The sequence below is a fragment of the Eutrema salsugineum genome, unplaced genomic scaffold (genome assembly GCF_000478725.1).
Source record: "Eutrema salsugineum unplaced genomic scaffold, Eutsalg1_0 scaffold_15, whole genome shotgun sequence".
NCBI lineage: Eukaryota > Viridiplantae > Streptophyta > Magnoliopsida > Brassicales > Brassicaceae > Eutrema > Eutrema salsugineum.
The window spans coordinates 4,342,533-4,414,621 of NW_006256867.1; the positions used below are offsets into that span (position 1 = coordinate 4,342,533).

Genomic DNA, 72,089 nt, shown 5'->3' on the forward strand with positions numbered 1-72,089 from the left:
AGTTCATTATATAAATTTTATCATTTGTTTGTTTACTTTCTTTAGGAAAATGTTTCATCTCCATAATTTTCACAAAATTATAAAATATCTTAATTTGAATATATTTTATGTTATTGCTCAACGCGATATGTAACTGGTACTCTCTACAACTAACTGCTAATGAACTATAAAGAGAGCTACACCCGTTTACACTCTGCCACCTCAAGAACTACAACTCAAATGATTAGAGAAATCCAATTGGTTCTCCAATGGCGACTGGCTGATTCTCCAATCTTTAATCTCACTATCATGATAAGAATCTTAACACTTTATTAAGCGGTAAGATGGAGATTTTGTTTTTCCTACAATTATGTGTAACCCGTAAAACCCCAATAGCTGCAGTTTGAAGTGAACAAATTCATAAACATATATGTGCCGTTTGTTTATCCCTATTTACAATTTATTTGGACAAAACCCCTTTATAATATTTATTTCTTTAATTTTTAAAGTTGTTTTTCACTCATATGGAAATGCATGGAAATCTATCGAGCTAACTATTAATCGCATCTACACAGTCATTAGGTTTAGTATAGATACCATCTTGTACGCAAAGAATCACCCAAGACTTCACTGATAAATATCAATGGATACAACCATGTTTCAAGGGCCTGCAATTTTAGGAATGATATTATAAGGATTGTTATGTTTAACTGTTATTATAAGGATTTTTCCTTTCTCAATTGGGAGGGTGGCCTAAGATTCATAAAAAATTTATTCTTCATTTAAAAGAATCTTCTTGTTCTTCTTCATAAAACAAAAAAACTTTAATACACTGACAAAGGAGAGTGAAGATGGAGGCTGCCTTCTTGATACTTAGCTACACTCATATTTTTATTGATTACCCCTTCTTTCAATTTTCCTTAATTCCAATGATTTGCACTCACTACCTTTTACATATTTCTCTGTTCTCCAAACCCATCTGCTCAATATTTCATATGCTTGTTTTTTAGTGATTTTTTGTCAGCTGTTCTTTGAGTATCTTGGCCCATATCTTCATCACAAATAGAGTGTTCACCGGAACAGTTGATGCAAATGATGGCATGAATTCTACAACCTAATTACTTTTAATTTGAATGGGTCTGCCAAAGCATTAGCATATGTATTCGGCCGATTTACTAACCGATCCAATTGTATACAGTCTTTCACTCTCCATTTTCTCTACAGTTTAATAGTAAGTTTGACTAACAAATGAATTCAATTTTTTTTAAGGTATTAAATTTCAGAAGAATACACATCTATTCCACAAACTGAGAGAAGCAAATATCATAGTACATGGTATACAAACAATCATATATAACGCTTTTTCAAATGACAGCATATTTTGACAGTATTTTTTTACTATCCAGAAACCCCTAAGAACAAATTGATTTTAGATACAAAATCAAGAAACCGGACAATTTTCAGTTGAACATGTAGAAATATGTATTTACACATATGCATTGGTTTTTCGATTCTGTGATGTTTGAACACAAAAAGAGTTTATACAGTACACAAAAAGCTACATATCCGTAGAAAATATTGTCCACACGAATTGAACAACGATTTTCACTCAGTACTCTATATACGAAAGCAACTAAGAGCATGTGCAACACAGAAACCCAATTGAGTTTGTTATTTATTTTTATAATATTAAACTTATAGCGAGAAGGTTTAAAAATAGAAAAGAATAAAAAATTTATAATATAAAAAAAAAATTTAACACATGTCCACTGGAGAGAGAAGAAAAGAGAAGAACTTGTAAAATGTTGTAAAATGTTGACACCTGTTGTTAAGAAACGTCTCTTATGTTTCTTATTTAGGAGACGTTTCTGAGTTTAAATAATTTTTTGTTTAATTTTATTAAAAAAAAAATTAAGAAACTGGGGTAGAGACTCCGTTGCACATACTCTAACACTGCACATGATAAATAAAACCAAAGTATCTTACCTACATTGAGTAAGACTGTTGGAGCTCCATCATCAGGAAAAACACTAAGTTCCAAAACAATAGTGAAATACAGAAGCTCGAGTTTCAAGTGAAATGGTGAGATATCTTTTTGGAAAATAAAACAAAATCTGAATTTTTACAACACCTGATGAAGAAGTATACTTCCGAGCGTCAGATTTGGCATAGAATATCTCTGATTAGATTAAACATTTAGCTCAAAAGTATATAATACAGAGTTTGTTCCTATTCGTCGTCATCCTTGCTCTTAAACTTCTTCTCTTGCGGGGACCATCATCAGTCACCTGGCATCCTCCAGCTTTTCTCTTCTTCTTCTCTGATTTCGCATTCTCATCTGCCCATATTCCTCCTCTTTCTTCTTATTTTTCTCTGTCTTCTCCTCATCTTCTTCACCCTTTGCCTTCTTCTTCTTGCTTTTCTTTGTGGAGGCTTCATCCATTGTCTCTTTCCCTTCCTCATCTAAAGGAGGCCCCCACTAAACACTGAGTTCACCACCAAAACTAGAATTTGTATGTGAATTTTGTTTAAAAAGGAAAAGAAATACCTTTGTTTTGCACATTCTCTATCACCTTTTCATTACATCCACATTCTTAAGTGGGGTAACACCTTTGTCATAAAAGTCTAGCCTTTCATCAACTTGCTCGCCAAAAGGCCGTTGTTGCACCATCTGCATAAGACAACACCAAGACACATAAGTTACATTTTGAATCATATATCATATAACCAAAAGCTCGATCTTCTCCTGTGCGTTTTCAGATTCTTTTACCAGCAAAACAATCAATCTGGGGGGCCTCCCAAGAGTGAACCAACCAAACAATGATTTCCTGGTTGCAGATATCACCTTAAATTTTGTTGAGCATGTTCAAACTCTTATGGTGGACAGAGAGATGGAGTGATTGGGAGGCCATGATTGAATTTGATAGAGTGTTTGGAAGCTTGTAGGTGGGTGGTGAGTATTGTAGAAGGTTTCCTTTTATAAAATTATAAGAGAGCAGTAGTCTGAGAGGCCATTAAAGTGAGGCAATTTAAAGCTCAGAATGGATAATTAAGATGAGAAAGTAGCGTTGATGGGGTTTTTTTTTGTGAGAGGGTAGAAGTCAGATCGACGATTGCTGTCGCTAACAGATGGAAGAAGATGACGCTTTATTTTCTTAGATCTTAGATAACAATTTCTGTGAGAATTGTTTTTGTATTGGGTTGCTATTGAGAAATGAAAAGTGAGTAATAGGCTTTTAAAATAGATACAGCTCAAGGTTAAATCTGTCTTTTTTATCTTTATTGTTTTTGTGGTGTGGGCTAGAGATAGTTTTCTAATTTCATTGGCTAGTTTTTGTAATTTGGGCTTCAAAAAATTATTTATACGTACTTCAATAATTTTGTTGCTTCAATAATTTTGTTGCTTCAATAATTTTGTTGACGTGGCTGTAGAGGAGAGCAGTTTTAAAAATCTGACGTGGACAGTGGACAGGGTGAAGAGTCTCAAACTGTTACTTTTATTAGAGTAGATTCAAATACTCCGTACTACTTATCAAAAACAAATAAGGGAGTAATGACACGAGTTTGAAAATCATATCGTTTTAGGGTAACGTCACAATGTTTGAAGCCCCAGACTTACGTTACACTGACCGTTCTCATAAAATAGCACGTCCTTCGTCTTTATATAAATGATGTTTTAGTGCAAAAATGTGTTTTAAATTAGATGATGCAACTTTTTAACTGAAAAATTAATTAGTATTTTCTTTATTGTTTTTTCATCATTTTCATGCTGTATATTATGTTTTTCATTGGTTGAATTGTGTTTAGCTATACAATAAATGATGTTTTAGTTTAGAAAAAAATAATAACTAAATAATTTCATAATATGTGTAAAAATGTTATGCATATTTCTATCTGTCTTGAAACATATATTATGGATTTTTAAACGGTGTAATTTTAGCTAGTGTCGAGATGAAAAATGGGAGAAAAGTCTCGAAACTAGCAGAAAAAAAACGAAAAAAAATTAACTGAGGAGAAAAGTCCCGACATTTAGAAGAAAAAAGTCTCGACATTTAAGTTGAAGATCTTTGCAGGCGAGCAGAAAAATCATTGCAATAAAAAATTAGTTTCGTAGAATTTGGTTAACCATTCCATGTTACGTATTTGCATGAAATTTATCACAAAGAAACGGAGTGCGCATGAATAAGGCCGCAGTTATATAATTTATAGAGAGACAGCGTCGGCTACTGTGGTTTACTTGGCACAAAATGTATTAAATAATGCTCTTGCCAAGTACACGTTCTCATCAGAGTTTGGGATATTTGTCAGAGTACTTTGACTGCATACCATGATACCATATATAGTACAGATAAAAAATTTCTTTTTTTCTTTGAACATCAGAAGAGTCTATATGGTGACAATACTCGCTAGTTTTATAATTTTGTTGAATATATATCTTTTCAAATTTCAATTGACTGGATTGTGGAAGATATTGAAAAATAAAATAGTGGAATGGTTTACCAAATTTGGAGACAAGGTGTGGTGCCAGCATCATAAAAACTGCAGACAAACCACCAGTTATTATTGAAAAAATATTGCGTTTTAAGAAACAAATTAAATATAATCTGTTTGCGGATTTCAAAACACGTAAAAATGACAAAATCTGACTACAGATAAGGGACGAACACTCCAGCAAAATACGCAGAACATAACACATTTTTTTCTTTCTTTTGAAAGTTATCGATTTTTTTTTAATAATATGAATGTCCAATAAATATACTTACGCATTGCACAAGAAAACACATTTCACTATTATATACACTTAAGAAGTTAGATATTCTTGTTCTCCTTTCTTTTGCAGAATCAAGTAAGTATTTTTTTTTATATCAATCAAACAGTATTTATTAAAAATTTACTTCGTAACAATTTAGAAATATTAGACAATAGTTTATTTGTTTCATATAAATGAAGTTAATGTATGTGTAGCTTAATTTAATAAGATTAAAAAAAATCTTATTAAAATGACATTAAATTACCATATAATTTGTTTTAAATATAGATGTATTTGTTCACCATTTTAATAAGAAAATTATGTTAAGAGTTTAAAATTTAAAATTTAAAATATCTTAATATTTGAGCATGTATGAATACCGTTCTTTTAGAGAATATGACTCCACTAATTTACAAAACTTCCTTTTATTTTATTTATACAATATATCATCAAATGATCCTTTTATAATATTTTTCCTGACCTAATATTTATTTTTTGTTCAACTCCTCTATTCTTTATTTTCTTTCTTTTTCAGATTTGTATTTTTACTTTCTTTTTTCAACTCCACCCAATCAATTTGTGATCAACCAGGTCAAGAAATTTCCATCGGCCATTTTTTTTGCCGTCTAAAAACTGTTATTTTTTATGTATTATATAAAATAAGTGAGTATATGCATGTTTATATGTATATATATATTATTTAATTTGAAAGAGAAGGAAGTGAGAAAGGGACGAGAGGTAAGTGGGAGAGAGAAGATTGATGAAGAGTGTTTCTTATTTCACTCGTCTGAAAGTTGATTTCTTTACATAACATGAAGGTCTATTTATAGACCAAGAGAAAACTTATAATAATAAAAGTAAGTCGGTAAGAGTAAATATCTAAAAGTATAAGACGGTGAAAAAGTGATGAGGATAATTATCCTTTTTAACACTCCCCCTTAATTATCCATCATCGTTAACGTATTACGTATTGCCTCGTTAAAAACCTTATCATGGAAAAACCCAATGGGATAAAAACCATGACAAGGAAAAAAGAGTACAATAACGTAATCTCCCCCTGGAATGATGGATATAACGTTTTCTCTTCATAAATCCCGCAAATGACGCATTCCGATACTTTGAATATGCTTTCTGAATATTGTAGTAGGAAGCGCCTTTGTAAAGAGATCCGCCGCATTTTCACATGAACGAACATACTGGATATCGACTTCTTGATTCTTCTCGAGCTCTTGAGTATAAGAGAAAAATCTTGGAGGAATATGTTTCGTTCTATCACTCTTGATATAGCCTTCTTTTAGTTGAGCAACACATGCAGCATTATCTTCGAACAATCTTGTCGGTTCTTTGTTAATGGCTATTCCACTTGCTTCTTGTATATGATGAGTCATAGATCTGAGCCATACACATTCTCTACATGCTTCATGAAGCGCAATAGTTTCTGCATAATTTGAAGAAGTGGCGACTAATGTCTGCTTTTGAGAACGCCAAGAGATTGCGGTTCCTCCAAACGTAAAAACATATCCAGTTTGCGATCTAGCTTTATGAGGATCTGATAAATAACCTGCATCTGCAAAACCGACTAAACCAAGTTTGGAGTTTCTAGGGTAAAACAATCCCAAGTCAATTGTTCCTTGAAGATAACGGAATATATGTTTTATTCCATTCCAATGTCTGCGCGTAGGAGACGAACTATATCTTGCCAGTAAATTTGTAGCAAATGCTATATCCGGTCGGGTACAATTTGCAAGATACATAAGTCCACCAATAGCGCTCATATAAGGTACTTCAGGACCTAATATTTCTTCGTTATCTTCACAAGGTCGAAACGGATCTTTTTTCGTATCGAGAGATCGATTAACCATTGGAGTACTCAAAGGAGTCGCTTTATCCATACAAAAGCGTTTTAATATCCTTTTAGTATAATTTGATTGATGTATGAATACTCCATCTCGGAAATGCTCTATTTGTAATCCAAGACAAAATTTTGTCTTTCCGAGATCTTTCATTTCGAACTCTTCTTTCATATGAGTTCTTGCATCATCAATCTCTTTTTGAGTTCCAATAATGTTCAGGTCATCCACATAAACAGCAATGATCACGAATCCTGACGAAGATTTCTTAATAAAAACGCAAGGGCAGATTGCATTATTCACATACCCTTTCTTTAGTAAATATTCGCTTAAGCGATTATACCACATGCGTCCGGATTGTTTTAATCCGTAAAGTGATCGCTGTAACTTGACTGAACATATTTCTTTCGATTTGGAACTTAATGCTTCAGGCATTTTCAATCCTTCAGGGATTTTCATATAGATATCATTATCAAGTGATCCATATAAATATGCTGTCACAACATCCATAAGATACATTTCAAGATTTTTGGATGCCGCAAGACTCATTAAGAATCTGAATGTAATTGCATCCATAACCGGAGAATAAGTTTCTTCATAATCAATTCCCGGTCTTTGAGAAAATCCTTGGGCGACAAGTCGGGCTTTATATCTTGTCACCTCATTTTTTTCATTTCTTTTTCTCACAAAAACCCATTTGTACCCAACCGGCTGTACATCTTTAGGTGTTGTAACAATCGGTCCAAAAACTTTCCTTTTATTAAGGGAGATCAATTCAGTTTCTACGGCCATTTTCCATTTCTCCCAATCAGATCTTTTCTGGCATTCTAATATGGATCTTGGATCTGGATCATCAATTTCATATTCAATTTCTTTGCATACAGAGAATGAAAATATTCCATCATTATCTTCTATTTCATCTCTAGCCCATAATATCCCATCTTGGGCATAATTGATGGAAATCTCATGATTTTCTTCGTCATTTTCGTCTTCAAGACCTTTCTCTGTATGTGGTTCTTCTGGACCATTTTCATTTTGTTTTCCCAATTTCTTTTTCTTTCGGGGATTTTTATCCTTTGATCCAATCGGCCTCCCCCTCTTTAACTGAACTTTGGGTTCATTTGCTATTTTTCCATCATTTTGTTCTTCCGGAACATTAATTCTCGATGGAACATTTGCAGCGGGTATATATGACTTTGTCACCCTTTTCGTATCTGTGAATGCATCTGGTATTTCATTTGCCATATTTTGTAAATGAACAATTTTCTGAACTTCGAGTTCACGTTGTTTCGTAGGGGGATCAAGGTGCAACAAAGATGGTGTGCACCATGTAACATCTTTTGGAACTTCTTTAATTCCTCCCCCTAACGCTGGAAATTCATCTTCATTAAAATGGCAATCGGCAAAACGTGCCGTAAACATATCACCAGTTTGCGGTTCAAGATACCTAATTATACTTGGTGACGTATAACCGATATATATTCCCAATCTTCTTTGCGGCCCCATTTTTAATCTTTGTGGCGGGGCTATCGGAACATAAACCGCACACCCGAACACACGCAGGTAGGATACATTTGGCTCCTGGCCAGATGCTAATTGTATTGGGGAATATTTATTATATGAACTCGGTCTTATCTGAAGCAATGCCGCTGCATGCAAGATAGCATGACCCCATACTGAAATTGGGAGCTTTGTTCTCAATATTAACGGTCTAGCAATGAGTTGTAACCGTTTAATCAATGACTCAGCCATGCCGTTTTGTGTATGAACATGTGCAACAGGATGTTCAACATCAATTCCCAATGACATACAATAATCATTAAAAGCTTGGGAAGTGAATTCACCAGCGTTATCAAGTCTTACTTTCTTTATCATATAATCAGGGAACTGTGCTCTCAACCTGATTATTTGGGCAATGAATTTTGCGAAAGCCGTATTATGTGTTGTCAATAAACACACATGTGACCATCTACTGGATGCGTCAATTAATACCATAAAATATCGAAATGGCCCGCATTGTGGGTGAATAGGCCCACATATATCACCATGTATTCTCTCTAGGAATACTGGAGATTCATTCCCGATTTTAGCTGGTGATGGCCGAGTTATAAGTTTTCCTTGAGAACAAGCATTACACATAAATTCTCCCGATTGAAAAATCTTCTGGTTTTTCAACGGATGGCCATTAGAATTTTCCACAATTCTCCGCATCATGACTGAACCAGGGTGCCCTAATCGTTCATGCCAGATTTTAAATGCACTTGTAAACTTCGGGTTTACAGTAACATATGATTCAGTCATATTTATCTTTGTGGAATATATTCCGGAGGATAATGCTGGTAATATTTCCAGTACAACTTTTCTCTCCGAAATAACTGATGTAATGCAAAGATATTCAATGCCGTTCTTATTCATAGTTTCTATGTGATATCCATTTCTGCGGATATCTTTGAAACTTAACAAATTTCTGTAAGATCCAGGGGAATATAACGCATCATTTATTTCAAACTTTGTTCCCCTTGGCATTGAAAAACTGACTCTTCCGGAGCCCATAATAATTTTTGCATTACCAGATATTGTATTCACGCTTCCAGCGGAATCTTTCATATTTAGAGAGGAGAAATATTTTTTATCTTTTAATATTGTGTGCGTTGTCGCACTATCTGCCAGACATATATCTCCATCCTTGATCTTAATCTCTGACATTTTCTGAATTCAAGATATTTATAAAAGATAAATTAATATAGCAAACAAAAGAGTCTATATTATAATAAAAACCTTTTTACAACAAAAGATACATTTTTTTAAACATTATATTTTACATTTTTATTTGTCACACTATGTATACATCATGTCACATCTTCTTCTTCGAGAAGATTTTACTCGTTTTATTTTTCGTTAATATCTTCGGGATCAACGATGAAATCAGATATATCGAGATTTGTATCATCGTTTATACCATCAAACGAAAAACTGGATTCACCATGGATGAAGTTGGTTTCACTTTCTTTTCCTTTCGCCTTTTGCGATTCTTGGTACAGATCGGCTAAATGTTTTGGCGTACGACAAGTACGAACCCAATGTCCTTTCATGCCGCATCTGTAGCAAGCACTCTCATGTTGCTTGCGACCAACTTCATTACCCTTGAACTTTTTGTTATTTCTTCCATCGTTTAAATCAGCAGGACGGAATCTTCTTCCTCGTCCACGACCTCGACCACGTCCAAAACCTCGTCCACGACCACGATCATTTCCGCGACCGCGTCCACGTCCACTTTGCCAATTTTCATGGCTTGACGATGCAACATTCACTTCTGGGAATGAAGCTGATCCAGTTGGACGAGATTGATGGTTTAAAATCACGAGTTCATTATTTTGTTCTGCCACCAAGAGAACTTGCATTAACTCCGAATACTTTGTATCCGTTTGCCCGGTACTGTTGCTGCAGGACTACGTTTCCAGGATGAAATGTTGAGAGAGTTTTCTCAATCATATCATGATCACTTATATTTTCTCCACACAACATTATCCTGGAAGTGATTCCAAATAGAGCGGAGTTATACTCACTAACGCTCTTATAGTCTTGGAACCGGAGGTTCAACCACTCATGTCTAGCCTTTGGTAAGATCACATATTTCTGGTGATCAAACCTATCTTGGAGTGATTGCCAAAGATCTGCAGGATCTTCTTTCGTGATATATTCATCTTTTAAACCATCATGGATATGGTGGAATAAAAAGATCATGGCTTTCGCCTTTTTCTCTTCAGGAACTGTTTTTGTTTTATCGATGGTATCAAGGAGCTCATTTCCTTTTAAATGCATCCTTGCAGCTACTGCCCATCTCATATAATTTCTTCCAGAAATATCAAGGGCAGTAATCTCGAGTTTTGTCAAATTCGACATGATAACTGTTATCAATACAACAATTTATAAATTTCAGTTTCAAAAATTCTGATTTTAATAAAACATGATAAAATTTTAGAATTCATAAACGTAATAAAAACTGAATTTAAAATACTGAATTTAAAGTAATAATAAACAGAAATTAAATAACAGTAATTAACAGAATTTAAAGAACAATAATTAAAATAAATATTCGTCTTCTGGACGAAATTAATTATGCAGTTCTTCAGAAACGCTTTTATATATCTTCTGGATATATATTTTTTTATATAGTTCTTCTGGAACTATTCTTTTTCATATGTCTTCTGGACATATTTTTCTTTCAAGTATGTCTTCTAGACATAACATGTTTTTCTTAGTTCTTCAAAAACTTTTCTTAAATGTCTTCTGGACATTTATTATATGGAGGTAATGATCTGAGGAGTCAACTACCATATGATCATAAACCAACCATATATTTGATCTGAGGAGACATAGTCTACCATATGATCATGATCGTAAAGGCATAGCCTCCATGACGATCGGTTCGGAGAAGGCATCGCCTATCATCCCGACCATAGAATATAAACATAAAAGTAGATGGATTGATCATAAATTAAACCTCACCTTTTCGGTATAGGAACGGTATAAGAACGGTTCGTGCTGATAACGTTTTATGTATTATATAAAATAAGTGAGTATATGTATGTTTATATGTATATATATATTATTTAATTTGAAAGAGAAGGAAGTGAGAAAGGGACGAGAGGTAAGTGGGAGAGAGAAGATTGATGAAGAGTGTTTCTTATTTCACTCGTCTGAAAGTTGATTTCTTTACATAACATGAAGGTCTATTTATAGACCAAGAGAAAACTTATAATAATAAAAGTAAGTCGGTAAGAGTAAATATCTAAAAATATAAGACGGTGAAAAAGTGATGAGGATAATTATCCTTTTTAACATTATTATATTTAATTAAAGAACTATTACAAGATCAAATTTTCAACTAACAAATTATTTGTTCTATTTGAATCCACACATACTGGAATCACAACAGATAGTTTTTTTGCACCATGCTGAAATTTTTTTTATAAGTTTGTTTTCATTAGTAACCTGCAGAAATCACATTTTCTGGAAATTGAGAACAAGTTTATAAGAACCTCCAAATATAAAAGTATTAATTAATATTTAGTCGAAAAGACTTCTACTCCATTGGTCAATTTAATTTATGTTTTCTTTAGAGTATCTTTATTGGTGAAATACTCTTTCAAAACTCTCATCAATGTACTATTAATATTTTTAATGTTATTTAATTGTATGATTAGCTAGTAAGTTATATATAAAATTTTTACCATTCATGGGAAGACAATCCAGGTGCTCTTTATAAAATGATTTCTCTAATTTTGTTAAACATCAAATTTAGATTAATTGTATTAATTTAAATTTTACTATTTTGATCCTTAAGTGTAGTTTAGACCAAGACTAATTCTTTGATTGCTATGATTTTTGTTTTTTGAACTGAATGTAAAGTTTATTAAAAAAAAAACACTTTTTACAGTGAATGCATCTTTTGTTTGAATGACCTAGAAAGAGATTTTTACATCAGTTTAATCTCTAAGGGCCTAGAAAGGTCGAGAGCCAAACCATACGATCATACCCTCATCATATGTGGTGTACCCCGTATTCCTAATAGAGCTGATGCGGGTTCTGACGTTATTAACAACTAATTTGATGAGGATAGATGATGAGCTTTTCGGACTAATTTGATTGCTATGATTTTGTTTTTCTATTTTCTTACTTCATTTATCAATTATAAAATCTACAAAAGCTGACAAAGTATGTATTTCTGAATATCAACTTGTGTTATTAGATGTATCGATGAAGGTATTTATACAACTTTGGAGCAAAACCTAAACCCAATAGAATAGGAAAACTTAGAGAATAGGAAAATATCCTAACTAGATTTAAGTATATCGGATATATGGAGAATATATCCCAATACCCCCCTCAAGGTGGAGCATAGAAGTTTTGAATGCCCACCTTGGACAAAAAAATATCAAATTCCTTGCGACCGAGAGCCTTAGTAAGAATATCCGCCAACTGGTCCTTTGTAGAAACATGAAAGGGTTTGAGAACACCTTTGGCGATCTCATCACGGATAAAATGACATTCGGTCTCCACATGTTTAGTGCGTTCATGAAACACCGGATTGTTGCTCAGATGAATAGCTGGCTGACTATCACACCTAAGAGTCATAGGATCACGGTGATCATAACCCATCTCGCGAAGAAGAGCTTTGAGCCACAGCAACTCCTTGGTGATCGCCCCCATTGCTCGATATTCTGCTTCAGTAGAAGACACAGACACAGTTTCCTGTTTCTTTGTCTTCCAAGAAATTGGAGAAGAGCCCAGTTGAACCAGCCAACCTGTAAGTGAACGTCTTGTTAAAGGACAAGCAGCATAATCAGAATCACACCAACCCGTCAAATGCAAAGGAGAATCTGCACGAAGAAGAATTCCTTGACCAAGAGTTCCCTTTAAATATCGAACCGTTTTAACCGCAGCAAGCCAGTGATCTTCTTGAGGAGAGTGCATAAATTGAGATAAGATATGAACTGCATAAGCCAGGTCAGGTCTGGTAGCCAAAAGATAGATAAGACGACCCACAAGACGTCGATATCGATCCGGATCAGCAAGCAATCGTCCGTGTGCTCTTCCAAGATGATGATTTTGGTCGATAGGAGAACCAACAGGTTTGCATCCAAGAAGACCAGCTTCGGCTACGATGTCCGTCGCAAACTTGCGTTGACATAAATAAAATCCAGTCGGACTTCGAGCAACTTCTATGCCCAAGAAGTATTTAAGAAAACCAAGGTCCTTCATATAAAAGCAAGTCGAGAGATAGTCTTTAAAAGTCTGTATAACCGCAGGGTCATCTCCAGAAATGATCAAGTCATCTACATAGACAAGGATACGAAGAGAGGCTCCATGTTTGGAATAAACAAACAAAGAATAGTCGGAGCGAGTTTGTACGAACCCATATTTGAGAAGAGCATCTGCCAGTTTAGCAAACCAACAACGAGGCGCCTGTTTCAAGCCATACAAAGATTTCCGCAGACGGCAGACACGAGTTTCTCCAGAAGAAGCATAACCTTGCGGAAGTTTCATATAAACCACATCCTGTAAATCACCGTGTAGGAACGCATTATGCATGTCCATTTGATGAACTTCATGATTATTCTTGGCCGCATAATCCAGAAAAACTCGTACAGTCGTCATCTTCGCAACAGGAGAAAAGGTCTCAGTGTAATCCTCTCCCTCTTTCTGATTATTTCCCAAAACCACAAGACGTGCTTTATGGCGTTCAATAGTGCCGTCAGAGCGATATTTAATCGTAAATACCCATTTACTGCCAAGAGCCCTCTTATTGGGAGGAAGATCTTCAAGATCCCATGTATGGTTTCGATCAAGAGCTTTGTACTCAGAACAAACCGCTTCTTTCCAAACATCTCCTAACATAGCCTCGCGAAAAGAACGAGGTTCGACAGAAGCCGTAATCGATGCAAGAAAGCTGCGATGTTTAGAAGATAATTTGTCATAAGAGATAAAGTCAGAGAGAGGGTAAAGCGAACATGAAGACAACTGAGGAGAAGGTGAAGGAGCGAGAGAGAGAGAAGAGTCAATGGTGACGGAGTTCATAATAAAGCCATGCAACCGAGTAGACCGTTGCTTGACACGATGACCACGTCCTAATTCTTCAATAACCTCGTCCTCAATATCATCTCTAGTGTTAGTATCATCAGCTACGTGTGCAGGAATAGGCTCTGGTGAAAGAGGTTCAGGGGCAGCAATTTCATCAGGCAGCTGACCAATAATGGTGAGAGACACATCGTCGTCATCCTCAACCGAAGCAACAGGTAAAGAAGACGACGGTAACGCATCAACAGCTTGAATCGGCTCAGTAGCCGTTGCAAAGGGAAACTGATCCTCACAAAAAACCACATCCCGAGATGAAAATGTGACTTCCTTGTCAAGATCATAAAGCATCCAGCCTTTCTTGCCAGCAGGATAACCTAAAAACATACAACGACGGCTCCGAGGGGCAAATTTATCACCCTTATGATTCAAATTATGAGCATATGCGAGACACCCAAAGACACGCAGATGATTAATGGATGGAGCACGACCACACAGCTTTTCAAACGGAGTTTTACCACCAAGAAGTTGTGAAGGAGTCCGATTCATGAGATACACAGCCGTTTTGACACATTCACCCCAATACTCAACTGGTAAATGAGCTTGAAAGCGTAATGCCCTTGCAACATTCAGAATATGGCGATGCTTGCGTTCAACGCGGCCATTCTGCTGTGGAGTGTGAACACACGAGGTCTCATGAATCATTCCTTGTTCTTGAAAAAATCGGGAAAGACAAAGAAACTCGGTGCCATTATCGCTCCGTATGGTTTTGACTTTCTTAGAGAATTGTGTATTCACTAAAGCCAAAAAATCTCTTATATGTCGTGAAACTACAGTTTTATCTGGTAGAAGATAAATCCACACTGCGCGCGAGCAATCATCAACGATAGTTAAAAAATAACGAGATCCACAAAAAGCTGTTGTGCAATAAGGACCCCATAAATCACAATGGATTAAATCAAAAACTGCATTAGCTGTATTCAAACTATCCGGAAAACATTGACGAGTTTGTTTAGCACGGAAGCAAACATCACAATTCTTAAATAAAAGCTCACTACTACTACTAACACCACGAACATCCGGAAGCAAACCGATCACACGAGAAGATGGATGACCTAAGCGATGATGCCATAAAACAGAAGTATCTTGAACTTGAGTATGCAATGACGTCAAAGCCTCAACGCCACAAAAGGTATACAGACCCTCTCTCTCTCTTTCACCCGCTCCAATCAGCGTCCTCGTAGTGCGGTCCTGCAAAATCAATAGCTTATCAGTGATTTGTCCCACCAAGTGATTGTCAGTGACCAATTGACCAAACGATATCAGGTTTGTATCAAAGCCATCAACAAGATACACATTTAGTAAAAACAGTCGCGAAGTAAGGCGAACTGTGCCCTGCGTAGAAGCAACAGCATTAGATCCCTCCGGTAGCTTAACCGAAACAGGGGTAATAGAACGAACGTCCTCTAAAAGATCTGCTCGTCCAGTCATATGGTGCGTAGCACCTGTATCAAGTATCCAAACAGCATCATTGAGCTTACCGCTTGAAGAATCACCTTTCTTAGAACCAACCATGCGCTGAATGATCTGCCATTGATCATCAGAGAGACCGCTTAAACCCTGCCAGTCACTGTCCGTAAGAGCCATCGAAGAAGGAAGAGATAATGAATTGGCTCCCACAATCTGTGTGCTGTTCGCACGAGGAGGAGCCCCACGACCGTGTCCTGTAGCACCACGTCCACGTCCATACCATTCTGGGTACCTCACCACCTTAAAACACGAGCTTGCTTCATGTCCTGAACGACCACACACAGTACATTGCCGTGTCGGATCACGATTTGAAGGTCTGGGAAGAGATGCTGGAGTCGCACTAGTATTCCGAGGAGAAAGATCACGCGTATGAACTGTGCCTGGCTGGTGAGAATAAGGTGCTGATGGAACTTGAGCTGCGAAGCTCATCATCGGAGGCTCTTGAACAACAGAGGAACGAATAGTTTCATTCTGGAGGATCGTCTGGTAGACGCTATCCAGGTCTGGCAGAGGCGTAATGGCGCAGATTTGTGAGCGCACCACACCATGAACAGAATCATCAAGTCCGGAGAGAAAGTCATGAATCCGCAGAGTCTCGCGAGCTTGATCGTGTGACGTATTAAGATCACACGTACACTTGCCACAGCTACATTGTTTGAGCGGCATACAATCAGTGATGCCATCCCAAAGTTTTGTCAAACGTCCGAAATAATCGTCAACAGTCGACCCGTTTTGTTTGCACGAGGCCAATGAATTTCGGAGTTGTTGTAGTCGAGCTCCACTTTTAATCGAAAAACGCCGTTTGATAATGTCCCATAAGTCTTTGGCGACTTCTCGAGTGGAAATCGAAGAACGAAGCTTGGGTTCAATGGTTTGTTTGATCCATCCAACCAAGAGATGATTGTTAGCAGTCCAATCACCGAGGGTAGGCGAGTCGTCGGTAGGTTTTGAGATACTGCCGTCGATGAAGCCAAATTTCTTGCGGGAGCTGAGAGCAATGCGTAAGTTAAGTGCCCACTCATCATAATTCGTACCGTTGAGTAACGGGGAAGAAATAACAGCACCCGGATTATCGTTAGATGTGAGGTCATAAGGAGATATGGTTTTGTGTTTAGTTTCAGTGGTTGCCATCGTAAATTAAAGAGGAGGATGTGAAAGAAAAATTTAACGGCGGCTCTGTTTTTGTGTATGAAAACAGAGGCAGCAGTAAGAGAAGGGAATGAGGAAGAGAACTTGGTTTAGGTAAAAAAAACTTTTCAGAAATCGATGAGCAAAGAGAAATTGGATCTCTGCTCTGATACCATGACAAAGTATGTATTTCTGAATATCAACTTGTGTTATTAGATGTATCGATGAAGGTATTTATACAACTTTGGAGCAAAACCTAAGCCCAATAGAATAGGAAAACTTAGAGAATAGGAAAATATCCTAACTAGATTTAAGTATATCGAATATATGGAGAATATATCCCAATAAAAGCTTTTATACGTATTTGAGAATTTTTTTTGAACAACGTATTTGAGAAATTTTCAAATAAAAAAAGTTGTAAATAAGGTGTTGATTAATTTTTGACAAAATTATAAGAACGATGTTTGATAAGATTTTCCTACTTCAAATTGCTTGTTCCATTTTAATATATAGAAAATCAATCACATAAATGTTTTCTTTATGTCGACCACATATATGTTCACAAGAACGAAAAAAAATCATATACAATATATCTTATAAAATCTAAGTCATAAAACTTAGTTATTGGTCTAGAGCTTTTATTTAAAAAATTTTTTTAACATATTCTTTGAGTAGTGTTTAGTATGTAAAACAAAACACGTTTTTGGGTGAAAATCTAGGTATTAAACAAATTCTACAGGGTACGTATGTCAATAAGAGACGTGCAGAGTCTTTCAAATAATAGTCACGTCATTGTTATAATACTGCTAGCATGTGGATTTTGTTGGATTTGGTTGAAAATTCTGAGTCTTCTTGTGAGCCTATAAAAAGGTTTCGATATCCACAACAACGAACACTTGTACTCACAACTAAAAGAAGCTCAAAAGACCTAGAAACTGATGGCGAGAAACGGCAATGACAACTGCAACGTAAATGGCAGCGTTTGGGGGTTCAAAGGCAACATTGCAACTAGTGATGCGGCTGCGGTAGCGTTGAGAAAGCTTGTCTTCAAAATGTTCAAAAATTGCAACTTAAACAGCAGGAAATCCATTTTAGCCCCAAGTCCTGGCGACCCCTCCGCCTCTCTCAGCTTTCGGACTTGCACCCAAGCAGAGGAAGCTGTGGCCGCAGCCGCACGCTCCGGCATGGCCAACTCTTATGCACCAAGTCCCGGGATTTTGAAGGCTAGAAGGTTTGCTTTATTACATTTCAAATTTCCATTTTTCTTTTTCACAACAAACATCATTCATTAGATAACATAACTCATTAGTTTTTTTTTTTTTTTTTTTTTGCAATAATCATAACTCATTAGTTACTTTGCTACATTTTTTTTTCTCAGAGCTGTAGCGGATTATCTTAATGGAGAACTTCCGGCAAAGGCAAAGCTGAGAGCAGAGGATGTGTATATCACTGGCGGTTGCAATCAAGCAATAGAGATCGTAATAGATTCCATCGCCGGAAATCCATCTGCAAATATTATGCTGCCAAGGCCCGGGTACCCTCACTACGATGCTCGTGCTGTCTATAGCCGCCTTGAGATTCGCAAATACGATCTCCTTCCCGAAAGAGATTGGGAGATCGACCTAGACGCCCTTGAGGCTGCAGCCGATGAGAATACCGTCGCTATGGTTCTCATCAACCCCAACAATCCTTGTGGAAATGTCTACACCTACGATCATCTCAACAAGGTTTTATTATTTTTTTTCATGGATAACCTTTATATATGTGTGACATATGTATAAATATAATATAAAATTTTTAACTAATAATTCAACAAAACGTTTTTTTTGTTTTCGATGTGAATCAATCTTTAGGTTGCGGAGATGGCTAGAAAACTTGGCATAATGGTGATATCTGATGAAGCATACAATCGTGTTGTATTTGGAGACAGACCATTTATTCCCATGGGGATGTTCGCATCGATAGCTCCAGTGATCACACTCGGATCCATATCTAAAGGATGGGTCGTACCGGGCTGGAGAGTTGGTTGGGATGGCCATTAACGATCCTAATGGCACTTTTAAATCTAAAGGGGTTAGTGAAAATGTATATGAGCCATAAATTATACAAACACAAGCATGTGCTTTAAATTAGTCTTCTGCTTTACTTAATTAAATAGAAGTTGTTTACAAATCTAAACCCCATTTAATTATAGTTCTGCACACTGATTAATTAAGACGAGAATCAAATTAAAGTTTTGGCAATTTGTTCACAACAGGTGATTCAAGCAATAGAGGATTGTCTTGACTTAACTCCACAACCTTCGCTTATTCTCCAGGTGTGTGCTCTTACAATGGCTATCTTACATAAATTTAACGATAAAACCTAACCAAATAAGATGATTTTTCGCTAAATGTTAGTTAATTTGACTAAACTATACAAATGCGTTTATTATGTAAAAATATTAAAGTATACAATATAACAAGATGATAACTTTTATATCTTAAACATTTTATATGGCTGAATCCATAAATTGATTCTAAAGATTTAAGGATATATCAATTATGAGATATTTTGATGATTGTAAAATATATGTTAAAGTTTCTAATGACAAACAATCAATTAAAATATATTCTCTGTTTCAATTAATTAATGAATGAATTTTTTTTTTCAAAAAGATAGATTTTGTAAGTTTTCTATTCATTTTATGCATTAGTTAATGATGATAAATTGTTAACTTCTGTTTAACACCACTGGTTACAATTAATTTGAGATATCATTAAATTATATAGATATACATGTCTCGTGGACATTTTTTTTAAGAGGAAGATAAAGAATATTATGGTTATGAGGAAAATTTTGTGTGATTACTTACCTATCAATTTATAATCTTCAACCCTTTTTAATTAATACGAGTTTACATCTTTGTGGAATATTTTTTTAGGAAGCACTTCCTGATATATTGGAGAAAACACCTAAAGAGTTCTTCGACCAGAAGATCAAAGCCATGAGAGTCTCTGCAGAGCTCTCATATGAGAGGCTCAGTGACACCCCTTGTCTCTTTTGTCCCAAGAAACCTGAATCTTGTTCTTACTTATGGGTATTTTTCAATTCTTAGATTTGTATCATATTTCTTTAAACTCATCACTTAGTGGTGGTGCTATATAGATGTATATAAATAGGAATCACACATCTATACACAATATCACATATCTATAAACAATACATATATAACTGACTTATTTGAACGGTTTGTTCCACAGGTAAAACTTGACACATCAATGTTAATTGATATAAAAAACGACTTTGATTTTTGCATGAAGCTAGTTAGCGAAGAATGCGTCCTCTTGATTCCAGGTGCGGATCTATTTCACTCTCAATACTAAGAATTATATTATACATCAATAAATTAATACTTGATAAATTAATAAATAATATAAATTAATATTTTTATGATTTCAAGTTAGATCTGTTCAAAATATGACACAATTTAATAAGATAATAATTTTAACGAAATTCCTATATAAATATATAATTTCATTAATATCATAAATTAATAATTACCATAAATAAAATCTGATATAAATATATAAATAAGATAATTTATTAAAATATGAGTTTAGTGATATTTATTTATTATTTTAAAGGAAAATCTTCTTATAACTCATTTTTATTTTTTAGATTTTTTTTTCAAGATTATAATCTTTAAAAAACTCTTTTCAAATTAATAAAAAATAAATTTTTTTTTTCAAATTTATAAATTTTAACTCTATAAATTAATAAAATATCAAAATCTCAATATTATTAATTTATAGAGTTTTACCGTACATAATTATTTGAAAAAGCCACAGCCACCAAAAAGCTAAAATAACCATGCATAAAATTAGATACGAAACTTTAACCATAATGTTTTTCCATGACTATAGTTTTGTGACTTGTTTTTTTAAATAGCCTCTGAAGTTCTGTAATTATTATGTGGCTATACGTATAGTGTATGTTTCAAACCCTTGGCCAGTTGGCCTCTCAAAAACATCTGCTTATTAATTATTATTTTTTCGTTTCTGTTTATTTACGGATTTTTTTTTTGCGAAATTGTTTTATTTTTTCGGTTAAAGGCGAAATTGTTTATTTACAGATTTTTGGTTTCATTTTTGTAGGAGTGGCTCTAGGGGCTGATAATTGGGTGAGAATATCGATTGGAACAGACGCGTTAGTGCTAGAGGAAATATTTGACAGATTGAAAAGGTTTTATAATCGCCATGCAATCTCGAAAGAAGTGAAGAATCTATCCAACTCAATGGGCACACTGTAACGACTTTGAAAAGAAAATTGATTGTTTCTAAAGTTCTAAATTCTCCTATGGAGTTATTTTGTAATAAGGTCATGTTTGTTTATCATTTGCATTCACATGATCCAGATTCATTTGAATAATTCATTTAAATGATGTTTTCTATTTTGAGTTATTCATTTCGATGATACATCTTAATAAACTTTTGTTTGTTTGATCATTTTAATTATTCTGAAGTTATATATTTATCTAGATGTTTTATATGACTAACATACTCATGCTTTAATCGAATTACAAATTTATAATTTTAGTCATTACTTAAATATTTTAATTTTAATTCTAATTCTTGTTCTTAAAAATAGTTGCAACTAAATAATTACCAAATTATTAAATTTGACATCTATAATTTTCAAGAAATACATAATTTTTATAAAAAATTCATTTTGTAATTTATAGATTTCTGTTTTCATGAAATATTTAAATTTTTTTTTGGGGGGGGGGGAATACTGGACATAATTGTTTGGCAGGAAAATGAGATTTTATGTTTTTGCGGAAAAATATGATTTTATGTTTTTTGCAAGAAAACAAAATTTGATCTTTCAAAAAAAAAGAAGAGTTTTTTATTTTTATTTTTAACTGGAGATGGAATTTTATTTTTTGACGGGAAAATAAGTTTTACGTTCTTGTGAAGACAAGATTTTATGTTTTGGCGGGAAAATATGATTTTATATTTTTTACGAGAAAAAAGAAATTTTATGTTTTTGGCAGAAAATTGAAATTTACTTTTTTTGAAGGAAAATATTATTTAATGTTCTTACAGAAAAACATAATCTTATATTTTAGGTAGGAAAATAAGATTTTATGTTTTTTTTACAGAAAAATGAGATTTTACGTTTTTAGCCAAAAACATGATTTTATGTTTTTGGCAGAGAATTAAGATTTATATTTTTGAAAAAATGAGATTTTACATTTTTATGAAAAAATGTATGTTTGATTCGGGAAAATAGGATTTGCGGTATTCCTATCCATTATTTTGGAGATTTATAATTCTTCTGTTCTACTGGATGGAATTTCAGTTAATTAGACGAGGGAGAGAGAAGAAGAGAGTTTCAGGTTAAATTGAAGAAGTCGTATTCCAACATACACCAACACAAGGGTACAATTGGAATTTAAAAATATCAACAGTACAATAGTTTTTTCTTTGTTAAATTTCTTTTTTGTATGAGGCTTCGTTCTCCTTTTTTTCTGTGGCATTTGTAAGAATCTCACCAAGGTTTTTTTCTCAGATTTTAATTTCTGGTCTGAGAAAGATAGATACTATATTATTACATAAAATAGATTGAATGTGGTACTCAACAATCCAAATGTAACAATTCATAGGTGTAAAAAATGGAGAACTTAGCATGATACAAATTATATAATTGCATAACACCTTATGTGATTGTATAACTTATATGTTAACATGTATGAGATGAAATGCAGCGCCCTAAAAAACTGTTTAGACAAAATATTTTATGTAATTGTATCACTTATATGTTAACGGATTCAGATATTCTAATTTTATTGAACCAAATTTAGAAACTCAGTGTCAAAGAATGCAGAAACTTAACATGCTAACAAAGTATATAGTTTGATAACAGGTTATGTAATTGTAAAACATATATGTTAACATGTATGAGATTAAACGTACTGCGTTAAACAAAATTTTAGACTGATAACAAATTATTTAACTGTATAACTAACATGTTAACAGTTCTGATATTATCAGTTTATCGACTCCATAAAAATATCAACGAAGATTCATTAGCTAACTTGAATCTAACTCACTGAGTCAACTCGAATTTAACATCTAACTAAATTTACTCAATTTTAACTCACCGTTTTTAAAGAATTCGGGTGAATTTCTTTTTCATCACCATGGGTCTATGGCTATCATCTAAATTGTGGATTTCACCTGATTTTTGCTGGATTCTACGAATGTATTTATTGAATCTTTGTTAGGAAACTATGGATTCGAATTCTTGAATGTTGCTGGGTTTGTTTTTGATTTCTTCAAACCAGAAAGCTTTGTCTCTATGGCTGAAAGAAAAAACTGAAACTAGAAGGAAAAAGAAGAAAAGCACGTGAAAAATATAGAGTTGGCAGCATAAGCAATAAAAAAAACAAAGTAGGACTACAGGGTAAAAAACATACCGACAAAACACTGTACATATAACTTTGCGTCTTGTCATTGCTATTTACCTAATGTCACTCTTGATTTGTATTATCTACTTTATCGACTCTTGATTTTATTATTTATTGATTTTTGTGAAGAATATTTTTATTATTTGAGTTTTTGGACTGAATCATCTCTATCCATATTCTTCAAGGATCATTCAGATGATTTTAAAATTTTCCTCATAATTTTATAAGTAATTCATGTGCTTCATCTAAATGATCCATAAAATAAATCGGTTAATGCAATTAAACAAATATCATATTACTGCTTCATCTTGCTTTATCTGTATGAATCATCGAGATGAGCAAACATCCTAAGTAGGAATAAGAAGTTGTTGAAACTTTTGTAATTGCCTAATTGATTTACTCATGAATAAGTAAGTGTTAGAACAGCTCAAGCTAATTTTTTTGATAAAAAAAGAAGTTTAGTCTTAATCCGTTTACATTAAGGTTGGAAACTTTTATTCCGAATATGTCGGCTGACTCTCTAGCAAAATCTGCTCTTCAGGAACTCATGCAATAGTGTAACTATTTCAAGTTTAAATGTAAATGCATGTTGTTAAAAACAAAAAAAAAATGAATAAGAGGAATGAGTAGAAAAGAGACGTGCAGAACTAACCTATGAGACTACGTCAACAATTTTCTAATAGGGAAATTAGGTGGAAGGACATGATTCATAGCTCATATTTGCACCATTATAATGTTCATTTTACTCCTTGAGAAATTACCCAGAACTCCTTTAGATATGGGGATTACTAGTTACTTTTCCTCAGCTTTTTTCTTTTAACTTCCCTCTCCTCTCTCCACGTTATCTCTTCCAGAAAATGTTATTTTTAAGCTTTTCTCTTTTCCAAAAAAGTTAATGTTACTGATTTGATGAAGAAATTCATTCACTTACATTTAAACAACTATTTCATTAGTAGTCAACTACTCAAATATCTATATAACTATTGTGCTATAATGCTTAAGATTTTTTAATTATCTTTATGTATATAGTGATTTGATGATAAATTAGTTGTCTTATTTATACGACTATTTCGTGAGTAGTCACCTACTCGAATACCAATATAACTATGGTGGTTTAATGCTTCAATTTTTTTCTTATATGTTTATCGTGAGTGATTTGTTGAAAAATTAGTTGTCTACATTTAAACGACTATTTTTTGTCAATAGTCATGTACTCGAGTACCTACATAAGTGTGGTTATTTTTTTTATCAATAGTCATATACTCGAGTACCTATATAACTATGATGCTTTAATGGTTCAATTTTTTGTTTTTCATGTGTTTATCGTTAGTGATTTACATCTATATTTATACGACTATTTTGTCCGTAGTCACCTACTCGAATACCTTTATAACTATGATGCTTTAATGCTTCAGTTTTTTTTTATCTCATCTGCTTATTGTTAGTGATTTGATGATAAGTTAGTCGTCTACAATTATACGACTACTTTTCGTCAGTAGTCACCTACTCGAATACCAACATAATTATGATGTCTTAATGCTTCAATTTTTTTTTTCTGATGTGTTTATTGTGAGTGAGTTGGTGATGAATTAGTCATCTACATTTAGGTGACTATTTCATCAGTAGTCAGATATTCGAGCACCTACATTAGCATAAGTATTTTAAAAACAAAATTTCTTATGTGTATATATTAAAAACAAAATACATAATAAATATAAATAATAAAAGCATAAAATCTTATTTTCCCACATCAAACGTTAGTATTGTTTTTTAAAAAATTATTATGTGTATATATTATAGCATAAGCATTAGCAGAAGTATTTTTTTTTTTAAATTTATAGGCATCTACATTTAGACAACTATTTATTCAGTAGTTATCTACTCGAGCACCTACATTAACATAACTATGATGCTTTAATGTTTCAAAAAAAAAAAATTACTCAAACATCTACATTGTAATAATAGTCATTAGATTTGTTACAGAAGCCAAAAAATAGTCATCTGTTTTAATTGTCAAGATAGTCGTCTATTTTGTTAAGAGAGAAAAAAATAGATATTTATTTTATCTTTTAAGGGCAGAAGAAAGAGAAAATGTTGCAGCTTTTACAGATTAATGTGCAAAAGGCTTTTCGATATTTTTTTACCTTTTGACAGTTGCCTACTGTCATTTACCCAATTGACTACTTTTCTATGGTAGATAACTAATTTTTTTTTTTTGTAGAAACTATTATTCTTGCAAATCACCCTTTCTAATACTGTACATAAATGTGAGAAAATTACGAACCAAAATTCTAAAAATATTCCATTTTAAAATGCTAGGATCATTGAGTCAAAAGAAATGGTAGTATTTCAATATATACTTGTATTTCATACTTAGTTTTACTCAAATTTGTTTTAAATTATAAAAATATGTACTATCATATAATGAATTTAGAATTACATCAACATTAATATTCCAACTCATCTAAGCTACATTTGAGAGATTATCGTTTCAACCATACAAATTATTAGGCCATTAAAAGTATTTAATACCTGCTTCTAAACTGACATTACAAAGGAAAAATGTAAGATATTTTAGTTTACAGCTTTCACAAGTAATAATTCACTGAAAATTATGAACAAGAACTACAAGAATATATAGATATATATTACATTTATACTATTAAAACAGATGCAATTTTAGTCTTTGCATCCAAACGCTCTTATTTTTTAAAAATCTATTTGAAAACTATTTTAATAGTAATCCATTTTGGTGTAAAATATAATAAAAATAAATTTTATTTTATTTTGTATTTAATTCTAAATTATAGATATTAATATGATTAATTTAGATTTCCTAAATGTAAGTATCAAAGTTAGATACTTACATTCTAATTATCAAAAATCACAAAAATCAATTGTTGTTAAATATTTTTAAAAATAATTACTAGATTCAAATTAGATTTAATTTCACTCTTCAAAATTATATAATATTTTCACAATAGCGCAAATGATAAATGAATATGTTATTATATTTATTTTATCATAATCAAGCAACTTAAAATTTTAAATATTCGAATTTAGTAAATACTTATTTTATATAGTACTATGATAAGGCATATTAGGGTTATGTTTTCATAAATGCGCTAGTTTACCGATTGGTGTGACAAAATATACAAATTATTGGTTAATTCGAAGCAGATTAGAGAACAGATTAACCCATTTGAACAATAATAAATATCTAGATTGATTGTGTATAATTCACATGATAAGAAAGTTTACAATTAAAATTACACTGATATATACTATACTAACTTGTACACTTATTATTCTAATATATAACATATGGTAACTTTATAAATTTACAAATTTTTTTTGTTAGATAACAAAAGTTCCTATCATTTAAGGAATAAAAAATTTCATTGTAATTTTTAAATTATTTTTGTTAGTGTTTGGATTACGTAAAGATTTTTTTTATTCAATATAAATTTTAATGTATAATAAATTAGTGTCCCACACAATGCATATTAGAATTGGATAGCGCCAATTAGAAAAATGGTATAAATATTGAAACACATATTGCACAACAAATCAACACAAATATCATTTTCTCACCAAAAACCTAACAACAAAAAAAATTGACATCTTTGAATCAATAATACTAATCTTATTTCTCATTTCTATTTTGTAGTTTGAAAAATTCAGTCTAAAATTTGTTTACGTAATTTATATATTTCAAAATCTAGTTTACAAAAAAAAATACTTTGCGTTCACGTGCGGTTTAGATTCTAATCTAAAATGAATTAATGATATTTTATCGGTTAGTTTCATATTTTGACTGGTAATGTTAACTTATCAATGATATAATTGGTTTGCTAGTATGTTTAAGTTATGAGATTTTCGGTCAATGAAATATAGAAGAAATAAAAAAAATGAATTTTATTCGTTTGTAATATGGATGCATGTGTATATTTATATTTTTATATAAAGAAATATAAAATTAAAATCAAAATCAAAAATTTAACCAATGGTCCTAAAATATTTTTTCAGTCATAAAAACAGGGAGTATCAAACATCCTGACCATAAATGCATTGGTTTTAAAGAATATCAATTTTTTTTTTTGAAATATATCAAATGACATGCACAGACTAGCTTAACTTATGTTATAACAAAATTATTGTCGATTTCTAATGAAGAGATTTGTTTTACATGTTAGCTAAAGATCTGAAGTTAAAGTTTGATATTTTGCTCAAGGTCTTACTTATAACAAAGGAAAATGTATTGCCATATGATCAAAACTCAAGAGAGCAAATTGCAAAATAATATACTGGTCACATCTAAATATTTATAAATTTATAATATATTAAAAAGGTCCATTTTGAGAAACAATGACAGAAACTTTCATCACTTAACAAAACAAAACTCATCAAAAAAATGAAACATAAAATTAAGAAAAGGAAATAGGTTAATTAAATATATAAGTTTTAAGGACCATGCTTCTCCATATGGTAAAAAAACCTCGGCACACATTTGTTTTTGTTCATGTTAGCAGTGCCCGAAGATCCTCAGCTTCCACTAGTGCTAGCATTATGATTCATGTTTATAGTATTGTTGCAGCTCTGGTTCTGCGCATCTTGATTGATGCAGTAATTGTTATAATTATTTACATGACCACCAATTGGTTGGTTTATCAAACGATTACCAATCAAAGCATTGGATTCAACATCACAATAATCTTGGTAAAACGATCTATCAGAGAAATCTAAACAATCCAATGGTGGAAAACTTTGAACTGGAAGCACCATATCACCATGAATTTCAGGTAAAGAACCGAAATGGTTCCCAACAAGAACAACAGTAGAAGAAGAATCAGAAGTTCCAGTAAACTTATTGGTTTCTTGAACATGTAAGAAAGGTTGGTGGTGATTAACTTGTTGGATCTCAACAGAAACTACCTGAGAAACAGAAGGTTGATTTATCTTTGGACGCTTGGTTTTACGGCTACTTCCACCAATCGGTATGTCCCTTAGCGTTCCACCATGAGTCCAGTGTCGGCGACAGTTTTTGCAGATGTAGCGCGGTTGAGACACCCTATAGTTGTTGTAATAACCGAACTTGGTGTTTTCTGAGTTACACCTTGGACAAACACTTGGTGGAGGCTTCTCTTCATTCACTTGATTGTTTCCTATCACAAAAATATTTGAGTTCTCCATTTTTCTAGAGAGCTACTTATTTTTTTTCTTAATTGTTCTTATGGTTTTTTTATGCTGTGAGGGTATCTTCTTATATAGGCTCTTGGGAAGCGGAAATTAAAGAAAAAATAAGTTTTAGGTTCTAGAAAATGAGTTTATGAACAAAACGTATCAAAGATTGTGTATTAGTAAAATCTAAAAATCAATCTTCACACTATAAATTTTGGGCTAAGCTTAGTCAGCAACCAAGTCTTTTTTACTCTATTGGATGTATATGCAAAATGGAGAATCAAGAAGATACGATTAAATGAGCCAACTCTTATAATAAGAAACAAAATCTAGGGATAGTTGAGAATATAAGACCAATTTTAGGAAAACAATTATAAATTTTATTTGTTTTACTATAAAAAAGGATAATAAGAAAAACACGTGCGTACGTATGATAAAATTTTTATTATAAATTTAATTTATTATGAGATTTGTCTATAATCTAAACTGATACAAATGGATAGAGCTGAAAGTGTGTAGTAGAGTATAATAACCAATATTAAGAAAACTATAAACTCAACCACAATAGGTAATAACCTATTTTTCGAAATAGACAAAACACATAAATAGTTTTAGAAAAATTAGAGATTGAGTAGTGATTCATTAAGAGAAAGATAATGTGGTGAGCACATGTGTTTCATATTTAATAGATATCAATAATGAGAAGCAATACTACAAATGTCAATACCAAAACCATATCAAAAAGAGAAGAGACTCAACCAAAACAAAAAAAAAACTTTTTCCAAATTCTTATTTTATTTTAACAATTTTCTCTTAAGTTTAGTTATCCTTTTCAACTAATTTCTACTTTCAAAATCAGCCAGCATTTGATGTAAAAAAGTTTTATTTTATTTTTATATATTTTATATTCAATTCAAAAACAAAAAATATTTAAAACAGAAAAAACATCAAGGTAAAAACTTTTATGCAGATTTATAGTAGCTCATTTTGAATAAAGAAGAAAACATGTATATGTGTGTTAGTAGATATGTTCACAATTGTTTTTCGTGTCACGTATGAGAAATGTGTAACAGAAAAACTATGTTGAAGGTTAATAGCGGTGAAAAAGGGTGTGTGAGTAGATAATACTAGTAATCCCAAGAAAGCAAGAAACTCATATAGGAAAGTTTCTATATCAAATAACCAATTTTTCATAAATCTTTTTTAAGGGGTTTAATCAATTTTTCTCCTAGTCACGATAGATCTCATAGTGTTTAAACTTTACAGTAGAGAGGGAAGAACAGAAATTTAAATTTAAAAGTTGTTTAGAAAACATAACAAGAGGCAATAAAAGAGTCTAATATTTGAAAAGGGTTTGCGCCAGAATCTAACAATTGTTCGTTTACCAAGCTAGACCAAAATAGTTTACAAATTTAAAGCTCAAAACGGTCAATAACTATTTCTAACCGATAATAAGTTGTTTATTGGTGAAATGGGATAAAAAGCAAATAAACAATATTGAAAAAAAAAATTAGCCAAACCACACACTATGAAAAATAATTTTATGACCCTAGAATAACAAATCTTTGACAGTCGACCAAATCTTAGATTGATGAAAGAAAGAGAGACTTGACATTCTAGACATACCATAGATTTATCTTATATATTCACTAATGCAGCTCACATACATCAAAGCAAGTGTAGTTTCAAAACAGAGTACTTACTGAAAACAGAGCAATACTTTAAGAGATAAAACACTTGAAACTCGAGGAACACATAAACAGACGTAATCAAAACTTAGTTCTATGTACAAGTTGTATTTAATAGCCTAGATTTATCTTATTTACATGCTAACACATCTCATATTAATAATGTTCATCTGTTATATATATTTGTTAAACCAAATTATCAAATGTATAATTGTGGTTGTTCAATTTACTTTTAATTATGAAACTTCTTTTTTGTTCAACCATTTGTTTCATTCACTTAAACTTCACGAGTACAATAAGAGGGAATGTTACATCCTCGATGATAACTAGCATACAAAATAGAGGAGATTAAACTTAAAACAGATAGAGATTGATAGATTGAACGAATTAGAGGCCAAGCTCGAATGTTTCAGTTGAAACTTCATGGCAAAGCTGGAGTGTCTAAGATTAGTCACTTTACAATGTGACGTAAAAGAACGTCTCTCATAGAGAGGAAACATGGCGGTAAAATTCTCTCCCTACCCTTCTCCCCAAAAGAGGAAGGTGAAAACAATCTCTCCCCATTGGAGGAAGGTGATCCAAATAGCTTATCCCTAGAGGGATTTATTGGAATTGGTCTCTCTGTCGTAACGGAGGAAGGTACCTGAAGGTAAAAGCTGGAGCTAGATTTGTCAAACGCTGCTGAACTTCTTTTTACGGGGCCTTTTAACAAGAAAAAGCCATTATTGTTTGCAACTATGGACTAAACACCATGAAGTTCCAATTGGGCCAGGCCCACGATGAAGACCAACTTGGGAAATAGAGTCAAGACACCGTGACAACATAATGGTAGGGACCGTTTGGCGATAGCCCAACAGCTCTTTCTCGGTGGTCGCGTAGTTCCTCTGAGCATCATCCATGGTTTGACTGGCATAATAAACTGCATGAAGTTTCTTGTCCTTCTTCTGTCCCAGAAACAGCTCATACTGCGAAATCACTGGCATCACACATCACCTCAAAAGGTAAATTCTAGTCAGGGGGCTGCACAATAGGCACGCTTATCAACGCCTATTTGATCTGTTCGAAAGCAGCAAGACACTCATCTATGAATTCAAATTTGACGTCCTTATACAGCAGAGCAGTAAGTGGTCTTGCAATCTTTCTGAAATCCTTGATAAATCTTTGCTAAAACCCAGCATGTCCCAAGAAACTCCTTACTAATTTCGCAGAATCTGGTGGTTGCAAGTTCGTCATGACGTCGATCTTTGCGTGATCTACCTCAATCCCAGCTTCTGAACCTCTGTGCCCAAGAACAATCCCATCTCTGACCATAAAATGACACTTTTCCCAATTAAGGACCAAGTGCTTCTCTTCACATCAAGCTAATACCTTGTAGAGATTGTCCAGACAGTCTTTAAAGGATGATCCGTAAACTGAGAAATCATCCATAAGGACTTCCATAAAATCCTCGATCATGTCAGTGAAGATGAACATCATACATCGCTGGAAAGTGACAGGAGCATTACAAAGTCCAAAAGGCATTCTGCGATATGCGAAAGTGTCGTATGGACATGTAAAGGTAGTCTTCTCCTGATCATCTGGGTGAATGGGGATCTGGAAAAACCCTGAATATCCATCAAGGAAGCAGTAATATGGATGATGTGCCAATCTCTCCAGCATCTGATCGATGAAAGGCAGAGGGAAGTGATCTTTCCTAGTTGCTGCGTTTAGCTTCCGGTAATCGATACACATCCTGGGCCAGTCACTGTTCGCGTTGGAATCAGTTCATTCCTCTCATTCTTCACAAATGTGACTCCTACTTTCTTAGGAAGCATGTGCACTGGACTGACCCGAGCACTCTCTGAAATCGGATAGATGATCCCAGCTTACAGCAGCTTCATGATCTCCTTCTTCACCACTTCTTGCAGATTCGGATTCAGCCTCCTGTGGTGCTCAATTAATGATTTCGTCTCATCCTCCAGGTGAATCCAATGCATGAAAAGATCGAGAGAGGTACCTGAAATATCATCAAGAGAATAGCTAAGAGCTTTGCGAAACTTGTGCAGCTTGCTTAGCAGTAAGGTGAGCTCTGCATTGTTTAAGAAAGCATTGACAATAACAGGATAAGTGGAATTAGGTCCCAGGAATGCGTACCTTAGCCCTGCAGGAAGCTGTTTGAGTTCAAGCTGAGGAGCTTTTCTTCACTCCATCGCTGAGATTTTTGGCTTTTGAAGGAACTTTGATCGGTTGCTCTTGAGCCACCAACTGTATCACTTCCTCGCTAGCATCCAGCATCTTGAAATATGATGCTGTAATTTTGTCCAGGTGCTCTGCTTCAGACGCAGATGAGATCAGAGCTCTCTCCAGTGGATCTACAGGGTGCATCTCCTGGAACATCTCTTCTGCGAAGCCTGTGAGTGTGTCGACGTAGAAGGTTTGACCATCAATGGTGGGCTTCTTCATCAGCTTGTCCATGTCAAAGTTCATAACTAAATCCCCAACATTCAAAGCAATTCGAACCCTCCTGACATTGATCATTGCACCTGCAGTCACTAGAAAAGGTCTCCCAAGGATAAGTGGATCTTTGGCTTGAAATCAGTCATACCGAGGTTGACAGCTACTGAGTATGGCATGAGATTGACACTTGAACCCAGATCACACAGCGATCTCTTGAATCTTTCCGTGAAGATGGAGCAATCCAAGACAAAGCTTCCTGGATCAGACAATTTTTCTGGAATCCTGTTCTGAATCACAACGCTGACTTGCTCAGAAATCATCATCACTCCTTGTTCATGGCTGAGATTTTTGGTCACCATCCTCTTCACATAGCGTCTGATGACAGAAGTGATCTTCACAGCATCAACTAAAGGTATCTCAATCACAAGCTTTTCCATCAAAGCCTTGCACCTTGCATCATCTAGCTCCTGCTTGGATTTCTTAGGGCTCCTTGGATAAGGAACCTTAGGTTTGTAAACCTTTTCCTCAGCAGATTTTGGACTTGGATCAATATCAGCTTCGCTCCGCGATTGGTGACGCGCGACACCGGCTCTGCAACTTCAGGAACTTCTTCAGGATCTTCCAAATCCACGACTTCAGCAGCAGGAGACGTCTTTTTGGGCTCAGAAATCAACTTTTTACCACTCTTCAACGTGATGGCACTGCTGCAGTGTTGCCTCGGATTGGTGTCAGTCTTTCCAGGTAAAACACCTTCTTGCCTTTTAACAGAACCTGCAGTTTGAGCAACTTGCGTATCGAGATGCTTGACATGGGTGTTCAAAGCCTCGATTTTCCCATTCAGATCAAGGTAGAGATCATCGATCTTTTCATTAAAGTCCACGGTAAGCTTCTGCTGTCCTTCCAGAATCTGTTCCAGAATCGACTTCACCTCATTGTCAGGAGTTTGAGTTTGAGTTGGAGAAGTGCCATAGTTTCTGGAAAAACCGTTGTTGGAGTAGGACTTCTGGTATTGAGGCTTAGGCGTGTAACCAGAGAAGTTCTGATTACTGGTGAAGGTGCTCCTCTGATTATTTCCATTGAAGCTTTTGTTACCTTGCTGATTACCAAACCTCTGACCTTGAAACCCTGATCCATTGACAAAGTTTACATCTTTCTCCTCAGCTTCATCTTCTGGTTCGAAACTTTTTACCTCCTGTGCGAATCAGACAGACTTCTTACCCATTAAAACGCTATGCACCGAGTCAAGCTTAGTCTTCACCTCAGCAATCTGCGATCCATCCATGTTCCCAGCCTGCTTCTTTCGCTCATAATCAGTATTCTTGGTACTATTACTAGATGCCAAGTTTTCGATTAGTAAAACAGCTTCGTCAGGGTATCTGGTGTTGAAATTTCCATTGCTTGCTGCATCAAGAGCCATCTGATACCTCCAATCAACACCTCTGAAGAAAATACCCAACAGCTGCACATCGCTGAAATCATGATGGGGGAAATCTCGCTGGTACGATTTGAATCTCACCCAAGCAGTCTTGAACGCCTCAGTTGGTCCTTGAGAGAATGTCGAGATTTTGAGTCTCAGCTCTTCAGACCTGACATCATCATAGAAGTTATGCAGGAAGGCGTTCCTAGTCTCTTCCCAGGTAGTAAGTGATCCTGGCTCCAACTGTCAACCAATTAGCTGCTTCTCCAGCAAGAGAATAAGGAAACAGCTTGCAGAAGAGGAAATCATTGGACACTCCATTGTATTTGATGCTAGTGACCAAGTCCTCAAACTTCTCGATGTGATCCATAGGGTGCTCATGAGAGTGACCATGAAAGGGATGCTGACCCACAAGAGTGTAGTACACAGGTTTCAGCTCAAAATCGTTCCTTTGAAACGCAGGGGCGGGAATCGCGGACCGATTTGCATAGAACTGCTCAGGCCTGTTGTAGTCTCCAAGTGTTCTTCCACGAGCAGCTGCAGGTGCAGGTTCCCTCACATTCTGGTCTTCTGGAACATTCGTCTGATTTGGAATGATCACAACATTACCATGCGGTGCAGGTGGTGGATTTGCGTTAACAACATCCACAGGTAAAGGTGCCTGTGGAATGATGTTACCATCACCATCAAGTCTTTGGCCTCTCTCATTGCACACATGACCCTCTTGGTCTCTCCAGATTCCAACATCATCACAAACAAGTCCGTTTGCATTTTCCATCTCTGCCGGTTTCTTTGCTTTTCTGTTCGTTCGCTCTAACTCAGCTAGCTCCTCGTTGTTCAAATTCACTAGCGGTATGTCCTTGTTGCTTCTGGTTCCGCGAGTATGCATAAACCTGAAACAAAAATGACAAAGAGAGAGAAAACAAAGTTAGTAAAATAGGTTATAAAAAAGAAAGGTGTCGCGCGAGACCACTAGTGGTGTCGCTCGACACTAAGAAAAACTTAGTCGAAACTCAAAAACTAAAGTTTAATGGCGAAATCAAGTCCCCGGAAACGGCGCCAAAACTTGATCTGCTCAAAGTTTAATTCCTAAGCTACTCTGCAAGAGCACAGATGTGCAGTTGTAGTATTGCAGGGGTCGAACCACAGAGATAAGAAATCACTCAATAAACTTATTAGAATTCGAATTACGCGAAGCAGATTTATAAGAAATAAATAGTGATGAAACAGAAAAAAACTAAGCAGCAGAAACGTTTGTACGATTCGGATGGATGGAGATTAGGCTTAGGGCTTTTCTCAGGAAATCAATGAATGCAGATCAAGCGATTAGTCAGGGTTCAGGTTTAAGAACGGTTCTTGAACTCAAATAACACAATTATAATTAACCAACTTCCGTTGTTAGAATAATCTAAGTTAAAATCCTAAAATTCCAAATTCCTTTGCAAACCCTAAAGATTTAAACCAGCTTTAATGCTCAAGTTCGATATGTTCACAAAGTATCTAAACCAAATTCCTTTGCGAATAGCTAATTTGCTCACCTTAGGTTCTTTCCAGTTATTCAATTACACTTCCGTATCAATTAAGCAACCTAAGATCTAAGCTCTAGGTGATCAGTCCAGAATTAGCTTTAAGAGCAACCTATGGTGAAGAACTAGCAGGATTATGAACCCTAACTAATTCAATTAATAAGACATCCACTGAAAACCTTAATGAGAACCCTAAACCTAACAAGCTAACTACTCAGACATGGATATTGAAATAATAAACATGATTGAATAGATTGCAGTAAGAAGATGAATAAAATAAATAAAGGGGTTCGAAATCTTCTCTCTAAACGAACAGAGTTCAGACTTGTCTCCCCAAGCTCTCAAAATCGCAAAAAGCCTAAAGCAAAAGATGTCTTGTTCGAAAATCTAAGGTCAGGTTCAAAAGAGACTAAAAACCCTATTTATATCTTAAAAACACGTATTGGGCTTCTTTGGAAACTTCTGGGCCCAACTCTTCTTCAAACAGTAAAAAAAATCGCGTTTTCCTTATTTCTTTGACAAGCGTTAAGCGTCACTCTCCATGGTGTCGTGCGACACCAATGCACATGATTTGTCCTTCGCGAATTTGATCCTGTTTTAGCTCCAAAGTGCTCCAAAATCACAAATTAAGCTCCAAACGTACCTATGACCTGTAAAGACTCCAAAAGACTCGAGAAACACTAAAAATACTCTATAAATAAGACCTATATAATGGTCAAAAACCATAAAAAAACCATAAAAAAACCATGATATATCATCTTGCAAATCACCATTTTTAATATTGTACATAAAAGTGGGGAAATAACGAACCAACATTCTAAAAATATTCCATTTCAAAATGGTAGGATCATTGAGTCAAAAGGGTAGGATCATTGAGTCAAAAGGAATGGTAGTATTCAATATATACTTGTATTTCATACTTAGTTATACTCAAATTTGTTTTAAATTGTAAACATTTGTACTATCATATAATGAATTTAGAATGACATCAACGTTAATATTTTAACTCATCTAAGCTGCATTTGAGAGATTATCGTTCAACCACACAAATTATCAAATCATTAAAAATATTTAATAACTGCTCTAAACTGACATTACAAAGGAAAAATGTAAGATATTTTAATTTACAGTTTTTACAAGTAATAATTCACTAAAACTATGAACAAGAACTACAAGAACAAATAGATATATATACATATATATATATATACATATATATATATATATATATATATATCACATTTATACTTTTAAAACAGATGCAATTTTAGTCTTTGCATCCAAACACTCTTATTTTTAAAAAATATTTTTGAAAACTATTTTAATAGTAATCCAGTTTGGTGTAATATACAATAAAAATAAATTTTATTTTATTTTTTTTTTAATTTAATTTTAAATTATAGATATTAATACAATCAATTTTAGATTTCCTAAATGTAAGTTAGATGCTTACATTCTAATTACATAAATCACAAAATTCAATTTTTATTAAATATTTTTAAAAATAACTACCAGGTTCTAATTAGAATTAATTTAACTCTTCAAAATTAAATAATACTTTCACAATAGCGAAAATGATAAATAAATATGTTATTATATTTATTTTATCATAATCAATCAGCTTATAAATTTTAAATATTCAAAATTAGTAAATACTTATTTTATATAGTACTATGATAAGACAGATTAGGATTAAGTTTTCATAAATGCACTTATTTACCAATTAGTTTGACAAAATATACAAAATTATTGGTTAATTCAAAGCAGATTAGAGAACAGATTAAACCATTTGAACAATAATAAATATATAGACTGGTTGTGTGGTAATATAAATTCACATAATAAGAAAGGTTACAATTAAAATTATACTGATATATACTATACTAACTCGTACACTTACTATTCTAATATATAACATATGGTAACTCTATAAATTTATATTTTTTTTTGTTAGATAACAAAAGTTCCTATCATTTAAGGAATAAAATATTTCATTGTAGTTTTTAAACTATTTTTGTTAGTGTTTGTATAATGTAAAGATTTTTTTATTCAATATGAATTTTAATATATAATAAATTATTGTCCCACACAATGCATATGAGAATTGGATAGCGCCAATTAGAACTATGGTATAAATATTGAAACACATATTACACAACAAATCAACTCAAAAATCATTTTCTCACCAAAAACCTAACAACAAAAAAAATCAACATCTTTGAATCAGTAATACTTCAATTAGATCATATTTCTCATTTCTATTTTGTAGTTTAAAAAATTGAGTCTACAATTTTTTTATGTAATCTATATATTTCAAAATCTTGTTTACAAAAAATTTACTTTGCGTTCACGCGCGGTGTAGATTCTAACCTAAAATGAATTAATGATATTTTATCTGTTAGTTTCATATTTTGACTGGTAATGTTAACTTATCAATGGTATAATTGCTTTGCTAGTATGTTTAAATTATGGGATTTTCGGTCAATGCAATATAGAATAAATCAAACAAAAAATAAATTTTATTCGTTTTTATAATATAGATGTATGTGTATATTTTTATTTTTATATAAAGAAATATAAAATTGAAAATCAAAATCAAAAGTTAACCAATGGTCCTAAAATATTTTTTCAGTCATAAAAACAGGGAGTATCAAACATCCTAACCATAAATGCATTGGTTTTAAAGAATATCAATTTTTTTGAAATATATCAAATGATATGCACAAACTAGCTTAACTTATGTTATAACAAGATTATTGTCGATTTCTAATGAACATATTTGTTTTACATGTTAGCTAAAGATCTGAAGTTAAAGTTTGATATTTGCTCAAGGTCTTACTTATAACAAAGGAAAATGTATTGAAATATGATCAAAACTCAAGAGAGCAAATTGCAAAATAATAAACTGGACACATCTAAATATTTATAAATTTATAACATATTTAAAAGGTGTTCCATTTTGAGAAACAATGACAGAACTTTCATCACTTAACAAAACAAAACTCAGCAAAAAAATGAAACATAAAATTAAGAAAAGGAAATGGGTTAATTAAATATATAGGTTTTAAGGACCATGCTTCTCCATATGGTAAAAAGACCTCGGCACACATTTGATTTTGTTCATGTTATCAATTCCCGAAGATCCTCTTCTTTCACAAGTGCTAAGCAGTATGATTCATGTTCATATTATTGTTGCAGCTCTGGTTCTGCGCTTCTTGATTGATGCAGTAATTGTTATAATTATTTACATGACCACCAATTGGTTGGTTTATCAAAGGATTACCAATCAAAGCATTGGATTCAACATCACAATAATCTTGGTAAAACGATCCATCAGAGAAATCTAAACAATCCAATGGTGGAAAATTTTGAACTGGAAGCCCCATATCACCATGAATTTCAGGTAAAGAACCGAAATGGTTCCCAACAGGAACAACAGTAGAAGAAGAATCAGAAGTTCCAGTAAACTCATTGGTTTCTTGAACATGTAAGAAAGGTTGGTGGTGATTAACTTGTTGGATCTCAACCAAAACTACCTGAGAAACAGAAGGTTGATTTATCTTTGGACGCTTGGTTTTATGGCCACTTCCACCAATCGGTATGTCCCTTAGCGTTCCACCATGAGTCCAGTGTCGGCGACAATTTTTGCAGATATAGCGCGGTTGAGACACCCTATAGTTGTTGTAATAACCGAACTTGGTGTTGTCTGAGTTACACCTTGGACAAACACGTGGTGGAGGCTTCTCTTCATTCACTTGATTGTTTCCTATCGCAAAAATATTTGAGTTCTCCATTTTTCTAGAGAGATATTTAATCGTTTTTATGGTTTTTTATGCTGTGAGGGTGTCTTCTTATATAGGCTCTTGGGAAGCAGTAATTGAAGAAGAAATAAGTTTTGGGTTCTATAAAATGAGTTTATGAACAAAACGTGTCAAAGATTGTGTATTAGTAAAATTTAAAAATCAATCTTCACACTATAAATTTTGGGCTAAGCTTAGACAACAACCAAGTCTTTTTTACTCTATTGGATGTATATGCAAAATGGAGAATCAAGAAGATACGATTAAATGAGCCAACTCTTATAATAAGAACAAAATCTAGGGATATGTTAGAATATAAGACCAATTTTAGGCAAAAAATTTATAAATTGTATTTTTTTACTCTAAAAAAGAGTATAAGAAAACACGTGTGTACGTTATGATAATTTTTTATTATAAATTTTATTTTTTTTATGAGATTTGCCTATAATCTAACCTGATACAAATGGATAGAGTTGAAAGTGTGTAGTAGATTATAATACTCAATATTATGAAAACTATAAACTCAACCACAATAGGAAATGACCTATTTTTCAAAATAGACAAAACAATGTGGTGAGCACATGTGTTTCATATTTAAAACAGATACCAATAATGAGTAGCAATACTACAAATGTCAATACCAAAACCATATCAAAAAGAGAAGAGACTCAACCAAAACAAAATTTTTGTTTCTTTCTAAATTCTTATTTTATTTTAAATTTTTTCTCTTAAGTTTAGTTGTCCTTTTCAATTAATTTCTACTTTCCAATTCAACCAGCATTTGATGTAAAAAAGTTTTATTTTTTAATATATTTTATATTCAATTCAAAAACAAAAAATATTTAAAACGGAAAAAACATCAAGATAAACAATTTTATGCAGATTTATAGTAACTCATTTTGAATAAAGAAGAAAACATGTATATGTGTGTTAGTAGATATGTTCACAATTGTTTTTCATGTCACGTATGAGAAATGTGTAACAGAAAAACTATGTTGAAGGTTTATAGCGGTGAAAGAGGGTGCGTGAGTTGATCATACTAGTAATCCCAAGAGAGCAAGAAACTCATGTAGGAAAGTTTCTATATCAAGTAACCAATTTTCCATAAATCTTTTTTAAGGGATTTTAATCAATTTTTCTCCTAGTCACGATAGATCTCATAGAGTGTTTAAACTTTAAAGTAGAGAGGGAAAAACAGAAACTTAAATTTAAAAGTCGTTTAGCAAACATAACAAAAGGTTAAAAAGAGAGTCTATACTTGAAAAGGGCTAGAATATAACAATTGTTCATTTACCAAACTAGACTAAAATAGTTTTCAAAGTTAAAGCTCAAAAAGGTCAATAACTATTTCTAACTTATTAATTACTATTTCTAACCGATAATAAGTTGTTTACTGGTGAGATGGCATAAAAAAGAAAATAAGCAATATTGTAGAAATAAAAAAATTAGCCGAACCACACACTATGAAAAATAATTTTATGACCTTAGAATAACAAATCTTTGACAGTCGACCAAATATAATATTGATGGGAGAAAGAGAGACTTGACATTCTAGACATACCATAGATTTATCTTATATATTCACTAATGCAGCTCACATACATCAAAGCAAGTGTAGTTCCAAAACAGAGTACTTACTGAAAACAGAGCAATACTTTAAGAAATAAAACACTTGAAACTCGAGGAACACAAAAACAGACGTAATCATAACTTAGTTCTATGTACAAGTTATATCTGATAGCCGTAGATTTATCTTATTTACATGCTAACACATCTCATATTAATAATGTTCATCTGTTATTTATAATTGTTAAACCAAATTATCAAATTTATAATTGTGGTTGTTCAATTTACTTTTAATTATGAAACTTCTTTTTTGTTCAACCGTTTGTTTCATTCACTTAAACTTCACGAGTACAATAAGAGGGAATGTTACATCCTTGATGATAACTAGCATACAAAATAGAGGAGATTAAACTTAAAACAGACAGAGATTGATAGATTGAACGAATTAGAGGACAAGCTCGAATGAGTCAGTTGAAACTTCATGGCAAAGCTGGAGTGTATAAGATTAGTCACTTTACAATGTGACGTTGAGAAAGAATCCTTACCTCTGAAAATCCGCTGAAGCGATCTCAGTTGTCTCTTTTGGTCCCATGCAATCCCGGATGTAAGAGAGCAAATTGGTGAAGGAGTTAAGCTGTTTAACTAGTAATGAACCTGGTAAAAGAACGTCTCTCATAGAGAGGAAAGATGGCGGTAAAATTCTCTTCTTCCCCCCCCCCCCAAATGAGAAAGGTGAAAACGATCTCTCCGAAATGGAGGAAGTTGATCCAAATAGCTTATTCCTAGAGGAATTTATTGGAATAGGTCTCTCCGTCGTAACGGAGAAAGATACCTGAAGGTAAAAGCCGGAGCTAGATTTGTCAACTGTGATGAACTTCTCTTTACTGGGCCTTTTAACAAGAAAAAGCCATTATTATTTGCAACTGTGGACTAAACACCATGAAGTTCCAATTGGGCCAGACCCACGATAAAGACCAATGTTGAGAAATGGAAACAAGACGTCGTGACAACATAATGGTAGGGAGCGTTCGGTGGTAGCACACCGGAATTTTCAAACATAGCAGGGCAAAAGGATATGGGAGAGGCTCGGTCCTCTGAATTTTCGCCGTTGAGGCAACTCTTGCAGGCAGAGCAGCGTATGTGAAAGTTTGATGATGAAACATTGAAAGCTCTACGTTTAAACAGGAAGTTATGGCAGTAGAAGAGGAGAGTCGGCTGTTGAAACGGCGGGTGAGATGTGTCTTTAAAACATTAGATCTGGCCAAAAAAAATTCGCCAATGGAGTTTCCGCTTTTTTATTTATTGAAGGCTATAGTTGTCCGTATGAAAAAATGTGGGTTATTTTAGAAAAGATTTAGTTTTTTGGAGGTATTTTAGAGATTTTTCCATTAAAAAAAACGATTGTATAAATAAGAAAAAATAACATGTGATCAAAGGATTGTAAAGAATTACCAGCCTATCATTAAATGAAAAATGAGTTTCAGAAGATTAAAGATCATAATAAAATCAAGGACAATTAAATTTTGTGAATAAAATAGATATAAGTTGCTTCACATTTAAATCATCTAAGAAAAAATTTACTTTTTATAGTAGTTTAATAATCTATTTTTAATTTTTTAATAAAATTTTTAAAACTTCAAGATAACTTTAAAAGAAATGAATAGTCATAATGCTTAAGAGTTACCACGATAAAATACATAAATTAAATGTTCTATATCTTTACAAATTATTATAATTTTATATTGTATAAATTAATAATTACCATAAATAATCATGCTTTAATCTAATTACAAATTTATCCTTTTCGTCATAACTCAAATATTTTAATTTTAGTTCTTGATCTTAAAAATATTTGCAAATAAATAATTACCAAATTATTAAATTTGACATCTATAATTTTCAAGAAATACATAATTTTTATTAAAAATTTTCATTTTATAATTTATAGATTTGACTTTTTGGACTGAATGATCTCTATCCATATGTGGATCAGCCAGATGAGTTTAAAATTTTCTTCATAATTTTATAAGTAATTCATATGCTTCATCTAAATGATCCATCAAAATGAATCGGTTGATGCAATTAAACAAATATCATATTATTGCTTCATCTTGCTTCAATTGGATGGATCATCGAGATGAGCAAACATCCTAAGTTTGAATAAGAAGTTTTTGAAACTTTTGTAATTGTCAAATTGGTTTAGTCAAGAATAAGTAAGTGTTAAAACAGCTCAAACTATTTTTTTTTAATCTAAAAGAAGTTTAGTCTTAATTTGTTTATGTTAAGGTTGGAAACTTTTATTCCACCTCTGATGAATATGTCGGCTGACTCTCTAGCAAAATCTGCTCTTCAGGAACTCATGCAATAGTGTAACTCTTTCAAGTTTAAATGTAATTGCATGTCGTTCAAAACAAAAACAAAGAGGAATAAGAGGAACGAGTAGAAAAGAGACGTGCGGAACTGACCTATGAGACTACATCAACCATTTTCTAATAGGGAAATTAGGTGGAAGAACATGATTCAGAGCTTTTATTTGCACCATTATAATGTTTATTTTACTCCTTGAGAAATTACCCCAAAATTCTTCAGACATGGGGACCATTAGTTACATTCCTCAGTTTTTTTCTCTTAACTTTTCTCTCTTGTCTCAACGTTATCTCTTCCAGAAAATGTTCTTTTTAGCTTTTCTCTTTTCAGAAAAAGTTAATGTTACTGATTTGATGAAAAAATTATTCACTTACATTTAAACAACTATTTCATTAGTAGTCAACTACTCAATTATATATATAACTATTGTGCTATAATACTTTTTTTTTCATTATGTATATAGTGATTTGATGATAAATTAGTCGTCTATATATTTATACGACTATTTCGTGAGTAGTCACCTACTCAAATACCTACATAACTATGGTGCTTTAAGGCTTCAATAATTTTTTCTTATATGTTTATCGTGAGGGATTTGTTGATAAATTAGTTGTCTACATTTAAACGACTATTTTTTGTCAATAGTCATGTACTCGAGTACCTACATATGTATGGTTATTTTTTATCACAGCCATATACTCGAATACCTATATAAATATGATGCTTTAGTGGTTCAAAATTTTGTTTTTAATGTGCCTATCGTTAGTGATTTGTATCTACATTTATACGATTATTTTGTCCGTAGTCACCTACTCGAATACCTTCATAAATATGGTGCTTCAATGCTTCAATTTTTTTTTTTATCTCATAAGCTTATTGTTAGTGATTTGATGATAAGTTAGTCATCTATATTTATACGACTACTTTTTGTTAGTAGTCACCTACTCGAATACCAACATAGTTATGATGTCTTAATGCTTCAATTTTTTTTATGTGGGTATTATGAGTGATTTGATGATGAATTAGTCATCAACATTTAGGTGACTATTTCATCAGTAGTCAGATATTTGAGCACCTACATTAGCATATGTATTTTAAAAACAAAATATCTTATGTGTATATATTAAAAACAATAATAATAATAAATATAACTAATAAAAACATAAAATCATATTTTCCCACATCAAACGTAAGTATTTTAAAAACAAAATTTCTTATGTGTATATATTATAGCATAAGCATTAGCATAAGTATTTTAAAAACAAAATTTCTACATTTAGACGACTATTTATTCAGTAGTCATATACTCGAGCACCTATATTAGCATAACTATGATGCTTTATTGTTTCAAAAAAACTACTCGAACATCTACATTGTCGTAATAGTCATTTGATTTTTTAATGAAGCAAAAAAATAGTCATATGTTTTAACTGTCATGATAGTCATCTATTTTGTTAAGAGAGAAAAAATAGATATTTTTTGTCTTTCAGTGGCAGAAGAATGAGAAAATGTTGCAGTTTTTACATATTAATGTGCAAGGGGTTTTTCGATATTTTTGCACCTTTTTGACAGTGGACTACTGTCATTTACCTAATTGACTACTTTTCTATGGTAGATAACTAATTTTTTTTTAGAAACTATTATTCTTGCAAATCACCATTTTTAATATTGTACATAAAAGTGGGGAAATAACGAACCAACATTCTAAAAATATTCCATTTCAAAATGGTAAGATCATTGAGTCAAAAGGAATGGTAGTATTCAATATATACTTGTATTTCATACTTAGTTATACTCAAATTAGTTTTAAATTGTAAACATATGTACTATCAAATAGTGAATTTAGAATGACATCAACGTTAATATTTTAACTCATCTAAGCTGCATTTGAGAGATTATCGTTTCAACCACACAAATTATCAAATCATTAAAAATATTTAATAACTGCTCTAAACTGACATTACAAAGGAAAAATGTAAGATATTTTAATTTACAGTTTTTACAAGTAATAATTCACTAAAACTATGAACAAGAACTACAAGAATAAATAGATATATATATATATATATATATATATATCACATTTATACTATTAAAACAGATGCAATTTTAGTCTTTGCATCCAAACACTCTTATTTTTTTAAAAAATTTTTGAAAACTATTTTAATAGTAATCCAGTTTGGTTTAATATACAATAAAAATAAATTTTATTTTATTTTTATTTAATTATAAATTATGGATATTAATACGATCAATTTTAGATTTTTTCAATGTAAGTAAAATGCTTACATTCTAATTAAAAAAAATCACAAAAATTAATTGTTATTAACTATTTTTAAAAATAATTACTAGATTCTAATTAGAAATAATTTAACTCTTCAAAATTAAATAATACTTTCACAATAGCGCAAATGATAAATAAATATGTTATTATATTTATTTTATCATAATCAATCAGCTTATAAATTTTAAATATTCAAAATTAGTAAATACTTATTTTATATAGTACTATGATAAGACATATTAGGGTTATGTTTTCATAAATGCGTAATTTACCGATAGGTTTGACAAAATTTACAAAATTATTGGTTAATTCAAAGCAGATTAGAGAACAAATTAACCCATTTGAACAATAGTAAATATATAGATTGGTTGTGTGGTGATATAAATTCACATAATAAGAAAGTTTACAATTAAAATTATACTGATATATACTATACTAACTCGTACACTTATTATTCTAATATATAACATATGGTAACTTTATAAATTTATAATTTTCTTAGATAACAAAAGTTCCTATCATTTAAGGAATGAAAAATTTCATTGTAGTTTTTAAAATATTTTTGTTAGTGTTTAGATTACCTAAAGATTTTTTTATTCAATATAAATTTTAATGTATAATAAATTATTGTCCCACACAATGCATATTAGAACTGGATAGCGCCAATTAGAAATATGGTATAAATATTGAAACACATATTACACAACAAATCAACACAAATATCATTTTCTCACCAAAAACATAACAACCAAAAAAATCAACATCTTTGAATCAATAATACTTCAATTAGTTCTTATTTCTCATTTCTAATTTGTAGTTTGAAAAATTCAGTCTACAAAAATTTTTACGTAATTTATATATTTCAAAATCTAGTTGACAAAAAAATTTATTTTGCGTTCACGCGTGGTTTAGATTCTAATCTAGAATGAATTAATGATATTTTATCTGTTAGTTTCATATTTTGACAGGTAATCTTAACTTATCAATGGTATAATTGCTTTGCTAGTATGTTTAAGTTATGAGATTTTCGCTCAATGAAATATAGAATAAATCAAACAAAAAATAAATTTGATTCGTTTTTATAATATGGATATATGTGTATATTTTTATTTTTATTTTTATATAAATAAATTTAAAAAATCAAAATCAAAAATTTAACCAATGGTCCTAACATATTTTTTCATTCATAAAAACAGGGAGTATCAAACATCCGGACCAAAAATGCATTGGTTTTAAAGAATATCATATTTTTTTGAAATATATCAAATGACATGCACAAACTAGCTTAACTTATGTTATAACAAGATTATTGTCGATTTCTAGTGAACGTATTTGTTTTACATGTTAGCTAAAGATCTGAAGTTAAAGTTTGATATTTTGCTCAAGGTCTTACTTATAACAAAGGAAAATGTATTGCTATATGATCAAAACTCAAGAGAGTAAATTGCAAAATAATAAACTGGACACATCTAAATATTTATAAATTTATAATATATTTTAAAGGTGTTCCATTTTGAGAAACAATGACAGAAACTTTCATCACTTAAAAAAACAAAACTCAGCAAAAAATGAAACATAAAATTAAGAAAAGGAAATGGGTTATTCAAATATATAATTTTTAAGGACCATGCTTCTCCATATGGAAAAAAGACCTCGGCACGAATTTGTTTTTGTTCATGTTATCAGTGCCCGAAGATCCTCTGCTTCCACTAGTGCTAGCATTATGATTCGTGTTCATATTATTGTTGCAGCTCTGGTTCTGCACGTCTTGATTGATGCAGTAATTGTTACAATTATTTACTTGACCACAAATTGGTTGGTTTATCAAAAGATTACCAATCAAAGCATTGGATTCAATATCACAATAATCTTGGTAAAACGATCCATCAAAGAAATCTAAACAATCCAATGGTGGAAAACTTTGAACTGGAAGCACCATATCACCATGAATTTCAGGTAAAGAACTGAAATGGTTCCCAACGGGAACAACAGTAGAAGAAGAATCAGAAGTTCCAGTAAACTCATTGGTTTCTTGAACATGTAAGAAAGGTTGGTGGTGATTAACTTGTTGGATCTCAACAGAAACTACCTGAGAAACGGAAGGTTGATTTATCTTTGGACGCTTGGTTTTACGGCCACTTCCACCAATCGGTATGTCTCTTAGCGTTCCACCATGAGTCCAGTGTCGGCGACAGTTTTTGCAAATGTAGCGCGGTTGAGACACCCTATAGTTGTTGTAATAACCGAACTTGGTGTTGTCTGAGTTACACCTTGGACAAAAACGTGGTGGAGGCTTCTCTTCATTCACTTGATTGTTTCCTATCGCAAAAATATTTGAGTTCTCCATTTTTCTAGAGAGCTATTTAATCGTTTTTATGGTTTTTTATGTTGTGAGGGTATCTTTTTATATAGGCTCTTGGGAAGCAGAAATTGAATAAGAAATAAGTTTTGGGTTCTAGAAAATGAGTTTGTGAACAAAACGTGGCAAAGATTGTGTATTAATAAAATTTAAAAATCAATCTTCACACTATAAATTTTGGGCTAAGCTTAGTCAACAACTAAGTCTTTTTTACTCTATTGGATGTATATGCAAAATGGAGAATCAAGAAGATACGATTAATGAGCCAACTCTTATAATAAGAACAAAATCTAGGGATAGTTGAGAATATAAGACCAATTTTAGGCCAAAAAATTATAAATTTTATTTGTTTTACTATAAAAAAAAGTTTAAGAAAACATGTGCGTACGTATGATAAATTTTTATTATAAATTTTATTTTTTATGAGATTTGTTTATAATGTAAACTGATAAAAATGGATAGAGCTGAAAGTGTGTAGTAGATTATAATACCCAATATTAAGAAAACTATAAACTCAACCACAATAGGAAATAACATATTTTTTGAAATAGACTAAACACATAAATAGTTTTAGAAAAATTAGAGATTGAGTAGTAATTCATTAAGAGAGAGAGATATGTGGTGAGCACATGTGTTTAATATTTAAAACAGATACCAATAATGAGAAGCAATACTACAAATTTCAATACAAAAACCATATCAAAAAGAGAAGAGACTCAACCAAAACAAAAAAAAAAACTTTTTCCAAATTCTTATTTTATTTTAAAAATTTTCTCTTAAGTTTATTTATCCTTTTCAACTAATTTCTACTTTCAAATTCAACCAGCATTTGGTGTAAAAATTTTTTATTTTTAATATATTTTATATTCAATTCAAAAACAAAAAATATTTAAAACGGAAAAAACATAAAGATAAATAATTTTATGCAGATTTATAGTCACTCATTTTGAATAAAGAAGAAAACATGTATATGTGTGTTAGTAGATATGTTCACAATTGTTTTTCGTGTCACATATGAGAAATGTGTAACAGAAAAACTATGTTGAAGGTTTATAGCGGTGAAAAAGGGTGCGTGAGTATATCATACTAGTAATCCCAAGAAAGCAAGAAACTCATATAGGAAAGTTTCTATATCAAGTAACCAATTTTCCATAAATCTTTTTTAAGGGATTTAATCAAATTTTCTCCTAGTCATGATAGATCTCATAGAGTGTTTAAACTTTAAAGTAGAGAGGGAAGAACAGAATCTTAAATTTAAAAGTCATTTAGCAAACATAACAAGAGGCAAAAAAAGAGAGTCTATACTTGAAAAGGGTTTGCGCCAGAATCTAACAATTGTTCGTTTACCAAACTAGACTAAAATAATTTACAAATATAAAGCTCAAAACGGTCAATAACTATTTCTAACCGATAATAAGTTGTTTATTGGTGAGATGGGATAAAAAGCAAATAAGCAATATTGTAAAATAAAAAAAAAATTAGCCAAACCACACACCATGATAAATAATTTTATGACCTTAGAATACCAAATCTTTAACAGTCGACCAAATCTAAGATTGATGGAAAAAAGAGAGACTTGACATTCTAGACATACCATAGATTTATCTTATATATTCACTAATGCAGCTCACATACATCAAAGCAAGTGTAGTTTCAAAACAGAGTACTTACTGAAAACAGACTTACTTTAAGAGATAAAACACTTGAAACTCGAGGAACACATAAACAGATGTAATCAAAACTTAGTTCTATGTACAAGTTGTATTTTATAGCCGTAGATTTATCTTATTTACATGCTAACACATCTCATATTAATAATGTTCATCTGTTATTTTTAATTGTTAAACCAAATTATCAAATTTATAATTGTGGTTGTTCAATTTACTTTTAATTATGAGACTTCTTTTTTGTTCAACCATTTGTTTCATTCACTTAAACTTCACGAGTACAATAAGAGGGAATGTTACATCCTCGATGATAACTAGCATACAAAATAGAGGAGATTAAACTTAAAACAGATAGAGATTGATAGATTGAACGAATTAGAGGCCAAGCTTGAATGTGTCAGTTGAAACTTCATGGCAAAGCTGGAGTGTCTAAGATTAGTCACTTTACAATGTGACGTAAAAGAAAGTCTCTCATAGAGAGGAAACATGGCGGTAAAATTCTCTCCCTACCCCCCTTTCCAAAAGAGGAAGGTGAAAACGATCTCTTCCAACTGGAGGAAGTTGATCCAAATAGCTTCCCTAGAGGGATTTATTGGAATTGGTCTCTCTGTAGTAACGGAAGAAGGAACCTGAAAGTAAAAGCCGGAGCTATATTTGTCAAACGCTGATGAACTTCTTTTTACTGGGCCTTTTAACAAGAAAAAGCCATTATTGTTAGCAACTATGGACTAAACACCATGAAGTTCCAATTGGGCCAAGTCCACGATGAAGACCAACTTGGGAAATGGTGTCAAGACACCGTGAAAACGTAATGGTAGGGACCGTTCGGCGGTAGCACAGCCAACATCTCTTTCTTGGTGGTCACGTAGTTCCTCTGAGCATCATCCATGGTTCGACTGACATTATAAACTTCATGAAGTTTCTTGTCCTTCTTCTGTCGCAGAGCAGCTCCTACTGCGAAATCACTGACATCACACATCACCTCAAAAGGCAAATTCTAGTCAGGGGGCTGCACAATAGGCGCACTTATTAACACCTGTTTGATCTGTTCGAAAGCAGCAAGACACTTATCTGTGAACTCAAATTTGACGTCCTTACACAGCAGAGCAGTAAGTGGTCTTGCAATCTTGCTGAAATCCTTGATAAATCTTCGCTAAAACCCAGCATGTCCCAAGAAACTCCTTACTAATTTCACAGAATATGGTGGTTACAAGTTCGTCATGACGTCGATCTTTGCGTGATCTACCTCAATCCCAGCTTCTGAAACTTTGTGCCCAAGAACAATCCCGTCTTTGACCATAAAATGACACTTTTCCCAATTAAGGACCAAGTGCTTCTCTTCACATCGAGCTAATACCTTGTAGAGATTGTCCAGACAGTCTTTAAAGGATGATTTGTAAACTGAGAAATTATCCATAAAGACTTCCATAAAATACTCGATCATGTCAGTGAAGCTGGACATCATACATTGCTGGAAAGTGATAACACCGTATTTTGACCACTTTTATGGATCATAATTGTATCTTATACAGGTGTTTTAACTCTGTTTTCAATGGTTTTTAAAGTGTTTTCAATGTCTTAAAGTTTCAAAAGACTTTACAAGAAACTTGGGCAAAAGATATGCAATTTGGAACAAATGAGCAATTTTGGATAAATGCAGACCGTCATAAGTATGACAAGCGATGAAGACCTTCTCACCATCTGATCACCCCCAAAAATTGCGAAAATATAGAGGATCCAACCAGCTTTCTAATGCACTTGGTTTGGAGACAATCCAACGGTTAGATCTTCAGATACTCCCGATGCAAGAATGACAGAAAATGCAGTTCCGGAAGAGAGCCATGTGCCGGGACCGCGGCCAACACCTGTTTTCCCACGGGTAAAGCCACCGCGACCGTGGAACTTGGTCGTTCACTTTCCAGACGACTTAATTAAAGCCTATATCAATTCCTTTCGTTATTTTTGCAGAAGCTATAAATACCCTCTTTAGATCATTCTAAAGGGGGAGAACAGAAACTTAGACAACTTAGAGAGAGAGGGATTTTCGTGGGAGCAACCCTAGAGGCCGCCGTCGATCCTGAAGAAGGAGCCGCCGCTGGAGAGCATCATCGCGCCTCCACCTGCAACTCTGTTCTTCGTTTTTCTTCCTTCTTTTATTTAATTTCCTGCACTTTCAATACTCTATGATGCTTTGTTACAATATGTTTGAGTAGTTACCCAGTTGGGTTTAAAGGGATTTTTCAAAGGGAATTTCATGTGTCTTTGCTTATGAATCGATAGATTTAGGATTTATAATCTTCTAGATGTTCTTCGTTTGCCTTTAATCTTACTGCGTGATTCTCTGCTGGCCACTTAGAAGCCGATCTGATATGATATGTTGCGAAAGCTTTCATTGATTGTCTGAACTAGGGTGAAACGAGCAATAATTCTTTAGGAGTGGAAACCTACCTATAGTTGAGTTGTGAATGTTGATGAGTCTTGTTCTACTATTGCATCTTCTCCCTTCTAGGATCAGAGTGGAAACCTACTGATCAGGGTTGCGAGAGATAGTTGTTTAGTGCTGCGAAAGTAGGCTATTCATACTTCCGTGCCTCGAGTTCTAGAACATACGTAGTTGATTACCTTTATCATATGTTTAAAATCGACATAGCTTAGTCCATGAACCCCTGCGAATTCCCCTTGATGCCCAATGTTTGTCTTTCATTGCTTACAACCTTCGATTTCCATTCTGCTTTAATTCGCTTGTTACTTGCTTTCATTCATAACCGATTTTTACTTGCTTGCACTTGCTTTCGTTTTATTTTCTTTTACTTGTTTAGCTTTCTAGTTTAGATTTAGTGACAACCAAAACCCAAAACCAAAACCCAAATTGTTTAGTTCTAGTCTGATTTAAGCATTGCCGTGAATTCGTACTGAAACAGCCAAGTCTCTGTGGATCGATATCCTAAGTACTACAGCGCACATCTGTGCACTTGCAGACATTTAGGGGTTATAAATTTAAAACCTGAAGCTTAGTAAAACGAAAACAGCAAACCCCGCTTTTTCTCGACATCAAGTTTTTGGCGCCGTTGCCGAGGACTTTGATTTGTTTTGTTGTGAATCCCAGCTTAAATCCATTAGAACACTTGTTTACTTTTACTTTTTCTTTTGATTTGTTTTCAGGTTTCTCTGTGATGAGAGACCGGGAACATGTTCCCGGAACTCTTGGTGATCCACCATATCGTGTGGATGGTGATCCAAGCGATGATGACCTGACTGATGATGAGTTTGAAGAACCGATCTATGATGACAATGAACTGATCGGATCGACAAAACGTGAAGGTGATGATGAACTGATTGGAAGTTTCGATTCACTCGAGAAGTTCATGGGAGATCGAAGAGCTATTCAACCAGCCATACCAGAGGATGGCAAAACCGAAATTAAGGTACCCCATATCCATTTAGTTCAACAAAATCAATTCTCTGGTTATTCATTCGAAAACCCGATAGACCATATCGAGACGTTCGAAGAATTATGTGCAACCATTACAGCAAATGGGGATTACCACAAGTGTAGTCTTTTCCATTCTCTCTTAGATATAATGCCAGCAAATGGCTAAAATCTTTGCCACCTGCTTCACTAAAAACGTGGGCAGCGTGTAGAACTGCTTTCCTAAATCGTTTTTACACTAGAAATTGTTCAAATCTCTTAAGGAACAAGATAAGAACTTATAAACAAAAAGAAGATGAAGATCTTTTAGAGACTTGGGAAAGATTTAGGGAATACCAAAGAGATTGTCCACACCATGGATATACCGAAGAATACCTGCTGGGTATCTTCTATCGAGGTATAACTCCAGAGTTACGACACTCTTTCGACACAGCAAGTAATGGAGACTTCTCAACTAGATCTGTAGAAGATGCTCACGTTTTCATTAAAAATTTTGCAAACAGCATCCGAAATCATGTAACCTTTGGTGATTCTGCACTTCCTGAGAAGAAAGAAGAAATTTCGGAAGTTATGAAGTGTCTCCATCACATAATGAGTCATCTTGGATTGCAACAACCAAATAAGGTACACAATACGTGTAACTTTGATGGCTGGGACAACCCAATTGATTCTTATGATCAAGGGATGGTTAACACTGCAGAAGTCTACCAAATTCAAGATTTTCCATTCGTTTTTGATCACCGCGGGTCCATTCATCCGGACCGCGGCAAACCAAGCTTTCACTGCGGTCGTGATGATGCTGACCGCGGCCAAGACCTGTTTCACCACGGTCGCGAACCTTCTGACCACGGGAAACCGTCTTCCGAACTTGCCTGGAAACCACCTTCCGAACCAATCTTGGCTATTCAATCTAATCCTGTTCCACATCCTATTTTTCCCCCTTCTGAAGCTGAAAACATAAACAAAAGAATTCTAGAGCTTGAAAAATCTAGGTCTCAAGAGATTAGTGATCTTAGATCTGAGCTAAAAACGATGCAAGAGGATTTCAATGAAAAATTTTCCACCCTCCTTAGCCTAATGATCAAAACTAATTCTAAAAACTTAGAAAATTCTGAAGAGGACCCAAGTGAAAATTCTTTTGAAAGCTCAAGTGAAGCAGATCCCTCCGATCATGTGAAAGCTATCACACTTAGGAGTGGATTAGCTTACAAAGAGCCTGAATTTCCTAAAGATCCCGAAGATGAGGAAAAGGGTAAGGCAAAGGAAAAAGAAAGAGAAAGAATCACAATTGAAGATGTTGAAAAAGAAGTGGTAGGAGAAAAGGATGGAGAAGAAGTAAGAGAAGACTCATCCCGAGAAATCCTTGGAGAAGACCCGTTTCCACCTCCACCAACTCGTGTCTATAAACCTAAACCTCCATATCCTAGAGCCTTAAGAGCCTCTAAGAAAGAGAAAGAAAAAGCTAAGCTGAAAGAGCTAATTGATCAAATAAATGTGAAATTACCTTTCTTAGAAGCTTGTGCTATGATTCCAGCTTTAAGAAAATACATGAAGGGTATTCTAAATTTTTTTTTAACTCTTGAAGAGGGCGTTATGATGATAACCAATGAATGTAGTTCTATCCTGCAAAGCCGAATCCCTGAAAAGAAAAACGATCCTGGAAGCTTCGTACTTTTATGCACCATCAATGATGTAGCTTTTGAACGTGCTCTCTATGATTGAGGATCTAGCATAAACATGATGCCTCTTTCAGTAGCAAAACGTTTAGGACATCACACTTTCAAGCCCACTAAAATTTCTTTAGTACTAGCTGATCGTTCTGTTAGACAACCCGTAGGTATCCTAATAGATGTTCCAGTAGAAATCAAAAAATGTTCCATCCCCACCGATTTCGTAGTTCTAGAACTAGAAAGAGAACCTAAGGATCCACTTATTCTTGGACGACCACTCCTATCCACAGCTGGAGCCATAATCAATGTTCCTGAAGAAAAAATTGACCTTCATCTAGCTGGTCTAGTTATGCAGTTTGACATGAACAAATGTTTTGATAAACCAACTTTGGATGGCAAAATTTGTTGGGTTGATGAGTTAGACGGAACTATTGAGGAAGTCTATGAAGACCTGCTTCTAGACGACCCTTTAAGTGTCACGCTTTCACCCGCAAAAGATGAACGCAATTTCCTTGAAGAAATTTCGAGTGAGTGCGCACGTATGCTTGATAAATCCGAAACTTATAGGAAACCTCTACACTATCTAGATCTTAAGGACCAAACAAACATTCCTACACCTCCTAAAGACACTGCTGCAGCAATTAATGATACTTGGAGCGAGCTTAAAGCCCCTAAAGTCGAGCTTAAACCTCTTCCCGTCGGACTTAAGTATGCTTTCCTTGGATCAAATTCTACTTATCCTGTCAAAATAAACTCTGGTTTGACGGAAGAAGAAACCACAATGCTGTTGACTGAGCTGAGAGAGCATAGAAAAGCCTTAGGATATTCACTTGTTGACATACCTGGAATCTCTCCAGATCTTTGTATGCACAAGATAAATCTAGAGGATAATGCTAAGAACTCAATCGAAAGTCAAAGGAGACTGAACCCTAATCTCATGGATGTTGTCAAGAAGGAGATTATGAAGCTTTTAGAAGCTGGAATAATCTTTCCTATCTCAGATAGCACTTGGGTTAGCCCAGTTCATGTTGTTCCGAAGAAAGGAGGAGTCACTATCATTAAAAATGATAAAGATGAAATGATCGCTACAAGAACAGTAACTGACATCGTATGTGCATTGATTACCGGAAACTGAATGCAGCAACTAGGAAAGATCATTTTCCACTTCCCTTCATAGATCAAATGCAAGAAAGGTTAGCTAATCACACTTATTATTGCTTCCTTGATGGATACTCCGGATTTTTCCAAATTCCTATTCGCCCGGAGGATCAAGAAAAAATGACATTCACTTGTCCATATGGCACGTTCGCTTATCGATGTATGCCTTTTGGATTGTGTAATGCACCTGCTACCTTCCAGCGGTGCATGATGTCGATCTTCACAGATTTTATTGAGGATTTCATGGAAGTATTCATGGAAGATTTCTCTGTCTATGGATCTTCTTTTGAAAAATGCTTAGGCAACCTTGGTAAAGTTCTGCAAAGATGTGAAGATAAGCACTTAGTATTAAATTGGGAAAATGTCACTTCATGGTACGAGACGGAATCGTGCTTGGGCACAGAATTTCGGGAAAAGGTATTGAAGTTGACAAAGCTAAAATCGAGGTCATGACAAGCCTACAACCCCCCACAAATGTAAAAGGCATCCGTAGTTTCTTAGGACACGCAGGATTCTATAGGCGATTCATAAAAGATTTTTCTCAAATAGCTAGACCTCTTACGCATTTGCTTTGCAAGGAAACGAACTTCGAGTTCGATGATGAGTGCTTAGCCGCGTTTCATAAGATCAAAGAAGCCCTTGTTTCCGCTCCAGTCATGCAAGCACCTGATTGGGAACTCCCATTCGAAATCATGTGCGATGCAAGTGACTATGCAGTCGGAGCAGTGCTTGGCCAACGAAAAGATAAGAAACTCCACGTAATCTACTACGCAAGCAGAACTCTAGAAGAAGCTCAATGCAATTATGCTACAACAGAGAAAGAACTTCTAGCTGTCGTATTTGCATTTGAGAAATTTCGTTCTTATCTCGTAGGATCTAAGGTTATAGTTCATACTGATCATGCTGCAATAATGTCTAAGAAAGACGCTAAACCTCGGTTGATAAGATGGATCCTCCTGCTGCAAGAATTCGACATCGAAATTCGAGATCGAAAAGGCGCAGATAATAGAGTTGCAGACCATCTTTCACGAATTCGAGTTGAAGAGATTGCCTTTAAATGACAGTTTGCCTGAAGAAAACATCTATGCAATAGATACTGCCCCTACCAATGCCAATACCGCACTACCACGTCAAATCATGCGACGAGCAGATGCTTTCAACACCCCATGGTTTAGGCACATAGCGAATTACCTAGCAGCTGATGTAGAACCACCACAATTGTTCGGTTATAGGAAGAAAAAGTTTCTGAAAGACGTAAGACATTATTTTTGGGATGAACCCCATCTCTATAAGAGATGTGCTGATGGGTTATTCCGAAGATGCGTGGCTGAAGAAGAGATGGAAGAAATTTTATTCGGATGCCATAGCTCGTCTTATGCAGGACACTTTGCAACCTTCAAAACTGCTTCAAAGATCTTACAATCAGGTTTCTGGTGGCCTACTCTGTTCAAAGATACTCAAGCTTATATATCGCGATGCGACAAATGCCAAAGGATGGGCAACATAAGCAAAAGGAATGAGATGCCTCAAAATTTTATTCTCGAAGTCAAAATTTTCGATGTCTGGGGAATAGATTTTATGGGACCCTTTCCTACTTCTTTTGGAAACCAATACATCTTAGTAGCAGTAGACTATGTCTCTAAGTGGGTTGAAGCAGTCGCTAGTCCCACCAATGATGCGAAAGTTGTCATGAAGCTGTTTAAATCTGTTATATTCCCGCGTTTTGGAGTTCCTAGAATTGTGATAAGCGACGGAGGATCACATTTCATCAACAGAGTTTTCGAAAATCTTCTTAGAAAAAATGGAGTTACACATAAAGTTGCTTCTCCATACCATCCCCAAACCAACGGCCAAGTAGAGATCTCAAACACAGAAATCAAGTCGATTTTGCAGAAAACAACTGCAGTTCATCGCAAGGATTGGTCTACCAAGCTTGACGACGCATTATGGGCATATCGAACAGCATTCAAGACACCATTGGGAACAACACCATTCAATCTAGTTTATGGAAAAGCATGTCACCTTCCAGTAGAGCTCGAGTATAAGGTGCAATGGGCTATTAAGGAGATGAACATGAATCTGAAAACAGCTGGAGAAAGAAGACTACTTCAACTCCACGAGTTAGAAGAAATCCGACACAATGCCTACGAAAACTCAAAGATCTACAAGGAGAAGACTAAAGCATATCATGATAAGAAGATTATTCATAGAACTTTTGCTCCTAACGATAAGGTACTTCTTTTCAATTCTCGTCTTAAGCTTTTTCCAGGAAAATTACGTTCAAGATGGTCAGGACCCTTCACGATAAAGGAAGTCAAGCCATACGGAGCCATTGTCCTGTGGGACAGAACCGGAAACTCATTTACAGTGAATGGACAGCGTGTAAAGCCATATCTGGTTGAAGAAACGAAGACGAAAGAGAAGTGATATTTTTGATTGATCCATCATCTGCCAATGATGAGATCAAGTAGTGTCACGACCCCGGTTAAGTCTAATCGAGCAACAATGTCAAGCTAATGACTTGAAACAAGCGCTTAGTGGGAGGCAACCCACTTGGTATTTTATCTATTTCCCTTTGACCTTTATTTTATATTTCCATTGCTTTGCTTCTGTTTCATTTAAATTCAGGTTTTCAATAAGGAAGAACAAACACAAAAGACGAGCAGCACTATCCAGCACGATAAGTTCACTTAAACATTTCAACTTTTCTATTGTCTTTACCATTCTTTCCAAGATTTTCTCACACTGAGGACAGTGTGAAATAAGTCTAGGGGAGGATGTTCATCCGTTACTAATGAAATTTGATTTGTTTTGATTTTGTTTTGGACACAAAATTTTTCAAACAGTTTTTCATAAAATTTTTCAAAAATTGTTTTCAAAAAAGTTTTCAAACCAGGAACACAATAAACAATACTATGATGAATTAGACCAGTGTGCTTCTATGCTATTTCCACGTTTTTGCTCTTTTTGTGATTTAGGCCTAGACTAGGCGGTAGCTAAGTACTTGCATTACGAAATCCCACCAGAGGACTTCTATTCATGGAGATTCTTTCCGACAGGATATACTAGCTCATTTTATCTGGACTTAATTTTGACTTATTTTTCTCATTGAAGCATTAGATCAGGGAAACGAATCATACATTCAAGACTCCTTTATCCTTTTACCACTCTTTGTTGATCCTAAATGGCTAGTTCAGCTTTAGCTAGTTCCCCACCAAACCTAACCTCTTTCAAACCACATGCCTTCTTGTTTTTCATTATCCTATATGCAGATATGTGCAAAAACGTTGGAGAGAAAGAGGATCAGTGCGATTTTCAGTCACTGAAGACGGAGATCTGCGATTTCATTGGAATGATTCAACAAAATGAGAAAACTCAGTTTGTCTTGGAAAAACTTCAAAATCTTGGTACAATTTCGTCCCTTAGACTTTCTCTCTATAAAAGGTTGTTCCCTCTTTTCAAAAAAAAAAAAAAAAAAAAATATGAAAGGAAAGGAAATTTAAAACCTTAGAGAGTCTAGGAGGATCGGATTTTATACTTGAGGCAAGCTAGAGTTCGTTTATATGGAGATTTGGAGATTATCTTTATGATTCCTGGAAAATATCTAAATCTGGGGGAACAGCTGTTTACAACAAAGGAGGAAGATTATGCAATAACATTTGGCAAAGGAGAAGTGACTGAAAATCTGTGGTCATCAACAAATCCTTCTCTCTCTTGTGGTTGCATAATATCTTGCATCCTCCAGATCTTCAGGTAACCCGAAACACTTAACCTCCACCACTTAAATAGCCTTTAATGCCAAACGCCGTCTACCCTGAATAATGTCTTTGATGAGAATTCGCCATTACACTTAATGAATGTAGAGAGCTAGTTGACTGGAAGTTAGATCTAAGTGTGTAGATTTTTCGCATGACGGATTAACGGACTAGTTTGCTTGTATTTTGGTGAGAATTTTCTTGACTAGATCCAAATAGATGTTTCACGATAAGTTATGGTTTAGAAGGACGGTCACTGAGATATTGTTTAGTTCCTGCGATTTTCAAAAATATCTTTCCTGACTTAAGTTTGTTTGAGGACAAACAAAAAAGTAAGTCTGGGGGAGTTGATAACACCGTATTTTGACCACTTTTATGGATCATAATTGTATCTTATACAGGTGTTTTAACTCTGTTTTCAATGGTTTTTAAAGTGTTTTCAATGTCTAGAGTTTCAAAAGACTTTACAGGAAACTTGGGCAAAAGATATGCAATTTGGAACAAATGAGCAATTTTGGATAAATGCAGACCGTCAGAAGTAAGACAAGCGATGAAGACCTTCTCACCGTCTGATCACCCCCAAAATTTGAGACAATATAGAGGATCCAACCAGGTTTGGAGACAATTCAACGGTTAGATCTTCAGATACTCCCGATGCAATAATGACAGAAAATGCAATTCCGGAAGAGAGCCATGTGCCGGGACCGTGGCCAACACCTGTTTTCCCGCGGGTAGAGCCACCGCGACCGCGGAACTTGGTCGTTCACTTTCCAGACGACTTAATTAAAGCCCATATCAATTCCTTTTGTTATTTTTGAAGCCCTAAGTATCCAGAACCACTGCAGATGCTATAAATGCCCTCTTTATGTCATTCTAAAGGGGGAGAACCGAAACTTAGACAACTTAGAGAGAGAGGGATTTTCGTGGGAGCAACCCTAGAGGCCGCCGTCGATCCCGAAGAAGGAGCCGCCGCTGGAGAACATCATCGCGCCTCCACCTGCAACTCTGTTCTTCATTTTTCTTCCTTCTTTTCTTTAATTTCCTGCACTTTCAATACTCTATGATGCTTTGTTACAATATGTTTGAGTAGTTACCCAGTTGGGTTTAAAGAGATTGTTCAAAGGGAATTTCATGTGTCTTTGCTTATGAATCGATAGATTTAGGATTTATAATCTTCTAGATGTTCTTTGTTTGCCTTTAATCTTACTGCGTGATTCTCTGCTGGCCACTTAGAAGCCGATCTGATATGATATGTTGCGAAAGCTTTCATTGATTGTCTGAACTAGGGTGAAACGAGCAATGATTCTTTAGGAGTGGAAACCTACCTATAGTTGAGTTGTGAATGTTGATGAGTCTTGTTCTGCTATTGCATCTTCTCCCTTCCAAGATCAGAGTGGAAACCTACTGATCAGGGTTGCGAGAGATAGTTGTTTAGTGCTGCAAAAGTAGGCTATTCATACTTCCGTGCCTCGAGTTCTAGAACATACGTAGTTGATTACCTTTATCATATGTTTAAAATCGACATAGCTTAGTCCATGAACCCTGCGAATTCCCCTTGATGCCCAACGTTTGTCTTTCATTGCTTACAACCTTCGATTTCCATTCTGCTTTCATTCGCTTGTTACTTGCTTTCATTCATAACCGATTTTTACTTGCTTGCACTTGCTTTCGTTTTTATTTGCTTTTACTTGTTTAGCTTTCTAGTTTAGATTTAATGACAACCAAAACCCAAAACCAAAACCCAAATTGTTTAGTTCTAGTCTAATTTAAGCATTGCCGTGAATTCGTACTGAAAGAGCTAAGTCTCTGTGGATCGATACCCTAAGTACTTCAGCGCACATAACTTGCAGACATCTAGGGGTTATAAATTTAAACCCTGAAGCTTAGTAAAACGAAAACAACAAACCCCGCTTTTGCTCGACATCAGAAAGTCGCAGGAGCATTACAAAGTCCAAAAGGCATTCTACGATATACGAAAGTGTCGTATGGACATGTAAAGGTGGTCTTCACCTGTTCATCTGGGTGAATGGGGATCAGGAAAAACCCTGAATATCCATCGAGGGAGCAGTAATACGGATGATTTTACAATCTTTCCAGCATATGATCGATGAACAGAGGGAAGTGATCTTTCCTGCTTGCTGCGTTTAGCTTCCGGTAATCGATACACATCCTGTGGTCAGTCACTGTTCGCATCGAAATCAGCTCATTCCTCTCATTCTTCACAACTGTGACTCCTCCTTTCTTAGGAACCACGTGCACTGGACTGAACAAAGCACTATCTGAAATCGGATAGATGATCCCAGCTGGCAGCAGCTTCATGATCTCCTTCTTCACCACTTCTTGCAGATTTGGATTCAGCCTCCTCTGGTGCTCAATTGATGATTTCGTCTCTTCCTCCAGGTGAATCCGATGCATGCAAAGATCCAGAGAGATACCTGAAATATCATCCAGAGAATAACTAAGAGTTTTGCGAAACTTATGCAGATTGCTTAGCGGTAAAGTGAGCTCTGCATTGTTTAAGGAAGCATTGACAATAAAAGGATAAGTGGAATTAGGTCCCAGGAATGCGTATCTTAGCCCTGCAGGAAGCTGTTTGAGTTCAAGATTGGGAGCTTTTTCTTCACTCCCATTGCTGAGCTTTTTGGCTTTTGCAGGAACTTCGATCAATTCCTCTTGAGCCACCAACTGCATCACTTTCTCGCTAGCATCCAGCATCTTGACATATGATGCTGTAATTTCGTCCAGGTGCTCTCCTTCAGACACAGATGAGATCAGAGCTCTCTCCAGTGGATCTACCGGGTGCATTTCCTGGAACATCTCCTCTGCGAAGTCTGTGAGTGTGTCGACGTAGAAGGTTTGACCATCGATGGTGGGCTTCTTCATCAGCCTGTCCATGTCGAAGTTCATAACTAAATCCCCAACATTCAAAGCAATTCGACCCCTCCTGACATCGATGATTGCACCTGCAGTCACTAGAAAAGGTCTCCCAAGGATAAGAGGATCCTTGGGTTCATCTCCATATTCCAAGACGATGAAATCAGTTGGTATCATGCAATCTCCAACCTTGATTGGAACATCTTCCAGCACTCCTTCAGGTGTCCTCGTCGATCGATCAGCTAGGATAAGAGAGATCTTCGTTGGCTTGAAATCAGTCATACCGAGGTTGACAGCTACTGAGTATGGCATGATATTGACACTTGAACCCAGATCACACAGCGATCTCTTGAATATCTCCGTGAAGATGGAGCAATCCAAGACAAAGCTTCCTGGATCAGACAATTTCTCTGGAATCCTGTTCTGAATCACAGCGCTGGCTTGCTCAGAAATCATCATCACTCCCTATTTATGGCTGAGATTGTTGGTCACCAACCTCTTCACATAGCGTCTGATGACAGGAGTGATCTTCATAGCATCAACTAAAGGTATCTCAATCACAAGCTTTTCCATCAAAGCCACCTTGCATCATCTAGCTCCTGCTTGGATTTCTTAGAGCTCCTTGGGTAAAGAACCTTAGGTTTGTAAACCTTTTCCTCAGCAGATTTCAGACTTGGAACAATATCAGCTCTACTCTGCGATTGGTGACGCGCGACACTAGTTGTGGTGTCGCTCGACACCGGCTCTGCAACTCCAGGAACTTCTTCAGGATCTTCCAAATCCACGACTTCAGCAGCAGGATACGTCTTTTTGGGCTCAGAAATCAACTTTTTACCACTTCTCAATGTGATGGCACTGCATTGGGGCCTCGGATTGGTGTCAGTCTCTCCAGGTAAAAAACTTTCTTGCCTTTTAACAGAACCTGCAGTTTGAGCAACCTGCGTATCGAGCTGCTTGACATGGGTGTTCAAAGCCTCAATTTTCCCATTCAGATCAAGGTAGAGAGCATCGATCTTTCCATTAAAGTCCATGGTGAGCTTATGCTGTACTTCCAGAATCTGTTCCAGCATCGACTTCACCTCATTGTCAGGAGTTTGAGTTTGAGTTGGAGAAGTGCCATAGTTTCTGGAAAAACTGTTGTTGGAGTAAGACTTCTGGTATTGAGGCTTAGGCGTGTAACCTGAGAAGTTCTGATTAGTGGTGAAGGTGCTCCTCTAATTATTTCCATTGAAGCTTCTGTTACCTTGTTGATTACCAAACCTCTGACCTTGAAACCCTGATCCATTGACAAAGTTGACATCTTCCTCCTTAGCTTCATCTTCTGGTTCGAAACTTTCTACCTCCTGTGCGAATCGGACAGACTTCTTACCCAATAAAACTCTATGCACATAGTCAAGCTTAGCTTTAACCTCAGCAATCTGCGATCTATCCATGTTCCCAGTCTGCTTCTTTCGTTCATAATCAGCATTCTTGGAACTATTGCTAGATGCCAAGTTTTCGATGAGCACATTAGCTTTGTCAGGGTATCTGGTGTTTAAATTTTCGTTGCTTGCTGCATCAAGAGCCATCTGATACCTCCAATCAACACCTCTGAAGAAAATATCCAACAGTTGCACATCGCTGAAATCATGATGGGGGCAATCTCGCTGGTATGATTTGAATCTCACCCAAGCAGCCTTGAACGCCTCAGTTGGTCCTTGAGAGAATGTCGAGATTTTGAGTCTCAGCTCTTCATACCTGGCATCATCATAGAAATTATGCAGGAAGGCGTTCCTGGTCTCTTCCCAGGTAGTAAGTGATCCTGGCTCCAACTGCTTCAACCAATTAGCTGCATCTCCAGCAAGAGAATAAGGAAATAGCTTGCACAAGAGGAAATCATTGGACACTCCATTTTATTTGGTGCTGGTGACAAGGTCCTCAAACCTCTCGATGTGATCCATATGGTGCTCATGAGAGTGACCATGAAAGGGATGCTGACCCACAAGAGTGTAGTACGCAGGGGCGGGAATCGCGGACCGATTTGCATAGAACTGTTCAGGCCTGTTGTAGTCTCCAAGTGTTCTTCCACGAGCAGCTGCAGGTGCAGGTTCCCTCACATTCTGGTCTCCTGGAACATTCGTCTGATTTGGAATGATCACAGCATTACCACGTGGTGCAGGTGGTGGATTACCGTTAACAACATCCACAGGTAAAGGTGCCTGTGGAATGATATTACCCTCTCCATCAAGTCGTTGGCCTCTCTCATTGCACACATGACCCTCTTGGTCTCTCCAGATTCCAGCATCATCACGAACAAGTCCATTTGCGTTTTCCAGCTCTGCCGGTTTCTTTGCTTTTCTGTTTGTTCGCTCTAATTCAGCTAGCTCCTCGTTGTTCAAATTCACTAGCGGTATGTCCTTGTTGCTTCTGGTTCCGCGAGTATGCATAAACCTGAAACACAAAAGACAAAGAGAGAGAAAACGAAGTTAGTAAAATAGGTTATAAAAAAAGAAAGGTGTCGCGCGTCGCTCGACACTAAGAAAAACTTAGTCGAAACTCAAAAACTAAAGTTTAATGGCAAAATCAAGTCCCCGGCAACGGCTGATAACACCGTATTTTAACCACTTTTATGGATCGTTTTGAAATACTTTTTCTATGTTTTTAATTGCTTTTAAGTACTTTTATCACGTTTTTCTAGTATTTGTAGTTCCAAGACTCTTTTCAGGTAACTTAGGGAAAAGCTTAACAAAATGGATAGAAAACCAGATTTCAGCTCAGAGTCAAACCGTCAGAAGTTCACCCTTGATTGAAGGCCTTCTCACCGTCTGATCCAGCTCAAATTTGGAGACCTTAAAGATGGAAGTATCAGCTTTCCAGTGCACTTTACAGCTTGGCAATCCAACGGTTCAATCAAAAGATACGCGAAGAGCAAGATGTCCCGTAAACCAGCCGGCAAGCACTTCCACCCGCGGCCAACAAGCAATTTCCCGACCGACCGCGGCAAAACACTCATTCCCCGCGGTCACACCTGTCCCGACCGCGGCCATCAACCTCCGAGCCCAAAAAACCCATTTCTGAAGCCCACAATGATTCCCTCATTTGGAGAAACCCTAAGTGACGTCTAGAGAGGTCTTGAGCACTATAAATACATGTCTTAGGAACCCTAATCGATCATATTCTATCTTTCTTATTGTTTTAGAATACTTTTAAGTTTTAGGTTTTAGGGAGAGAGAGATTTGTTCTCTTGAACCCTTGTTCTTTCTTTTTCAATTTCGGTTTCTATTCTACTTATTAATACTATGTCTTTGATTTCGTTCATCATGTCTGAGTAGTTTTATTGTTGGGATTAAGGGATTTTCGATGGGGATTTATATGTTCGATGAGGATTCCATGAGCTTTTGAGCCGAATCTTAGAAATTTTTCTTCTGAATTCGTTTTTACAGCATGAAGGTAGCGTCATGAACTACAATCTGATCCAGATGCTTGGTGACACGAAAGTGTTCATCAGGTATCAGATCTAGTTTGGGAGAGCAAAACAAACATAGGAGTGGAAACCTACCTATGGGCGATTTGTGAATTAGGACGAGTCTTAAACATAATGCATCTTTTCTCTTCCAGGGCCAGAGAGGAAACTTACTGGTCAGGGTTGAGAGAGATAATTGTCTATAATCACGACAGTGGCGTATTCATACGTCTGTGACTCCAGTTCGAAAAGTTTAAGCTAAGATCTTACAAAATTTCCTCTCTAGCAATGTTTTGAATCGTTGGTACCCCTGAGAAAACTTCCCTGAACCCCAACTCTTTCTTCCTTATTGATTTACACCGATTTTCTTTAAAGCTTTAGTTTAATATTGCCTTTCCTTTTTAGTTCATTTTCATTTAAGCATTAGAATATCCGTTTTTATCATTTTTAGTTATTTTCGTTAAGTTTAGTTATTACGCCATTTAATTCCCGTATTCTCTTTTAATATTTCGTTTTTACATTTTAAACACACTACCAAACCCCCACAAAACCGTTTTGGTTCTAGACTTCCTTACTTTATACTTATTTCAAAGGCTTTTTGCAGGAAAAGATCATCCTTCCCTGTGGATTCGATCCCTAAGTACTACAATCGATCAGCTGTGCACTTGCGGCAATTGATTTCAATTAGGATAAAACTTGACAACCCTCGACACCCAAAATCAAGCCCACATCAAGTTTTTGGCGCCGTTGCCGGGGAAGGCACGCGTTTTCTTTTCTGCAAAACCCCGAGAAAGGTTAGTAAATCGACTCTAGAACCCCCTTTTCCGCAACTTTCCATTTTTCGGTTATTTTGTTTCCATTTCAGAAGATATGGATCCTATAAATCGAAATATACACTATGAGGAAGGTTTCTATAACACTCCTCAAGCCACCAGACGCAGAGAGAAGCAGTATCTGCGAAATCTCTACGAAAAAACTCAAAGCGAAGACTACAGAACGTTCCAGAAGGAGCCCTACGCACCTCAAATGGCAAACCCTAGATACTCTATGTATCGCTTACCTCACCAAGTTCTCCAGCAAGATGAGAACGTCCAGCTCAGCAACAGACTGAGTCAGCTCGAAGGCGTGATCAGACAGTTCATAGAAGCTCAAGCAACCGCAACAACTGCTCTAAACAAAAGGATTGATGGGATATCGAAAATTTTCAATGAAAAAATCGATAACCTAGCCTCACAAGTCAATTCAATAGAAGAACGTGCAACCAAGGATGCAGCTATGATTGCTAACAGGTTCAACAGCATGGAGGAAGAGCAAGCAAAGCACAACTATGAGCTTCGCAACACCAAAAACAAAGTCATGGACCTGGATTTCAAACTCGATGACGTGGACAAAGCCCTAAACGAAGCTAAGAACGAGTCTTATGACTTTACAGTCGAAGTTTCAGAGAAGGTTTACAAAGTCATCGACAAAACCGAAGAGCTTGACTCAACCATGGACAAAGTAGTCTATGCTCTTGATGAAGTTGAAGAAAAGGTTGAGGAGATCATGCAAGGACTTGGAGAGCAGATTCCAGCAACCAAAACTAAAGACTCAAGTCCAGAGAGGAAGTACATCGAGCCAGAATACCCAGGAGACCATTCAGGAAGCAAAGGAGGAAGCAACAGCAGCAGAGCAGCTCGGAGGCAAACTCCCGCGGTCGCGTTGGCTCCGACCGCGGCCAACAAGCGTTCTCCCGCGGTCGTGATGGGTCTACCCGCGGCCCATGGTCGTTTCCCCGCGGTCGCGTCACCTGCAGTCAAGGCCAACCGTAAAAACGTTCCAAAACAGCCCCGTTCAGCTCATACAAGCAGCTGTACGTCTGGTACACCTCCTGGGATGACTAAACCACTCCATCAACAACTGGTTTGCTCCATAAGCACCCAAAGATCTGAAGAAGAGGACAAGTCATGGCCTTGCAACATGGCTTTGTATTGTGAAGATGAGTATGAAGAGCAATACTCTGAAGATGAAGAGTATGAGTTGTTTGTAGAAGATCCAAACGCAGGATATTCCTCAGAAGACGACTCAGGAGAAATTCAATGGATCACCAACAACATCAGTATAGAGAAGCTAATAGAGTTCAACAACGTAGTCAGGTCATTCCCTGCTCATTTAAGCTTTGATGAAATCTGGAAACTTGGTCGTTTGCAAGTCTTTTTCAGGTACTGCAAGGAGTCTAAAGAGGATATCCATAGATACTTTATGAGAGCTCGATACATGACAACACCAGAAGCAGCTGTCTATGCGATTCACCTCAAAAATCCGGAAGACTGCAGCCACTACACCAACAAAATCAGCAAGGAAAAGCTCGACACGTATTTTGGGAGAGCAAAACAAACATAGGAGTGGAAACCTACCTATGGGCGATTTGTGAATTAGGACGAGTCTTAAACATAATGCATCTTTTCTCTTCCAGGGCCAGAGTGGAAACTTACTGGTCAGGGTTGAGAGAGATAGTTGTCTATGATCACGACAGTGGCGTATTCATACGTCCGTGACTCAAGTTCGAAAAGTTTAAGCTAAGATCTTACAAAATTTCCTCTCTAGCAATGTTTTGAATCGTTCGTACCCCTGAGAAAACTTCCCTGAACCCCAACTCTTTCTTCCTTATTGATTTACACCGATTTTCTTTAAAGCTTTAGTTTAATATTGCCTTTCCTTTTTAGTTCATTTTCATTTAAGCATTAGAATATCCGTTTTTATCATTTTTAGTTATTTTCGTTAAGTTTAGTTATTACGCCATTTAATTCCCGTATTCTCTTTTAATATTTCGTTTTTACATTTTAAACACACTACCAAACCCCCACAAAACCGTTTTGGTTCTAGACTTCCTTACTTTATACTTATTTCAAAGGCTTTTTGCAGGAAAAGATCCTCCTTCCCTGTGGATTCGATCCCTAAGTACTACAATCGATCAGCTGTGCACTTGCGGCAATTGATTTCAATTAGGGTAAAACTTGACAACCCTCGACACCCACAACACAAGTCAACATAATTATAATTAACACAATTATAATTAACCAATTTCCGTTGTGAGAATAATCTAAGTTAAAATCCTAGACTTCTAAATTCCTTTGCAAACCCTAAAGATTTAAACCAGCTTTAATGCTCAAGTTTGATATGTTCACACTTTCGTGTCAATTAAGCAACCTAAGATCTAAGTTCTAGGTGATCAGTCCAGAATTAGCTTTAAGAGCAACCTATGGTGAAGAACTAACATGATTATGAACCCTAACTAAATCAATTAATCAGACATCTAGAGAAAACCTTAATGAGAACCCTAAACCTAACAAGCTAACTACTCAGACATGGATATTGAAACAATAAACATGATTGAATAGATTGAACAAGAAGATGAATAAAATAAATACCTACATAACAATGGTGCTTTAAGGCTTCAATTTTTTTTTCTTATATGTTTATCGTGAGGGATTTGTCGATAAATTAGTTGTCTACATTTAAACGACTATTTTATTTGTCAATAGTCATGTACTCGAGTACCTACATAAGTATGGTTATTTTTTATCACAGCCATATACTCGAGTACCTATATAACTATGATGCTTTAGTGGTTCAAAATTTTGTTTTTAATGTGCTTATCGTTAGTGATTTGTATCTACATTTATACGATTATTTTGTCCGTAGTCACCTACTCGAATACCTTCATAAATATGGTGCTTCAATGCTTCAATTTTTTTTTATCTCATAAGCTTATTGTTAGTGATTTGATGATAAGTTAGTCGGCTATATTTATACGACTACTTTTTGTTAGTAGTCACCTACTCGAATATCAACATAGTTATGATGTCTTAATGCTTCAATTTTTTTATGTGGGTATTATGAGTGATTTGGTGATGAATTAGTCGTCAACATTTAGGTGACTATTTCATCAGTAGTCAGATATTCGAGCACTTACATTAGCATATGTATTTTAAAAACAAAATATCTTATGTGTATATATTAAAAACAATAATAATAATAAATATAACTAATAAAAACATAAAATCATATTTTCCCACATCAAATGTAAGTGTTTTAAAAACAAAATTTCTTATGTGTATATATTATAGCATAAGCATTAGCATAAGTATTTTAAAAACAAAATTTATAGGCATCTACATTTAGACGACTATTTATTCAGTAGTCATATACTCGAGCACCTACATTAGCATAACTATGATGCTTTATTGTTTCAAAAAAACTACTCGAACATCTACATTGTCGTAATAGTCAATTGATTTTTTAACAAAGCCAAAAAATAGTCATATGTTTTAACTGTCACGATAGTCATCTATTTTGTTAAGAGAAAAAAATAGATATTTTTTGTCTTTCAGTGGCAGAAGAATGAGAAAATGTTGCAGTTTTTACATATCAATGTGCATGGGGTTTTTCGATATTTTTTCACCTTTTTGACAGTGGACTACTGTCATTTACCTAATTGACTACTTTTCTATGGTAGATAACTAATTTTTTTTAGAAACTATTATTCTTGCAAATCACCATTTTTAATATTGTACATAAAAGTGGGGAAATAACGAACCAACATTCTAAAAATATTTCATTGCAAAATGGTAGGATCATTGAGTCAAAAGGAATGGTAGTATTCAATATATACTTGTATTTCATACTTAGTTATACTCAAATTTGTTTTAAATTGTAAACATATGTACTATCATATAATGAATTTAGAATAACATCAATGTTAATATTTTAACTCATCTAAGCTGCATTTGAGAGATTATCGTTTCAACAACACAAATTATCAAATAATTAAAAATATTTAATAACTGCTCTAAACTGACATTACAAAGGAAAAATGTAAAATATTTTAATTTACAGTTTTTACAAGTAATAATTCACTAAAACTATGAACAAGAACTACAAGAATAGATATATATATATATATATATCACATTTATACTATTAAAACAGATGCAATTTTAGTCTTTGCATCCAAACACTCTTATTTTTAAAAAAAATTTTGAAAACTATTTTAATAGTAATCCAGTTTGGTTTAATATACAATAAAAATAATTTTATTTTATTTTTATTTAATTATAAATTATGAATTAATACGATCAATTTTAGATTTCTTCAATGTAAGTAAAATGTTTACATTCTAATTAAAAAAAAATCACAAAAATTAACTGTTATTAACTATTTTTAAAAATAATTACTAGATTCTAATTAGAAATAATTTAACTCTTCAAATTAAATAATACTTTCACAGTAGCGCAAATGATAAATAAATATGTTATTATATTTATTTTATCATAATCAATCAGCTTATAAATTTTAAATATTCAAAATTAGTAAATACTTATTTATATAGTACTATGATAAGACATATTAGGGTTATGTTTTCATAAATGCGTAATTTACCGATATGTTTGAACAAATTTACAAAATTATTGGTTAATTCAAAGCAGATTAGAGAACAAATTAACCCATTTGAACAATAGTAAATATATAGATTGGTTTTGTGGTGATATAAATTCACATAATAAGAAAGTGTACAATTAAAATTATACTGATATATACTATACTAACTCGTACACTTATTATTCTAATATATAACATATGGTAACTTTATAAATTTATAATTTTTTTTAGATACAAAAGTTCCTATCATTTAAGGAATAAAAATTTCATTGTAGTTTTTAAACTATTTTTGTTAGTGTTTAGATTACCTAAAGATTTTTTTATTCAATATAAATTTTAATGTATAATAAATTATTGTCCCACACAATGCATATTAGAATTGGATAGCGCCAATTAGAAATATGGTATAAATATTGAAACACATATTACACAACAAATCAACACAAATATCATTTTCTCACCAAAAACCTAACAACCAAAAAAATCAACATCTTTAAATCAATAATACTTCATTAGATCTTATTTCTCATTTCTAATTTGTAGTTTGAAAAATTCAGTCTACAAAATTTTTTATGTAATTTATATATTTCAAAATCTAGTTTACAAAAAAAATTATTTTGCGTTCACGCGTGGTTTAGATTCTAACCTAGAATGAATTAATTATATTCTATTTGTTAGTTTCATATTTTGACAGGTAATTTTAACTTATCAATGGTATAATTGCTTTGCTAGTATGTTTAAGTTATGAGATTTTCGCTCAATGAAATATAGAATAAATCAAA

At 34.3% G+C, this 72,089-nt stretch overlaps 3 protein-coding genes, 1 non-coding gene and 2 pseudogenes across 4 annotated transcripts; 1 reads left to right on the plus strand and 5 right to left on the minus strand.

Moving 5' to 3' along the window:
- Nucleotides 1–9,467: 9,467 nt before the first annotated feature.
- On the minus strand, nucleotides 9,468–10,482 carry LOC112088053. Its single transcript, XM_024158206.1, has 2 exons — nucleotides 9,975–10,482; nucleotides 9,468–9,904 (listed from the first exon to the last, which is right to left on the minus strand). The coding sequence occupies exons 1-2, from the start codon at nucleotides 10,480–10,482 to the stop codon at nucleotides 9,468–9,470; spliced, it is 945 nt and encodes a 314-aa protein (XP_024013974.1).
- A 7,271-nt stretch (nucleotides 10,483–17,753) lies between these two features.
- On the plus strand, nucleotides 17,754–21,106 carry LOC18021841 (annotated as a pseudogene).
- Nucleotides 21,107–27,811: 6,705 nt separating this feature from the next.
- On the minus strand, nucleotides 27,812–28,459 carry LOC18021842 (dof zinc finger protein DOF4.4). Its single transcript, XM_006404995.1, has one exon. The coding sequence runs from the start codon at nucleotides 28,457–28,459 to the stop codon at nucleotides 27,812–27,814; it is 648 nt and encodes a 215-aa protein (XP_006405058.1).
- Nucleotides 28,460–38,578: 10,119 nt separating this feature from the next.
- On the minus strand, nucleotides 38,579–39,308 carry LOC18021843 (annotated as a pseudogene).
- A 7,841-nt stretch (nucleotides 39,309–47,149) lies between these two features.
- Nucleotides 47,150–47,878, minus strand: LOC18021844 (dof zinc finger protein DOF4.4). The gene has a single exon (XM_024158526.1). The coding sequence runs from the start codon at nucleotides 47,876–47,878 to the stop codon at nucleotides 47,150–47,152; it is 729 nt and encodes a 242-aa protein (XP_024014294.1).
- Nucleotides 47,879–53,241: 5,363 nt separating this feature from the next.
- On the minus strand, nucleotides 53,242–53,349 carry LOC112088266. The gene has a single exon (XR_002900432.1). It is a non-coding gene; the product is annotated as a small nucleolar RNA R71 (small nucleolar RNA).
- Between the last annotated feature and the right edge of the window lie 18,740 nt (nucleotides 53,350–72,089).

Coding starts and splice junctions, on each gene's coding strand:
- LOC112088053 (XM_024158206.1), bottom strand. CDS start 10,482: ATGTCGAATTTGACAAAACTCGAGATTACTGCCCTTGATATTTCTGGA. Junction 9,905..9,974: donor AGTATTCGGAGTTAATGCAA/GTTCTCTTGGTG, acceptor CAACTGGATCAG/CTTCATTCCCAGAAGTGAAT.
- LOC18021844 (XM_024158526.1), bottom strand. CDS start 47,878: ATGGAGAACTCAAATATTTTTGCGATAGGAAACAATCAAGTGAATGAA.
- LOC18021842 (XM_006404995.1), bottom strand. CDS start 28,459: ATGGAGAACTCAAATATTTTTGTGATAGGAAACAATCAAGTGAATGAA.